At 33.8% G+C, this 72,089-nt stretch overlaps 1 pseudogene; it reads left to right on the top strand.

Annotated features, from left to right (window-relative positions):
• The first annotated feature begins 7,995 nt into the window (after window positions 1–7,995).
• Window positions 7,996–34,043, top strand: LOC109255057 (40S ribosomal protein SA-like; annotated as a pseudogene).
• Window positions 34,044–72,089: the final 38,046 nt, after the last annotated feature.

The raw sequence follows: 72,089 nt of genomic DNA on the forward strand, positions 1-72,089 counted from the left end.
TAAACTAACTTGGATTTAAATAAAATTGTTTAAAAAATGAGGAAATAGACACAAAAAAAAGAATCAGAACTCTAAATACAGAGAACAAACTTATGGTTGGTCGGCTGGGTGGGTACAACGGTGAAGGAGAGAGGAAGGTACTGTTTTCCGGGTATGGAATGAATAAGCTTCAAGATTAAAAGTAAGAGCATAAGGAATACAGTGAACTATATTGTAATAGCAATGTAATTGGACAGATTGTAGCCTCATAAGCATAACCTAATGTATAAAGTTGTCAAATCACTAAGTTGTACACCTGAAATGAATGTAAATTTAGGTGTCAATTCTACTCAAATAAAACAAAAATAAAGCAAACACACATACAAAAGGAGAAATAACCCATAAGCACAGAAAACAAAGTGGTAGTTTCCAGTGAAGAGGAAGTTATGGGAATGGACAAAATGGGTGAAGGTGAATGAGAAGTACAGACTTCCAGTTATAAAATGTATAAGTCATGGAGATGAACGGTATAACACATGTAATATAGTCAATGATGTTGTAACAGCATTGTATGATGTCAGATAGTAACTACATTTGTGAGTATAGCAAAATGTATAGCATTTTCAAATCACTATGGTGTACTCCTGAAAATAATGTAACTTTGTGTGTCAACTATACTTTAATTGAAGAAATAAGATACTTTGAGATAAATGAGAAAAATTACCCATTCCAAAATTTATAGAATGCAAGAAAAATAGAACTGGGGGTGCCTGGGTGGATCAGTTGTTTGGCATCCGACTTTAGCTCAGGTCATTATCTCATGGTTCATGGGTTTGACACCTGTATTGGGCTCTGTGCTGACAGATCAGAGACTGGAGTCTGCTTCAGATTCTGTGTCTCCCTCTCTCTTTTTCCCCCTCCCTCGCTCATTCTCTCCATCTCTCTCTCTCTCTCTCTCTCTCTCTCTCTCTCTCTTTCTCTCTCACTCTCAATAATAAATAAACACTAAAAATGTAAAAAAATAGATAAATAGAACTGATTGTACTCATAGCATTAAAAGGAAATAGTTTAAATGAATCATCTAAACACACATTAAAGAATCAGCAAAAGAAAAGGAAACTAAATCCAAATTTAGCAAATTGGAATTCATTAAAAGTAACAGTGTAAAGTTTTTAAGTGTTTAAATTCTCTAAACACAATATAGGGAGTGACATTAATGAGATAATTCAATAGGAAGTCACAGCACCACTCTTTACACAAAAAAAAAAACAGATAAAATAATATTTGGCTAGCATACCTAAGTGAGAGTTGCAGATTTAGGTTAAGAGTTTGCAACATCTCAGAGGAGAATAAAACCAAGTAAAATCACTTTGAAATATTTAAGAAATATTTTTGGTTTATTCATGTTTGTTCTTTCCTCATGCCTGCACAGCTCAGTGCTAAGAGACATCCACTTGGTCTATGGTTTATCCTTCAGGGAAAAATGAGTGAAGTGTCCCTCTGACATCCCCAGAACTTCAGGGTACTTTTTGTGAGACCTACTTCTCTCTTATCTCACTCAGAGCCCTGAAACAACTAGCATAGATATAACATCTGGAGACAGCTAACAAAAAGAAAAAGAGCAGTGTTTCAGGAGACTTCATGTTCCAGTAAGTTGGAGAGAATATGCACACTCCTGAGATTTCTCTTTCAAGAGGAAGGGGGAGAATTGAGGCTACACCTAGTCTCTTGACATTCCAGTGCACAAAAGGGAGAGAGGTAGAGATGCATCCAGTCTCCTGGAATTCCAGTACACTCCTCTAGGAAAAGGAGCAAGTGGCCTTAAGTAGTCTGCTCATCTCTGTGGGAATGAAAGAAGGTGTAGAATATTAAAACTTATCTTTCAGGAGGAAGGTATAGATCCATTTGCATCCAACATCCTGGCATTCCAGTGTAGTCCCTTGGAGAAAATGTAAATGAAGTTTTCAATATCCTGGAAATCTCTGCAGGACTGAAAGAAGGGGGGAAATACCGAGACCTCTCCTTCAGAATTAAATAAGTGATGCTTGCACCAAACCTCCTTAAGGACTACTGTACTCCAAGGAAGAAAGAAAGAAAGAAAGAAAGAAAGAAAGAAAGAAAGAAAGAAAGAAAGAAAGGAAGGAAAGAAGGAAGACGTATGTCAGCATGGTTTGGTGAAACTGAGAGAATATTCAAAACACTGAAACTTCTTTACCAGGAGGATATGAAAGTGGTGGAACATACACATCTCTATAAAACTTTTGATAGACTCTCAGAATCTCTAACCAGGATGATTGTCAATGGTTTTTCACTTCCAAAAGAAATATATAAACGATAGGAAAGGTGGCTGCTTGTTCAAGTAGGCATATGAAGAGTAATCTACTAGAGAGAAAATAAATCAAGGGAATATGATGCTACCAAAGGTACAAAATAAATCTGTAACTGACTCTAATAAAAAAAGATTGGTGAATTGCCTGGCTAAGAACTCAAAATAATTGACTTAAAGAGGTTAAGTGAGATAGAAGAAAATATAGATAACTAAATGAAATTGGAAAAATGTTACATCAACAAAATAAGGTTATCAAAATAGAAATACAGGAGATTCTTAAACACAGAAGACAAACTGAAGGTTGCTGGAGGGGAGGGGGGTAAGGGAATGAGCTAAATTTTTGATAGACACTGAGTGCACATGTTGCACTCATGTTTTGATAGACAGGAGTGCACATGTTGAGATGAGTACTGGGTGCTATATGCAAGTGAAAAATCACTAAATTCTAATTATGAAACCAATACTACACTTTTTGTTAACTAATTTTACTTTAAATTAAAAAAGCAGAAATCATAAAAGATAACCTAGAAAACTACTTGAATTAAATAATTCAATAATTGAACTGAAATATTCAAAGATAGTTTCAACAGCAGATTTAACAAGCAGTCAAAATAATCAGCTGATTTAAAAATAGATCATTTGAAATTATCTAGTCAGAGGATCAAAAAGAACACAAGAATGTAAAAGAGTGAAGGAAGACTAAAGGTCCTCTGAACTATAATCAAGTAAATCATTGTATGCATCAAGGGAATCCCATGAAGGGAAAGAGCGAATGAAAGTGCAGGGAAGTTTATTACACACTGTATGTTAGCAAATTTGACAATAAATTATATTAAAAATAAATAATAAAACAGCAAATAAATAATTAAATAATGGCTGAAACTTCTCATATCGAAGGGTAGAAATTGACACCCTGATTCATGAAATCCAAAGGCCTCAAATAAGAACACAAATAAGCCTATTTGAGGAACATTAAGATAAAATTGTTAACGACAAAGAGAATTTTAAAAACAGCAAGAAAACATGATTCATCATGTACAAGAGAGCACCCATAAGGCTATTAGTGGATTTCTCAGCAGAAACATTGCTGGCCAGAAGTAAGTGGCATAACATAGTCAACATGCTAAAAGAAAACAAAAACAAACACTGCAAACCAGCCAAAGTTCTCCTTTAGAATTGAAGGAGATATAGAGATTTTCCCAGACCAAAAAAGAAAAAAAAATGCTGAAGGAATTCATAAACACTGAACAGGTTTTTCAATAAAAGCTAGGAGTTCTTCAAGCATAAACAAAAGGTTATTGAATATTAACATAAAAATATAGGAAAGTAGGAAATTTACTGGTAAAGATAATATATAGTTAAATTCAGAGTACTTTAATAACAATGCTAGTGAATAAATAAATCATAATACTATTATAAACTTTAAGTCAAATTACTATAAATAATTATAGCAACAATATTTGCTAATGGATACATAATAAAATATGTGAATGGTGACATCAAAATTAAAAAAATACATATTTTTAACTTTTTGAGGAACCTCCATATTGTTGTGTACATTGGTTACACCAGTTTGAATTCCCACAAACAGCACAAGAAAACTGCTTTTTCTCCATATCCTTCCACATTTGTTGTTTCTTGTGTTGTTGATTTTAACCATTTTGACAGGTGTCAGGTATACCTCATTGTCACTTTGTTGATGATGATGAGGTGATATGTCATCGTCATTTTGCTGATCAGTGATGTTGAACATCTTGTCATGTGTCTGTTGGTCATCTGGATATCTTTCTTGGAGAAATATCTGTTCATATCTTCTGTCCATTTCTAATTGGATTATTTGTTTTTGTTCAGTGTTGAGTTTTATAATTTCTTTATATATTTTGAATACTAACCCTTTATTAGATATGACATTTGCAAATATCTTCTTCCCTTCCATAGTTTGCCTTTTAGTTTGTTGATATTTTCCCTCACTGTGCAGAAGCTTTTTTATTTTGATAGAAAGTCCCAAAAGTTTATTTTTGCTTTTCTCTTGTCTCAGAAAACATAGATAGAAAAATGTTGCTAGAGCCAATGTTAAGGAAATCACTGCCTGTATTCTCTTCTGCGATTTTTATGGTTCCAAATCTCACATTTAGATATTTAATCCATTTTGAATTTATCTTTGTGTATGGTGTAAGATAGTGGTCCACTTTTCATTCTTTAACATGATGTTGTCAGTTTTCCCAACACCATTTGTTGAAGAGATGGTTTTTTTCCCATTTGGCACTCTTTCTTGCTTTGTCAAAGATTAATTCACCATATAGTCATGGATTTATTTCTAGGTTTTCTATTCTGTTCAGTTGATTTATCTGTCTATTTTTTGTGCCAGTACCATACTGTTTTGATTACTACAGTTTTGTAATATAACTCGGCATCTGGAATTGTGATGCCTCCAGCTTTGCTTTTCTTTTTCAAGACTGCTCTGGATATTTGGGGTTTTTTATAGTTTCATACAAATAATAGGTTTCTTTCTTCCAGTTTTCTGAAAAATGCATTTGTATTTTGATTGGGTTGCATCGACTGTGTAGATTGCTTTGGGTACTATAGACATTTTTAAAATATTTATTTTTCCAATCCATAAGCATGGAATAAATTTCCATTTCTTTGTGTCATCTTAATTTTTTTGCCAATGTTTTATAGTTTTTAGAGTACACATCTTTCATCTCTTTGTGTAGGATTATTAAAAGTTAAAAATATAATTACTCTATGATGCAGCAATTGCACTACTGGGTATTTACACAAAGAACACAAAAACACTAATTCAAAATAATACATGCACCCTTATGTTTACATCAGAATTATAAAACCAGTCCAAGTGTCCACTGATAGATGAATAAAGAAAAAGTGGTATATATCCACAGTGGGATATATTCAGTATTAAAAAAGCATATAATCGTGCCATTTGCAAGGGCATGGATGGAACTGGAGAATATAGTGCTAAGTAAAATTTGTCAGTCAGAGAAACACAAATACCATATAATTTCACTCATATGTGGTGTTTAAGAAACAAAACAAGTGAGCATAGGGGAAAAAGAGAAAGAGAGAGACAAACCAAGAAGCAGAGTCTTAATTATAGAGAAGAAACTTATGGTTACCAGAGGAGATGTGGGCGGATGGATGAGTGAAAATAGTTGATGGGGATGAAGGGGTGTACTTATCATGATGAGCACTGGGTCATGTATGGAATTGTTGAATCACTATATTGTATACATGAAACTAATGTAACACTATGCTAAATAACTAGACTAAAAAAAAAAAAACCTTGAAGGGTACCTAGGTGGCTCAGACATTTAATCTTCCAGCTCTTGATTTTGGCTCAGGTCATGATCTCACAGTTTCATAGAGCATCGGGCTCTGCACTAATAATGTGGAGCCTGTTTTGAATTCTCCTCTCTATGCCCCTCCCCTTTTCTGTCACTCCCTAAATAAATAAACTTAAACAAAATTTTGGAAAAATAAATAAATAAATAAATTTTGTTGGGGAAGGAGAAAAATGTAGGTATTCTGAGTGTAATTGAAGGTGTTATCAGCTGAAAGTAGACTACAATAATTATAAGGTTTTGTTGTAAATCTCGTGGTAACTATAAAGTGAAACCCTACAGTGGATAGACAATAGATAAAGAGAGAAGAATCAAAGCAGAAAATCAACAAATGAGAAAGTAAGACAGGAATAGAAGAAAAGGAGGGGGGTGGAAAGCCTTATAAAACACCTAAAACAATTAGCGTAATGGCTACTATAAAAACTTATGCATCAATAATCACTTTATACAAATTAATTAAATTATTCTATCAAATCATATAAAGTGGATAAATAAAAATAATACGTGTTTATAAGCTGCCTATAAGAGTCTTACTTCAGCTATAATGACACAAAGAATGAGGGTAAAAGGATGTAAAAATATAGTCTATGCAAAAGAAACCAGTGATAGCTACACATATACAGGTAAAAAAGACTTTATGTGAAAAACTCTAACAAAAAATAATGTTATAAAATGATAAAGAGCTGAATTAATCAAGAGGACATAACAATTATAAATATGTATGCACCTAGCATTGGAGTACTTGAATATATAAAGCAAATATTTACTGATTAGAAGGAAGAAGTAGACAGCAATACCATACTAGTAGGGGGACTTCAGCATATCAATTTCAATGAAAGATAGATCATCTAGACAGAAATTCTGCAAGGAAACATTGGACTTGAATTACACATTAGAAGAAATCGACCTAAAACACATTTACAGAACATTTTATCTAACAGCATCAAAATGCTTTTTCTTCTTAAGTGCATACAAAACATTCCCATCATAGATTCTTCTTAGGCAACTAAACAAGTATTAACAAATTAAAAAAGTTTGAACTCTTATCAAGGATCTTTTCGTACCACAAAGATATAAAACTAGAGATGAATAAAAGTAACAAAATTTGAAAATTCACAAACATTTGAGGACTAAACAAAATGTGCCTGAATAGCCAATGGGTCCATGAAGAAATCAACAAGAAAATCAAAAGATACTTTGAAACAAAAAAAATTGAATTACAACATACCAAAACATGAGATTCAGAAACTCCAGTTCTAAGAGGGAAGTATTTAATGAGAAGCAACAATATTAAAAAAATAAATAAACAAAACCTCTTAAACAATATAACTTTATATCTCCATGAACTGGAATAAAAAGATCAAACTGAGCCGAAAGTTATGAAATACAGGAAAATAACAAAGGTCAGAATATAAAAAAATAAAATAAAATAGAGACTAGAAAGACAATAGAAAAGATCAATAAAACTATTATTTTGGTTGTTTTTCGTTGTTGTTGTTTTTCTTTTTTACAAAGTAAATGGAATTGGCAAATTTTTAATTAGAGTAAGAAAACAAAATAGAAAACTCAAATATATCAAATTATAAATGAATGAAAGGGCATCATATATGACACCATAGAATCACAAAGGATCACATGATACTATAAACAATTATATGTCAAATAATTGGATAACCTAAAAATGCAGAAACTCTTAGAGACAGAAAACCTACCAATATTTAGTTATAAAGTAATAGAAAATCTGGACAAATTGCTACTAAGGATATTACAACAATAATGAAACACCTCTCAACAAATAAATATCTAGGACCAGATGAGTCACTGTTGAATTCTACCATTTAAATAAGAATTAATGCCAAACTTTTCAAATCTTTCTAAAAGTTTGAAGAGAAAAGGACACTTACAAAGGTATTTTATGAGACAAAATTATCCTGTTATCAAAACCATGTAAGGACATTAAAAGAAAATAAAATTATTGACCACTGTCTCAGATAAAATCCATTGCAAAAATCCTTAACAAAACATTACCAAATCAAATTCCACTGCACATAAAAAAAATTACACACCATGATCAGGTGGGATTTATTCATTGGATTCAAGGATATTTCAACATACGCAAATCAATAAAGCTGAGGCATCACATTAACAAAATAAAAGATAAATATCATACAATTTTCTCAATGATACAGCAAACACATTTGGCAAAATTCAACATCTTTTAATTATAAATACTCTCACAAATTAGGTATAAATGAAATATATCCGCTTTTCCATGATACCCAGGGAGGGGTCCATAGGGTATTGTTTTGCATTCCCGTTGTAATTTAAAGGGAAACTTTCACAATGTCCAGAGCCCTTGATGTCCTGCAAATGAAGGACAATGTCCTCAAATTTCTTGCAGCAGGAACCCACTTAGATGGCACCATCCTTGACTTCCAAAGGGAACAGCACATCTAAAAAAGGAAAAGTGATGGTATTTACATCATAAATCTGAAGAGAACCTTAGGAGAAGATTCTGCTGGCAACTCATGCCATTGTTGCTATTGAAAATCCAGCTGATGTCAGTGTCATATTATCCCGGAATACTGGCCAGCAAGCTGTGCTGAAGTTTGCTGCTGCTACTGGAGCCACTCCTATTGCTGGCCGCTTCACTCCCAGAACCTTCACTAACAACATCCAGGCAGCTTTCTGGGAGCCAAGACTTCTGGTGGTTACTGATCCCAGGGCTGACCACTCACAGAAGCTTCTAATGTTAACCTGCCTGCCACCGGTCTGTGCAGCACAGACTCTCTGCGCTATGTGGACATTGCCATCCCTTGCAAAAACAAGGGAGCTCACTCGGTGGGCTTGACGTGGTGGATGCTGGCCCAGGAAGTTCTGTGCATGTGTGGCACCATTTCCTGTGAACACCTATGGGAGGTCATGCCTGATCTCTCCTTCTATAGGGATCCTGAAGAGATTGAAAAGGAAAAGCAAGCTGCTGCCATAAAGGCTGTGACCAAGGAATAATTTCAGGGTGAATGGACTGTTCCAGTTCCTGAGTTCACTGTTACTCAACTTGAAGTCACAAACTGGTCTGAAGGCATGCAGGTGCCCTCTGTGCCTAGTCAGCAATTCCCTACTGAGGACTGGAGCACTCGGCCTGCCACTGAAGACTGGTCTGCAGCTCCCACTGCTCGGGCTACTGAATAGGTAGGAACAATCACTGACTTGTCTGAAGCTGCTTTTGTACAGAGAAACAAAAAAGAAATAAGGTTAATGGAAAATAAACAGTTTCTAAAAGTTGAAAAAATATTAAAAAATGAATGAAATATATCCCAACATAAAAGCTATCTATGACAAGGCCGTAAATGTTACATTCAATGGTGTAAAATTAAAAACCTTTTTTCTAAGGTCAGAAACAAGAAAAGAATGTTCATTCTAATCAATTCTATTTCTGGTAGTAATATCCAGATAACTATTCAATAAAAGAAAATCAAAGGCACACAAACTGGAAAACATATAGTATAACTGTATTTGCAGAAGACATCATCATACATATAGAAAAAGCTAAAGACTTTACTAAAAGACTATTATAATAAGTGAATTTAGTTAAGTTACAGGATAAAATGATTAATATGCACATTCAGTTGTGTTTCTATATGCTAACAATGACATATTTGTAAAAGCCATTGAGAAAACTATTTCATTTACAGTAGAATGAAAATAAATAATAAACTTATGAATATATACAACCAAGAAGTTGACATACCTATGCAATTAAAACTATACAACATTGATAAAAGAAATTGAAGAAGACACAAGTAAATAGAGACATTCTGAGTTCATGGATTGAAGACAAAATATTGTTAAAGTATTCATGCTCCTCAATGTGATTACAAAATCAATCAATTCCTATCAAAATTTAAGTGGCATTTTTCAAAGACAAAAAATCTTAAAACCTGCATGAAATTCAGAAAAGACCGCACTGGTTGCTTAACTTGCTTACACCAAGACCCATCTCCCTGTGTTCTGGTGAGACTGCCCTTCTTGGTCAAGCTTGTCTCATCCCCAGCATGCTGGTCTCCAGAAGATCAGCATGCTTCTGTCCACACCATGTATCTAAAACCTGGAGTTTTAAAGGTCAGAAGACTGGGAATAGGGTCTGGAGGTTACTGCGCTGCCCCTGGAAATAATGAAAGCAAACATCATGGGAGCAGACAGCATGGAAACAGCAATATGAAAAATGCTCGGGGCACACAGAGAAGATATTTTATATTCTAGGAGCTTCCCTGAGAGGCAGCATTTACAAGGTGCCTCTCAAGGAAAAAAGAAGCTGTCTGGGGACAATTCCCCCCACCATTGGGCATAAACAGAGCCACCTGAAGGAAGCTGCTTAGCTTGGACACTGGCTGCCTAACTTGTTTACATCGAGCTCCACCACCTGTGATCTGGAAGGACTGCCCTTCTCAGTCAGGCTTGACTCAGTCCCAGCATGGCAGGACATTCCCCTCAGAAGATCAGGACAAACCCCTGCCCACACCACATTTCCAGTCTAGAGAGTTCTGAAGGGCCGTGGTTCTGGTAGAATGGGTGTCAGGTCTCATTTCACAAGCATATCAATCAGACCAGAGCACAACTAGTTAAAAGTCACCACATTCAGCCCAGGGACCAAACGTTGCCCACATCAGGCAAGGAGAGCCTCTGCAGATGACTGGCCTGAAAGAGAAGTCAGAATAGAGTAGCAGAGCACACACAGCACAAACCACAGACACTGCATGAAGCTCCTGACCCTGAGCACTATGTGACCTCTTCTTTCTAAACCCATTACCCTGAGAAGCAGGAAACATAATGGAGTTTTCTAACACAGAGAAGGCAGAAACTTAAACAAAATACCAAAACTGAGGAATTTAAAACAAATGAAAGAACAATACAAAACCCCAGACAGAGATCTAGAAAAAAACAGATAGACGTAAAATACCTAAAGAAAAATTTAAAGCAAAAATCATAATGATATTTAATGGTCTTGAGAAAAGAAGACATCAGTGAAACACAACAGATATAAGAGTTTTTAAAAAGAATGAATAAGAGATGAAAAATGCAACAAATGAGATTGGAAACTGGCTTGCTGCAATAAACACCAGACTGGAAAAAGCAGAGTAATGTATTAGTGATCGAGAAGATAAAATAATGGACAATAATGAAGCTGAACAAAAGAAGTAAAGAACTAGAGGTTCCTGGGTGGCTCAGTTGCTTAAGTGTCTGACTTCAGCTCAGGTCATGATCTCAGTTTGTGGGTTTGAGTCCCACATCAGGCTCTGTGCTGACAGCTCAGAGCCTGGAGCCTGCTTCAGATTCTCTGTCTCCCTTTCTCTCTGCCCCTCCTCTCTTCTCTCTCTCCTTATAAAATAAATAAATAAACAAGAGTAGACTTAGAGAAATCAGTGACTCCATAAAATGTAATAACATTTTTAGTATAGGAGTCCCAGAATAAGACACAGGAAAAAAGGGGCAGAAAGTTTAGTTGAAGAAATAATAGCTGAAAACATCCCTCATCTTCAGAAGGAAATACACATCCAGATCCAGGAAGCACATAGAATTCTCATCAAAATCAACAAAATCAGGCAAACATCAAGACTTTTTATTTAATAATTTGTTTTTAAAGTTTCTTTATTTTGAGAGAGAGAAAGAATGAGAGCATGTGCACAGGGAAAGGGCAGAGAGAGAATCTCAGGCAGGCTCCATGCTGTCAGCACAGAGACTGATGCAGGGCTCAATCCCACAAACCAGGAAATCATGACCTGAGCTGAAATCAAGAGTCAGAAACTTAACCAACTGAGCCACTCAGGCACACCTCAAGATATATTGCCATTAAAGTTGCAGAATAAAGTGGTAATGAAAAAAATCTTAAAAGTGGCAAAACAAAAGAAGTCCTTAACTTGCAAGGGAAGACCCATAAGACTAGCTTAAGATTTCTCAACAGGGGCACCTGGATGGTTCAGTCGGTTGAGCATCCGACTTCACCTCAAGTCATGATCTCACGGTCTGTGAGTTTGAGCTCAAGTCGGACTCTGTTCTGACAGGTTGGGGCCTGGAGCCTGCTTCAGATTCTGTGTCTCCCTCTCTCTCTGCCCCTCCCCTGCTCATGCTCTTTCTCTCTCTCTCTCTGTCAAAAATAAAAAAAAAACACATTATAATGTTTAAATAAAAAAATAAAAAGATCTCTCAACAAAAACTTATCAAGCCAGAAGGGAGTAGCATGATATATTCAAAGTGATCAATAGGAAAAATTGCATCCCAATAATGCTCTTTACAGCAAGGCTATGGTTCAAAATAGAAGAAGAGATAGAGTTTCCCAGACAAACAAAAACTAAAGGAGTCCATGACCACTAAACTATCCTGGCAAGAAATATTAAAGAAGACTCTTTGAGTCGGATGGAAAGACCAAAAGTGACAAAGACAAGAAAGGATCAGAGAAAATCTCCATGTACAATGATAAACAAGAAATAAAATGACACTAAATACCCATGTATCAATATTACTTTGAATGTAAATGGAGTAAGCACTCAAGTCAAAACACACGGGGCATCCAAATGGATAAAAGTCAAGACCCATCTATATGCTACCTACAAGAAACTTACTTTAGACCTAAAGACACCTGCAGATTGAAAATGAGGGTATGAAGAATCATTTACATCAAATGGACATGAAAAGACAGAGTAGCAATATATATCAGAAAACTAAACTTAAAAAATAGACTATAACAAGAGATGAAAAATGGGACTATACCATCATAAAGGGGACACTCCAACAAGGAGATCTAACAATTGTAAATATTTATGCATCCAACATGGGAGTGTATATATATATATATGTATATATATATATATATATATATATATATATATATATATATACATATATATATAACATAAAATAATTCATTGATAATAATACAATAATAATAGAGAACTTTAACACCCCACTTACATTAATAGACAGACTATCTAAACAGAAAATCAACAAGGAAACAATGGCTTTGAATGTCAACTGGACCAGATAGACTTAACAGATATATTCAGAAAATTTTATTGTAAAACAGCAGAATACACATTCTTTTCAAGTGCACATAGGATATTCTCCAGAATAGATCACATAGTACAAGTCACATTTCAAGCCTCAAGAAGTACAAAGAGATTGAGATTATACCATACATATTTTTCTGAACACAGAAGTATGAAACTTGAGCTCAAAACAAGAAAGAAAAGGAAAAGAACACAAACACATAGAGGTAAAACAACATGACACTAAATAATGAACAGGCCAACCAGAAAATCAACAAATGAAGAAAAATCTAGAGCTTTTCCTCTATGGTCAGGAACAAGATGGGAATGTCTGCTCACACCACTGTTATTTAAGACAGTTTTGGTAGTACTATCCACAGCAATCAGACAACACAAAGAAATAAAAGGCATTCAAATCAGCAAGGAAACAGTCAAACTTTTAGTATTTCCAGGTTACATGGTACTATATATATAAAACCTGAAAGACTGCAACAAAAAATTGCCAGAATTTATACACGATTCAGTAAAGTCATAGGTTACAAAATCAACATACACAAACATGCTGCATTTCTATACATCAACAATGAATCTGCAGAAAGAGAAATCATGGAATAAATCTCATTTACAATTGCACCAAAACCCATAAGGTACTTAGGAATAAACCTAACCAAGGAGAGTAAAAACCTGTACTCTGAAGAGTATAAATCACTGATGAAAGAAATTGAAGATGACACAAAGAAATGTAAAGCATCCCATGCTCATGTATTGAAAAACTATCTGTAATATCTGTATCTATAAATGTATATATTACCCAAAGCAATCTCCCATTCAGTGCAATCCCAATCAAAATACTAATGCATTTTTCACAGGACTAGAGCAAACAGTTGTAATATTTGAATGGAACCACAAAAGACACTAAAGGGCCAAAGCAATTTTTAAAAAGAAAAGCAAAGCTGGAAGCATCACTATTCCAAACTTCAAGTTTTATTACAAAGCTGTAGTGATCAAGACAGTATTGGACTGGCACAAAAAAATAGACACACATATCAATAGAACAGAACTGAGAATCCTGAAATGGTCCCACAACTATATGGTCAATTAATCTTCAACAAAGCAGGAAATAATAATCTAATCAAAAAAAAAACAGGCTTTTCAACAAATAGTGTTGGGAAAATGGGACAGCAGTATGCAAAATAATGAATCTGGACCACTTTCTTACACCATACACAAAAATTAATTCAAAATGGATTTAAGACTTATATGTGAGACAGGAAACCATGAAATCCTAGAGGAAAACACAGGCAGTAATCCCTTTGATACCAGCCATAGAAAGTTCTTACAAGGTATGTCTTTTTAGGAAAGGGAAAACAAAGACAAAAATAAACTATTGGGACTTCATTAAAAAAAACAAAACTTCAAACTGGAGAAAATATTCAGCATATGTAAAAGGCAACCTATGTAATGGGAGAATATAGTTGCAATTGACATATCCAATAAAGGGTTAGTATACAAAAAATATAAAGAACTCATAAGATTCTTCACTTCAAAACCAAATAATCTAATTAAAAATGGGCAGAAGACATGAACAGACATTCCCCCCCAAAAAAGACATACAAATATCCAACAGTCACATGACAAGATGCTCGACATCAATGATCCTCAAGAAAATACAAGTCGGGGTGCCTGGGTGGCTCAGTCAGTTGAGCCTCCGACTTTGGCTCAGGTCATGATCTCGTGGTCAGTGAGTTTGAGCCCCGTGTCAGGCTCTGTGTTAACAGCTTAGAGCGTGGAGCCTGTTTCGGATTCTGTGTCTCCCTCTCTCTCTGCCCCTCCCCCGCTTATGCTCTGTCTCTCTCTCTGTCAAAAATAAATAAACATTAAATAAAAATTTTAAAAAAGAAAATACAAGTCAAAGCTATAATGAGGTATCACTTCACACCCACAAGAATGGCTACAATCAACAACACAAGAAACAATATGTGTTAGTGAGGATGTGGAGAAAGAAGAACCCTCTTACAATGTTGATGGGAATGTAGACTTGTGCAGTCACTGTAGAAAATAGTATGGAGGTTCCTCTAAAAGTTAAAAATAGAACTGCCTTTTGATCTTCCAATAATACTACTAACATATACCCAAGGAATTAAAAAAAAAGACTAATTTGAAGGGATACATGAACCTCGAATATTTATAGCAGTATTATGTACATTAACCAAATTATGGAAAGAACCAAAATGTCTATCAAGTGACAAATGGATAAAGAATTGGTATATATATATATATATGTGTATATATATATATATATATATATATATACTACTCTGCAATACAAAATAATGAAGTCTTGCCATATCCAATGACATGGATGGAGCTAGAGATTTTTATGTTAATGACATAAGTCAGTCAGAGAAATACAAATACCATATGGTTTTACTCATATGTGGAATTTAAGAAAAAAACACAAGTGATCATGGGGGCGGGGGAAGAGAGAGGCAAGCCAAGAAACAGACTCAACTACAGAAAACAAAATGATGGTTAATAGAGGGGAGGTCAGTGGGGGGATGGGTTTATTTTTGTGATGGGGATTAAGGAGTGCAACAGTTGTGATGGGCATCAAGTGTTGTATGTAAATGAATAATCACTAAATTGTACACCTGAAACTAATATTACATTAATGTTAATTCACAGGAATTTAAAACTTTAAAAAAGTGAAATTAAATAGGTTATACAACTGCAGATCCCAGGTAAGTTAAAAGGATAATGAAAAAAATACTAGTAAAAACCATATCCCCACAAAGTTGATAATCTAGATGGAATAGACTAATTCCTTGAATAACATAATCTTCCAAAACTCACACAAGAAGAAACAGATGAGCTAGATAGGATGATACATTTTAAACAAATTGAATCAATAATTATTCAAATTTCAAAACAGAAAGCACCATGCCCATTTTTGTTCGATGGCAAATTCTACCAAATATTTATGGACGAATTATAGTAATTCTCTACAGTCTCATTTAGAGGATGGAATGGGAAGAAATATTTTCTATCTCACTTATGTGGCCAAAATTACTCTATTACTAAATTCAGAGGAAGGCATTAAAAGAAAACAAATCTACAGACCAGTGTATTTCAGGAACAAAGAAGTAAAAGTTCTTCAAAAAATATTAGTAAATTAAAATAAAAACCATATGAAAATAATTATGTATCATGACCAATATTTGCCCCAGGTATGCAAAACTATTTTAACATTCTAAAATTAATTAACGCTATCCAAAAGGAGAAGACAGTAAAAGGAAAAAACACACATGATCATATCAGCAGATTCAGAAAAATCATTGGACAAAATTCAACACCAATTCATGAGTAAAACCTCTCAGTAAATTAGATATAGAGACGAACGTTTACCAAAATGATACAGTGTCTTAAAAACTTACAGTTAACATCATAGCTAATGGTGAGATACTCAAAGCTCTCCTTTGAAGATCAGGTACAAGATGAGGATAACCTTTCTCACCACTTCATTTCAACAATTTCTGAAAGTCCTTCTTAAAGCAGTAAAGCAAGAAAAAGGAACTAAATAGTATATATATTAGGAAGGAAGACATAAAACTACCTTTGTAGATTAAATAATTATCTATGTCAAAAATATGAAAGAATGAACAACAACAATAAAAATCTTGGAACTAATAAATGATTATAACAAAGTTGTAGGATACAAAGGTGATATACAAAAGTGAATTGCTTTCTTATATATCAACAATAATTAGAGTTTAAAATTTTAAAAATAACATTTACAATAGCTTCAGAAACTGAAATCCATCTGTATAAATCTAACATATTATATATAAGATCTATGTGAAGAAATTACAAAACTCCAGTGCATGAAATCAAAGAATCGGAAAGCTAGTGTATAAGAGACTCAATATTGCCAAAATTTTAGTTATTTTCAAAATGATCTATAGATTCAATGCCATCCCAATCAAAAGTCCAGCAAAGTATTTTATGGGTTTTGACAAACTAATTCTAAAGTTTATATAGAGACCCAAAATACCTCGTATAGCCAACACAATTTTGAAAGAGAAGACAAAGTTGAAAACTGGAAATTGCGAAACTTCAAATCTTACTATAGAGCTTCAGTATTCAAGACAGTGTGGTAATCGTTAAAGGATAGACAAATAGATCACTAGAACAGAATAGAGTCCAGAAATAGACGACCAAAAATATAGTTTACTGATATGTTACAGAGGAGAAAAATAATGCAATGAAGCAAAGATGATGTCTTCAACAAATGGTGCCGGCACATCTGTACAATCACATGCAAAAATTTAATCCAGACACAGAACTTATATGCTGCCCAAATATTAACTCAAGGATCTAAATCTATTTATTTATTTATTACAAAAATATTGTTTTTTTTTATTTTTGAGAGAGAGAGAACGTGAGTGAGGGAGAGGTAGAGAGAGAGGGAGACACAAAATCCGAAATAGGGTCCAGGTTCTGTGCTGTCAGCACAGAGCCCGACACAGGGCTCTAACTCATGAACCATGAGATAATGACCTGAGCCAAAGTTGGATGCTTAACCAACTGAGACACCCAGGTGCCCCACAGATCTAAATTTAAAAACATGAGTATACCTACATGACCTTGGGTTTGAAATGACCTTTCAGATATAACTCCCAAGTCACAATCATGAAACAAATAATTGATAAAGTAACTTCATTAAAATTAGAAACTTCTGCCCTGCAATAGATATTGTCAAGAGAATGAGAAGACAAACCATATATTTGGAGAAAATGTTTGCAAAGAGACATCTGTAAAGGACTGTTATCCAAAATATACATAAAAACCTCTTAAAATTCGATAGTAAGGAAACAAACAAGTCAATGTAAAAATGGGCCAAGACATTAACAGAAACCTCACCAAAAAGATATACATATAACAAATAAACACATGAATATGTAATCTAAGTCATATGTTTTCAGGAGAATGAACACTAAACCAACAATGTGATATGACTATATACCTATTCGAATGGCCATAATTGAGAATTCTCAAAATACCAAGTGCTGCCAAGAAGAAAAAACAGCAATTCTCATACATTGCTGTTAGAAATGCAAAATGGTACAGCCACTTCAGAGGACAGTTTGGTGTTTAATTTTGCTTTATTTTTACTGAACAAAATATTACTTTTACATATTTTCCAGCAGTTGTGCTTCTTAATATTTATCCAAAGAGAACAGCAAGCACTTTCATCCTCTTAGCAAAAAAAAAAAAAAAAAAAAAAAAAAAATCAAAAGAATATTTTAAAAAATCTTACACCATGAACAATACAATTTATCCTAAAAATGTAAGGTAGGTTCAAACTATGTAAATCAATCGATATGATTCATTACATTAACATAATGAAGGATAAAAATGACATGTATATCTCAGTAGATACAGTAAAACTATTAGGCAAAATTCAGCACTCTTTCATGTTAAAAAAAACCACGCTTGTAAAGAAGGAAGAGAAGAAATAAAAATTAAGACCACATTTGACAAGTCCACAACTTACATCATGCTCAGTGGTGAAAATTTGAAAGATTTTCCTATAAGATCAGGAACAAGACCAGGATATCCAATCTAACCAGTTATATTCAACTTAGTACTGGCAATCCTAGTCAGTGCAGTTGGACAAAAAACATAAATAAAATACATCCAGATGAGAAAGAACAAAGTTAAATTATCTTTGCTTATATATGACATATTCCTATATGCAGATTACCTTAAAAATGCACAAAATAGGGGCGCCTGGGTGGCTCAGTCAGTTGGGGGTCTGACTTTGACTAAGGTCATGATCTCACGGTTCGTGGGTTTGAGCCCCGCCGTCGGGCTCTGTGCTGACAGCTCAGAGCCTGGAGCCTGCTTCGGATGCTGTGTCTCCCTCTCTCTCTGCCCCTCCCCCACTCATGCTCTGTCTCTCTGTCAAAAATAAATAAACATCAAAAAAATTTAAAAATGCACAAAATAACTGTCAGAACTACAAGCAAATTCAGTAGTTGCAGGATTTAAAAGAACGATGTAAAAGTTAGTTTTATTTCTATACATTAACAATTAACCATCCATAAAGGAAGTTAATAATGTGATCCCATTTGGTTATCAAAAGGAATAAATTACTTAGGAATACATTTAACCAAGGAGGTAAAAGGCTTGTAAACTAAAAACTATAAAACACTGAGGAAAAAAAAAAAATTAAAGCAGATGCAAATAAATGGAGAAACATCTCATGTGCATACCTTGGGATAATTAATATTGTTAAACATCCTTACTACCTGAAGTGATCTACAGATTCAGTGAAATCTCCATCACAATTCCAGAAGCAACTTTTACAAACATAGAAATCATTCAAAAGAAGAAATAATTCTAAAATTTATATGAAATCCCAAAAGATCATGAATAGCCAAGGCAATGTTAAGCAAATAGAAAACAAAAGCTGACTATATCACATTTCCTAATTTCAAAATATAGTAAAAAGCTACAGTAGTCAAAGCAGTATTGTACTAAAAATAGACATGTGGACCAATGGAACAAAAAGTAGAGGCCAGATATAAACTTATAGTCAATTAATCTTCAAGAAGGGTGCTGAGAATGCACACTGTAGAAGAGATAGTCTCTTCAACGAATGGTATAATGCAAACATGATATCTATACCAAGAAAATAAAATTAGACTTTTATCTTACACCATACATTAAACATTGACTCAACTTCAATTAAAGATTTAAATGTAATTTCTGAAACTGTAAAAATCGCCAAGAAAACAAAGGGGGAAGGAAGCTTCTTGACATTGGTCTTGGCAAATTTCTTGGATATAACATCAAAAGCACAGGCAACAAAAGTAAAAATAGGCAAGTAGGAGTGCATCAAATTTAAAAGCTCTGAACAGCAAAGGAAACAACAGGCAGTCTATGAAATGGAAGAAAATAATTATAATCCATATATTTGATAAAAGGCAATTTAAATATATATATATATATATATATATATATATATATATATATATACAACTCCTGTAGCTCAATAGCAAAAAAATGCAAACAACCTGATTAAATATAGGCAAAGGAATTGAACTACTTTTCTCCAAAGAAAACATACAAAAGGACAACAGGTATATGGAAAGATGCTCAATATTGCTAATGATTAGGGAAATGTAAATCAAGAATTGAAATTAGAATCTTGAATAGATATCCAGTGTACATTTTAGCACTTATTCACATTAGCCTAGATATGGAAATATGTCGTATTGCAGGATTCAGAATCAGATCAGCAGATCTGTCAAGAGATGAATAAAGAAAATGTAGTCTATACATAAAATGGAATATTATGCAGCCTAAACAAAGAAAATACTACTGTTTGCAGTAACATGGATAAACTAAGAGAATATTATGCTAAGTGAATGCCAGACACAAAAAGACAAACAATGTGTGATTGATCTTATGTAATGCCTCTAAATAGTCAAATATATAGAAATAGACAATATAATTGTGATCATCAGGGGATGGGGAAAGGCCATATGAGGCGTAGTTGCTCAGTGAGTAAGTAGTTATAGTTGTGAAAGATGAGCAAGTTCCAGACTTTTAGTATTTCACCACTGATCAAGTTTTTTTGTGGCCTTTTTATATATGGCCTTTTCAGTGTTTGGTAAGTTCATTCTAGACCTACCTTATTGCAAATTTGTTTTTTAATGAAACTTTGTTGAGTTTTGCCAAATGGTTTTCATACATCTATTAAATTAATCAAGATTTTTGTTCTTTATTCCATTAATGTGGCATACCACATTGATTGATTTGCCTATATTGAATACTTCTTGATTCCCAAAGATTAGTCACATTTGTTTATGGCATATAATATTTTTAATATGGCTCTGAATTCTGTTTGCTAATATTTTATTTGGGGATTTTGCATTCAGTTTATCAAGGATATTGGCCTATGATGGGTATTATGAGGGCACTTGTTATGATGTTTATTCCATTGTGTTTGGAAACAATACTTGGAGTGATTGTTGACTTCTCTAATTTTCCAAGACTTGTTTTGTGAGCTAGTATGTAATCAAACTTAGAGAATGACCCATGCTCCTTTGAAAAGAAAGTGTTTTCTGCTGCTGTCTGATGGAATGTTCTGTACATGTCTGTAAGGTGCATTTGGTCTATAGTATTTTTCAAGACTGCATTTCCTGGGACACCAGATGGCTCAGTTGGTGAAACATCTCACTCCTGATTTCAGTTCAGGTGATAATCTCAAAGTTCATGGGATCAGGCCTTGCATCAAGATCTACAATGACATCATGGAGACTGCTTGGGTTCTCTCTCTCTCTCTCTCTCTCTCTCTTTTTCTCCCTGACCATTCCCCATTTTCTCTCTCTCAAAATAAATAAATGAAATCTTTAAAAATTTTTAAAAAGACTGCAATTTCATAATGGATTTTCTAAGTGGATGACCTATCCATTATTAAATGTGGAGTATTGAAGTCTACCACTGTTATTATTTTGCTATTTATCCTTCCCTAAATGTCAGTGTTGCTCTATATATTTAGGAGATTTTCTATTGGATCAAATCAATGTCTAATTATTATATCTTCCTCTATAATTGGTTCCTTTATCATTATGTAATAACCTTCTTTGACTTTTGTGAGAATTTTTGACTTAAAATATGATTTACCTGATAGAATTATAGCCACACCTGCTCTTTTTGTTTGCCTTTTGCATAGAATATCTTTATCCATTCCTTCAAATTCAGGATATGTGTGTCCTTAAATTGATGTGAGTCTCTTGTACACAGCATATATTTAGGTATTCTTTCTTTTTAAGCTTTTATTTAAATAATATTTTGTTAATATATGGTGTAATATCAATTTCAGGTGTACAATATAGCAATTCAACACTTTCATACAACACCCAGTGCTCATCACAAATAAGTTCAATTTTTAGTCCTTATCAACTATTTTATCCACCCCCCCCCCACCTACCCCCTCTGGTAGCCATCAGTTTGTCCTCAATGGTTAATAGTCTGTTTTTCTTGGTTTGCCTCACTCTCTCTTTTTTCCCCTTTGTTCATTTTATTCTTAAATTCCACATTATTTCTTACTTTTTTAATGTTTATTTATTTTTGAAAGAGAGAATGGCAGAGTGCAAGTAGGGAAGGAACAGAGAGAGAGAGGGAGGGAGAGAGAGAGAGAGAGAGAGAGACAGAGAGAGACAGAGAGAGAATTCCAAGAGGGGTCCAGGCTCTGAGCTGTCAGCAGGGCTGACATATGCAGGGCTTGAACCCATGATCTGCAAGATCATGACCTGAGCCAAAGTCGGACGCTCAACAGACTGAGTCATCCAGGGCCCCCCAGATTATTTCTTAAATTCAATATACTCATATGGTATTTGTCTTTCTCTGATTCACTTACTTTGTTTAGCATAACACTCCCCAGCTCCATCCATGTCGTTGTAAGTGGCAAGACTCCATTCTTTTTGAGGGTTGAATGATATTTCATTATACATGTATACATATATATATATATATATATATATATATATATCACTTCTTTTTTATCCATTATCAATCAGTAGACACCTCGGCTGTGCCAATTTGGCTATTGTAGGTAATGCCACTATAAGCATCAGGGTGCATATATCCCTTCAAATCAGTATTCTTGTATCCTTGGGTAAATGCCTAGTAGTACAATTGTTGGATCATGGGATAGTTTATTTTTTATTACTTTTTTAGGAACTTCTATACTGTTTTCCAGAGTGGCTGTATCAGTTTGCATTCCCAACACTAAGAGATGGTTTCCCTTTCTCCACATCTTCACCAACACATGTTGTTTCTTGTGTTGTTGATTTTAGCTAATCTTACAGGTGTGAGGTGATATCTTATTGTAGTTTTGATTTCTATTTTCCTGATGATCAGTGATGTTGAACACATTTTCACATCTATTAGCCATCTGTATTTCTTCTTTGGAAAAAATGTTTATTCATGTCTTCTGTCTGTTTGTAAATTGGATTATTCATTGGGTCTTAAAATCCATTCAATCACTTTGTTTTTCTACTGGTAAATTTCATTCATTTACATTTAATGTCATCATTGATAAATAAGAAGCAATTGTCATTGTATTAATTTTTCTTGTTCTTTTGCAGTCTTTGTGGTTTAATGTGTATTTTTAATTATTTTTTAATGTTTATTTATTTATTTTTAATTTAATTTAATTTTTTTAAATTTACATCCAAATTAGCATATAGTGCAACAATGATTTCAGTAGATTCCTTAGTGCCCCTTACCCATTTAGCCCATCTTCCCTCCCACAGCCCCTTCAGTAACCCTCAGTTTGTTTTTCATATTTATGAGTCTCTTAGGTTTTGTCCCTCTCCCTGTTTTTATATTATTTTTGTTTTCCTTCCTTATTTTCATCTGTTTTGTCACTTAAAGTCCTCATATGAGTGAAGTCATATGATTTTTGTCTTTCTCTGACTGACTAATTTCACTTAGCTTAATACACTCCAGTTCAAACCACATAGTTGCAAATGGCAAGATTTCATTCTTTTTGATTGCCGAGTAATACTTCATTATATATATATATATATATATATATATATATATATATATATACCACATCTTCTTTATCCATTCATCCATCGATGGACATTTGGGCTCTTTCCATACTTTGGCTATTGTTGATAGTGCTGCTATAAACATGGGAGTGCCTGTGTCCCTTCGAAACAGCACACATATATCCCTTGGATAAATGCCTAGTAGTGCAATTGATGGGTCGTAGGGTAGTTCTATTTTCAATTTTTGAGGAACCTCCATACTGTTTTCCAGAGTGGCTGCTTGCATTCCCAGCTTGCATTCCCACCAACAATGCAAAAGAAATCCTCTTTCTCTGCATCCTCACCAACATCTGTTGTTGCAGGAGCTGTATTATAATGTTAGCCATTCTGACAGGTGTAAGGTAGTATCTCATTGTGGTTTTGAATTGTATTTCCCTGATGATGAGTGTTTATTTTTGAGAGAGAGACATAGCATGAACAGAAGGGCAAAGAGGGAGACGGAATCTGAAGCAGGCTCCAGGCTCTGAGTTGTCACTACAGAACCCAATGCAGGGCTTGAACTTCTGAATCACCAGATCATGACCTGAGTGAAAGACACTTAACTACCTGAGCCACCCTGATGTGTTTTTAAGTGATAGACTTAGGTTCTTTTTATCTTTTGTGTATCTACCATAGTTTTTCCCCCTCATCATTACTACTGTGTTTCCACTGAACCTCTTATAGTCTATTTTATGATGATAGATATTTAAATTTTATCAAATATGGAAGCTCTACACTTTTAATATCCCCACCCAGTTTATGGTATTGATATCAACAGTTACTTCATTTTTAAAGTGTATTTATTTTTAGAGAGAGACAGAGAGAGAGAAAGTGCAAGTGGGCGAGTGGAAAAGACAGAGGAGAAAGCAAGAATCCCAAGCAGACTCTTCATGGGCAGCATGAAGCTCAACACAAGGCTCAAACTCCCAAACCCCGAGATCATGACCTGAACGAAAGCTGGATGCTCAATAGATTGAACCACCCAGGTGCCCCTCAATGTTTACCCCTTTTTATATTTTGTTTTCATCATGAAATATTTGTCATTATAGTCTTAAAACTTTTGCTCTTTAACTTTTATATTTGGGTTAAAAATCATTTATCTACTGCCATTCCAAAAATTAGAATGTTCTGTATTTATTTATATATATACCTTTACCAGTGAGACTTGTTCTTTCATACATCTTCGTGTTTCTGTTTACTGCCTATTTGTTTCAACTTGAACAACGCCCTTTATCACTTCTCTTAAGGAGGTCAAGAGGTGATGCATTCCTTCAACTTTTGTTTACCTTTGAATGTTTTTATCTCTCCTTCATTTTTGAAGGGTAGCTTTGATGGTTATGATATTCTTGGTTGGCAAGATATTTTTTAGTAGTTTAAGTATATTATCCCATACCCTTCTTATCTGCATGGTTTCTGCTGAGAAATGTGCTGATTTTCTTATGGAAGTTCTGTTATATGGGACAAATCATTCTTATGTTGTTTTCAAAATTCTCTCTTTGGGTTTCTCATTTTACAATTTAATTACAATTTGCTTTGTAAAGATCTTTTTAGTTGCAACCTATTTACATAATTTCGATATTCATGAATTGGGATGTCCATTTCCCTGCCAAAATTTGGGAAGTTTTTTATGCATTATTTCTTTGAATAAGTTTTCTTCCCTTTTATCACTCTTCTCTCCTTCTGGTACTCTCATCACACATATATTGTTTCTTTTGATGGGACCCCACAAGTCCCATAAGCTTTCTAAATATTTTTACATTATTTTTTCTTAGTTTTTGCTCTTATAACTGGGTAATTTCAAATGACGTCTTCGAGTTCAATAATTCTTTCTGCTAATAAATCAAGTCTGCTGTTGAAACTGTCCTTTGAATTTTTTAATTCAGTCATTCTTCAACTCTAGGGTATTGATTTGGTTTTGTTTTATGGTTTCCATTTCTTTGTTGATCCTCTCCATTTATTCATCTATTGTTTACCTGATTTTGTTTAGTTGTCTGTGTTCTTTTCTATCTTACTGAGTTTCTTTAAGATTATTAGTTTTAATTCTTTGTCAGGCAGTTCACTGATCTTTTTTTTAAAGTCAGTTACTGAAACTTTATTAATTTCCATTCATGGTGTTGTTTTCCTGAATTTTTATACTTCTTAAATCTTTTCACTAGTGAATTTACATTTTACAGTAACAGTCACCTCTTGTTATCTCCACAGGCTGACATCTGCAGGGGAAGGCCTTCAGCAGGTAGCTTGGTCTGGAATTCTAGGAGGGCCTGTTGGTAGCATCTGTGAATGGAAGGGGTTTTCTGCTGTTGTACATGGGTGAATACATTCTTCCAAAATCTTTGGGATCCACAGTCAGATAATGCCTATAATTTTATTGTTGAATATGAACCATTAGTGAGTCTCTGTGGTTGGTTCAGGCTTATAGTCAACTGATTTTTAATAAGGGTGCCAAAACATTCAGTGAGGGAAAAAAGTAGTCTTTTCAATAAGTGGTACTTGTAAACAAACATATACACATAAAAAGAATAAAGGACCTCTACCTCATATCATATACAAAAATTAATTATAAATGGATCAATGACCTAAACACAGCAGGTAAATCTGTACAACTCTGATGAGAAAACATAGGGGAAAATCTTCATGGCCCTGAATTTGGCAGTAAGAGTTACATATGACACTGAAAGCAAGAGCAACAAAAATAAATGGATAAATTTAAGTTCAAATTTAAAATGTCAAAAAACATTATCAAGAAAGTAAAATGAAAACCTACATAATGTGAGAAACTATCTACAAATCATATGTCTATTAAGAATCTAGTATCTATAATATATTTTAAAAAACTTTTCTAAATCTACAATAAGGCAACTTTAATAAATGAATATAAACATGAGTAGATATTTCTTCACAAAAAAATATGCAAATTTCCCAAAAGCACATGAAATGAAACTCAATGTCACTAGTCTTTAGCTACATGCAAATCAAAACCACAATGTGATACCACTTCACACTCCTTCAGACAGTTATATAAAGTGGAAATAAAGCAAGCGTTGGCAAGTATGTGAATAAATTTGAACAACTGTAATTATACTACTTGTGGAAATGTAAAATACTTCACTTGCTTTGATAAAGTGATCCTTAAAATTAAGCAGAGTTATCACATAGCAATTTCACTCAAAGGTTTATGACTTCCAAAATTAAAAACAGGTACTTTAAAAAGTACGTAAATACACATACACACATAAACATTATTTTCAATATCCAAAATGTGCAATTACTACTATACATCATGTGTGAATGAATAAACATGGTGATATATATTACGTTTTATTATCTTATATAAGGGAATATCATTTTACTACAAAATGGAATGCATGATACAATGTGGATCAAACTCTAATACATTGTATTAAATGAAAAATGTCTGGCATACCAGGTCACATATTTTATGATTTCACTTGAATGAAATACCTAGAATAGATAAGTTCACAGATAAGTAATACGGGTAGGTGTTTTTTCTACTTTGTGGTAGAGATATGGGGAAAGGAAATAAAGAGAAACTACTTAGTAAGGAGTTTTAGTTCAAAATGATGAAAATATTTTGAAACTAAATAGAAGTTGTGTTTATACAAGAATGTGGCATAGCTACATGTGAAAGGATGAAACTGGACCACATTCTTATATCAAACACAAAAATGTACTCAAAATGTGAGACCTGAAAACATAAAACCCTTAGAAGACAAATGGTCAGTAATTTCTCTGACATTGGCTGTGGTTGGCTTTCTATATATATATCTCCTAAGGCGAGGAACAAAAGCAAACTTGTAGTGTACATAGCATAGTTTAAACACTTGGCAAATCACTACACCAGACACCTGAAACTAATGTAACACCATATGTCAACTGTACTCAAATAAAGAATAATAAACTATTGAGACTACATCCAAATAAAAAGCTTCTGCACAGCAAAGAATGCCTTCAACAAAACAAAAGGCAACCTACTGAATTGGAGAAGATGTTTGCAAATGATATATCCAATAAGGAGTTAATATCTAAAATATGTAAGGAACTTATACCACTCAAAACACACACGAAAAAAAATAACCCAATTAAAAATTGTCAGAGGACCCGAATAGATACTTTTGGCCATACAGATGGACAAAGACACATAAAAAGATGCTCAGTGTCACTAATCATCAGGGAAGTGCAAATCTAAACCACAGTGAGATATCATCTCATACCTGGCAGAATGGCTACCATAAAAAAGATCAGGAATGAGTGTTGGCAAGGACGTGGTAAAAAAGAAACTTTCATGCACTGTTGCTGGGATTGTAAATTTGTATAGCCACTGTGAAAAATATTATGGACATTCCTAAGAAATGAAAAATAAAAATACCATATGATCCAGTAATTCTACTACTGGGTATTTACACAAAGAAAATGAAAACACTAATTTGGAAAGATATATGTGCCCCTATGCAGCATTATTTATAATAGTTAAGATATGAAAGCAGTTCAAGTGTCCATTAATAAATGAATGAAAAAAAGAAGATAGATGATTGATAGATAGATAGATGATAGATGTAAAATCGAATATTACTGAGCCACAAAATATAATGTAATCTAGCCATTTGTGCCAACATGAATGGACCTAGCAGGCATTGTGCTAAGCCAAATATGTCATACAGAAAAAAAGATAAATACCATGTAATTTCTGTCATATGTAGAATCTAAACTTTCCATCATATGTGGAATCTAAACAACAAAACAATGAATAAACCTATTGAAAAGCAGAATCAGACCTATAAATATAGAGAACAAACTGATGATTTCCACAGGTGAGAGTATAGAAGCATGGGCAAAATGGGTAAAGGAGAGGGGGAGCTACAGGCTTCCATTTATGGAATAAATAAGTCAAGGAATTAAGGGTATAGCAGAAGGAATATAGACAATGGCATTATAATAACATCACATAGTTACAGATGGTACCTACACTTGTGTTGAGCATAATGTAACATACAGAATTGTTGAATCAGTTTGTATAACTGATACCAATATATTATTGTGTGTCATCTATGCTCAAATTTAAAAAAATGCTAATAAACTTTTTTAAACAGATAAGTGTATTTTATGTGAATTTTCTGTTAAATTAATTTTTAAACATCATGATAGATGGGGCTTCTGGGTGGCTCAGTCGGTTAAGTGTCCGACTTCGGCTCAGGTCATGATCTCTTGGTTTGTGGGTTCAAGCCCTGCTGTCAGGCTCTGTGCTGACAACTCAAAGCCTGGAGCCTGCTTTGGATTCTGTGTATCCCTCTCCCTCTGCCATTCCCCCATTTGTGTGCTGTCTCTCTAAAATGAATAAACGTTATTTTTCCATTTTTTGTGTCTTCTTCAATTTCTTTCATAAGCTTTCTATAGTTTTCAATGCATAGATTTTCACCTCTTCGGTTAGATTTATTCCTCGGTATTTTATGTTTTTTGGTGCAATTGTAAATGGATTGATTTCTCTTTCTGTTGCTTCATTATTGGTGTATAGGAATGCAACTAATTCTTGTGCATTGATATTATATCCTGCAACTTTGTCAATACTACCCAAAGCGATCTACATATTCAATGTAATCCCTATCAAAATAACACCAGAATTCATCACAGAGCTAGAACAAATAATCCTAAAATTTGCGTGGAACCAGGAAAGACCTTGAGTAGCAAAAGCAATCTTGAAAAAGAAAACTGAAGCTGGAGGTATCACAATCCCGGACTTCAAGCTGTATTACAAAGCTATAATCATGAAGACAGTATGGTACTGTCACAAAAACAGACCCTCAGATAAATGGAACAGAATAGAGAACTCAAAAATACACCCATAAATATGTGGCCAACCAAACTTTGACAAAGCAGGAAAGAATATCCAATGGAATAAAGACAGTCTCTTCAGCAAGTGGTGCTGGGAATACTGGACAGCGACATGCAGAAGAATGAACCTGGACCATTTTCCTACACCATACACAAAAATAAACTCAAAATGGACGAAAGACCTAAACATAAGACAGGAAGCCATCAAAATCCTCGAGAAGAAAGCAGGCAAAAACCTCTTTGACCTGACCTGCAGCAACTTCTTACTCAACATGTCTCTGGAGGCAAGGGAAATAAAAGCAAAAATGAACTACTGGGACCTCATCAGCATAAAAAGCTTCTGTGCAGCAAAGGAAACAATCAGCAAAACTAAAATAGTTTCTCCCATTCCGGGAGAATGGGAGAATATATTTGCAAATGACATATCAGATAAAGGGCTAGTATCCAAAATCTATAAAGACCTTATCAAACTCAACACCCAAAAAACAAACAATCCAGTGAAGAAATGGGCAGAAGACATGAATAGACACTTCTCCAAAGAAGATAGCCAGATGGCCAAGTGACCCATGAAAAAATGCTCAACATCACTCATTATCAGGGAAATACAAATGAAAACCACAATGAGGTACCACCTCACACTTGTTAGAATGGCTAACATTAACAACACAGGCAACAACAGATATTGGTGAGGATGCGGAGAAAGAGGATCTCTTTTGCATTGTTGGTGGGAATGAAAACTGGTGCAGCCGCTCTGGAAAACAATATGGAGGTTCCTCAAAAAACTGAAAATAGAACTACCCTACCACCAAGCAATTGCACTACTAGGTATTTATCTAAGGGATACAGGTATGTTGTTTCGAAGGGGCACATGCACCCCAATATTTATAGCAGCACTATCAACAGTAGCCAATGTATGGAAAGAGTCCACGTGTCCATTGATGGATGAATGGATAAAGAAAATGTGGTATATATATACAATGAAGTATTACTCAGCAATCAAAAAGAATGAAAGCTTGCCATTTGCAACTACATGGATGGAGCTACATGGTATTATGCTGAGCGAAATTAGTCAGAGAAAGACAAATATTGTATGACTTCACCCATGCGAGGAATTTAAGATACAAAACAGATGAACATAAAGGAAGGGAAAAAACAATATAAAAACAGAGAGAGGGTCAAAAGATAAGAGACTCTTAAATATGGAGAACAAATAGAGGGTTGCTGGAGGGGTTTTGAGACGGGGGATGGGCTAAATGGGTAAGAGTCATTAAGGAATCTACTCTTGAAATCATTGTTGCAGTATATACTAACTAACTTGGATGTAAATTAACAAATAAAATAATAAATAATAAATAGAAAAAATAAAAAACAATAAAATGAATAAACCTTAAAATATTGATAAAATAACACATCATGATACATGAGAGCAACATAAAGAGATATATCAACTAAATGATAACTTGGATGGGACTTAAAACTGAAAATGGACATTAGGTGAGAATTAAGGAAATCTAAATAAACTATGTATTTTATTTAATAATAAGAACTGGAGGGTAGTTGATATTATATGAAAAATATATTAGTTCTTGAGGAAGTATAAGATTACAAGAATTATATATTTAAAGTGAATTCCCAAGTTACAAAAGTAAATTTCATTGTTTAGGATGGACATGTAAGCTGACAAACTTTTAGAGGTAACAATAAAAATAATGGTGATAATAATTATTTGTGTAGTATATTATAAAAGTGATTGTCATGTTTTTCTTCACATCTAAGTGCCCGACACATGGTATATACTTAATAAATATTTGATTAATGAATGAATGCTTTGATTGTGGTCTTTTCTATGTATTAAAAAAAGATCAAAAAAGAGTCAAAATAATATTTTTGACAGTCTTTTTAAGTAATGTAGATTGATTGCACAGCTGGTTCATTTGACTGCCTAGGGATCAAACAGTAAGTTGAGAAAAAGGAAAACAGTAATTTCCACTGAAAAACAACTGATTTGGTGACCCTGTCTATTCACAGTCTAGCTTTCTAAATATTCAGTCTATGAAACGTAATGCAGAACTAACAAATGTCAAATGAGGTTTCAACTTTAACTAGAAGGATAAAAGAAAGGCTCTTTTGAAAAATATGTATAATATGATTCCGTTTGTGCAGATATAAGTATATACGTATGTGTGTTTGTAGCAGCCTAGTAAAATTTATAAAGGTTATTGTAATTTCCTCAAGGGTGTGGGACTATAATGAAGGTAAAGTTTATTTTAATTTTCTATCCGTCTAAAACGTGGGATTTTTAAAAATTATTGGCATAATTTACATTATAGTTTTCAATATTACTAAAATATATGTGCCATATGAGAGACTCTTTCAGTTCTTGTGAAATGGGTATGCTGTGCTTCACTCTCCATAGACTCTATAAAATCTACATCTTTGAATGAAGCTTTTGAACATTATTTTTCTTCTTTGCATCTCTGCTAAGCTTTTGAACTACTTAGAGATTAAAGTTTCAGCACATCTCATAATTATAGCCAAATATGCCTTAATTTTTTTCTGACTTTAAATTTAATTGAATTTATTTTTATAATAATTTACACATAATTCTGATTTGGGTTAAAAACTGACTACTCCATCTGAAAGTAAAAAATCAAACAAGGCATAATCTTTTCCATGTGAAAACTTTGCACGTAAGAGCACTCTATCTATAAAGTACCTTCCTATGTTAATTAAATATGCTTCACATGAAGATTGCCCAGATATACATGGTACAGTTTACTCAACTCTTAGACATGCAATGGTCAGCCTTCTATTAATATGCTTTTCAGGAAGGCTGAAATGAAAGAAATAAAGTATTGACTTCTCATCAACAATGTTACACATGATTCTAACACTAGAATTACTTATTTTAAAATTGTATTATTGAGTTGTTTGTAAGGCCCCAGTACTTTGATCTGTGTGGCAGAGAACCATTAAAAATTACTAATAATGAGGAAGAAATCTTATATTGAAATTGTAATTTTCTCCCAACTGAATTTCCTGCCTCCACCCCTTTTTTCATTCTTCCACACTGTGGCTTAACTTAAGGCTATAGTGAGTTATCTTTCTAAATACAATTCAGGAAACATACTAGTGGGCAATGACCTGCCCAGCTTGTCTGTGACTAGGGGCTTCCCAGGATATGGGATTGTCTGTGCTAAAATCAGAATAGTCGCTGGCCAAATAGGACCATCTGTTTTGTTTGTTTGTTTTTACCCTAGTTTATGTCTTCTCACAATTCTTGGGCGGCTTTATCCCAGGATACAAGACCTTTCACTATATGATCCATGCTTAGCTTCTCTGTTTATAATAGTGTTGTTGTTGTTGTTGTTGTTTCTGACATTTACACTCTAGCTATACCATATTTCTATATTGCTTCTTTCTATATTACTTCTAAAATCCTGCAGCAAACTTTTTTCATAATATTTTCATATACCAATATTATTTCTCCCATCAGCGATCACTTCACCTTTTTCTTCACCTGGAGAATTTACAATATTCAACTTTATCTTTCTAATCTATGATGATTTCTCTAAATCTCATTACACTTTTCTCTCCTGATAGGGCTCTCTCAGTAGCCTCTGTGTGTATCCATTAAAACCTATGACATTGTTTATTTATCTGTTTGCAATACTGTCTTGCCTACTAGATTGTGATGTCAAGAGATGCAAGGATCCTGTTATCTACGTAAGCAACTGCAATATATGACACAGAGTTAGCATTCAATGTCAAATTAATTATTTAATGTTAATGAATACTCTATTGTACTATATACACCAATAACTACTAAACAAGCAACGACTAGTATGGCTATAGTTACTACGGTTAATTAAAAAAAAAGTCTAAGGCTAAATGCCAGCCATCAAAGAATATACAATCTTAAATTAAACAGGGATTCTCCAATAGAAGTTTATGCTAAAAGAGAATGAACAAATATATTTTATATTGCTGGCATAATTTTTTAAAATCTTTTAATTTATGATCATTGCAGATTAACATGCCTCTGTAATCAATAATACAGAGAGATCCTCTCTTTTGCTCATTTACATTCATGTGCAGATTTTTGTGTGAATCTGTTCATTTCTATGGGATAAATGTGAAAGAGTACAGTTGCTGCCTCATTTGAGATTTTTATGCTTAGTTTTAATATAAACTTCTCAACTGGTTTCCAAAGTGGTGGATTCAAAATAAAATGTATCATTTTACCTTCTCACCAGCATTCTATGAATGGTACTATTTCTCAACAACCATGAAAATATTTGATATTGCCACATTTTTTTATTTATCCAATTTGAAAGGTGTATAGTAATATGGCATTGTGATTTTAATTGGCATCCTTTTATGGTTACTGATGCAGAACATTTTTAAAGAAATTTTTAAGGTTTAAGTAGACTTATTTTTACAAGGAGGACCCTACTGAGCAGAACCTTATAGACCAATATATGTGGTCCCAGGATGTCACCACGGATAAACTGAGAGGTCATGATTGCAGAGGAGGTCACTGTAATTGAAGGACATGATCCAGGGAAAGCTGGTCAAGAATGCAGCAGACATGATCAAGACAGGCTGGGGGTGGTCAAGTCACAGGGTAAGGGACAGGACAAACCCCTTCACTTCCACTTCTTGTAGTTCTCTAGATGTGACAGTACCCAGCCCAATGGTAAGAGGAAACACAGAAAGCAGGGAGGTGAGCCCAATGGCTATAAATCATGGTCCCAAGCTCTTCCTATGGCAGCATGGAATGGATCTGGGCACCCAGCATTGGGAGCTGCTGGATAAATCCTGTCAGGACACTCAGCAGCAGTGGTGTCAGCATGGACATGACCTCATGGAATAACTGCAGATAGTCGATGTAAAACATTTTAAAATGTGCTTATTTTGCATCTGCATAAAAACAAATGAAGGCAGTGTATGACTCCATGGTAATGACAAAAATATAGTCAAATTTTGTTTCTATAATATGGTAATAGTGGTACATAATGCATTTACAACTTCGTAATTTCAAAGTTAAAAAACAAATGTGGTAAAAATAGCCATAAATACAATAATCTGTTATTAGTTATACAATATAAAATTACATGAATTATAACACCAATAATCTTAAATGTGAGGAGGAACAAAAATAAAAGTATAAAACTTAAGAATTCTATTGAAGTTAAGTTATTAAGTTAAAAAACGATGTTGTGATATTAAAATGCTTTATATAAGCTTCATGGTAAGACAAATTGTACTACAAGACAATTTGTAGTAATTACACAAAATAGCATGATAGAGAAGTCAAAGTGTATTGGTACCATAAGACATCAAAACACACACACACAAAAGACAGCAGGATGAGAAACAAAGAACAATGGATATATGAAAAAAACAGAAAGCAAATCACAAATGGCAATAAGCATTAACAGATAATAATTACTTCAAATGAAAATAAATTAAATTCTCCAACCAAAAGACAGAATGTTTGAATGGGTAGAAAAACAAAATTCAGTGGTATGCTGCCTACAAGCTAATCACTTTAGCCTTAAAAACATACATAGACTGACAGTGAAGAGATGAAAAAAATTCAAGCAAATGGTAACACAAAAGTAGCTATATATAGTAATTATATGTATATAGCACATACATATATAGTAATTATAAATATGTATGTGCCCAACATAGGAGCATTTAAAGACATAAAGCAAAAAATAACAGAGTTAAAAGGAGACATAAATAATTAAATAATAGTTGGGGACTTTAATACCCCACTCTCAACAATGGATAGGTAATTCAGACAGATAATCAATAAGGAAACAGTAGATTTGAACAATGCTATATGCCATATGAACCTAACAGACATATACAGAACATTTTGTTCATCAAGAGCAGAAGGCACATTCTTCCCACATGCACAGGGAACGTTTTCTAGGATAAACCGTATGTTAGTCCAAGTCTAAACAATTTCAAGAAGATTGAAATTTTATCAAGTATCTTCTCTGACTATAAAATAAAAAAAGTATCTTTAGACAAATGAAAATGAAAACACAATATACCAAAACATGTGGCATACACCAAAAGAATTACAAAGAGGGATGTTAATAGTAATAAAAACCTACTTTAAGAAGCAAGAAAAATCACAAATAATTTAATTCTACACCTTGAGGGACTAGAAAGAAAAAAATAAATGGAGCTCAAAGCCAACAGAAAGAAGAATATATAAAGGTTTGAGCAGACATAAATGAAATAGAGAACAGGAAATAGAAAATACTAAACTAAGAGTTGGTTCTTTGAAAAAACAAACAAAATTCAGAAAGCTTTATTTAGATAAACCAAGAAAAAAAGAAGAGTACCAAATTAATAAAATTAGAAATGAAAAAGAGACATTACAACTGATACCACAGAAATACAAAGAATCATAAGAGGCTACTATGAATAACTGTACACCAAGAAACTGAACAATTTAGAAGAAATTTCTAAGAATTTTTGTTTCTAAGAAAATTTGTTTCTAAGAAAATTTCTTAGAAACATACAAACTACCAAGACTGAATCAGGAAGATACAGAAAATATAAATACACCAATTACTATCAATGACATTTTTACAGAAAAATATTGACTAGTTTTATTATAAAATATCTTAACATCAGCAAAATAGTAGAATAATGTTTAAAAGTTAAAAATCCAGCAAAACTAGTAATGACATTGAATTAGTAACCAAAATTTTCCCCCTAAAGAAAAGTCCAGTACAAGTGGGTTTCATTGGTGAGTTTTAACAAACATTTAAAGCATCGAGGCCAATCTTTCTCAAGCTCTTTCCCCAAATTAAAGAGAAGGAAATACTCCAAACTTCATTTTATGAAGCCAGCATCACCCTGATACCAAAGCCAGAAAACAAAACTACGAGTGAAGAAAACTACACACTAAAATCTCTGAAAAATATAGATGCAAATGTTTTTAAAGCTTATTTATTTGTTGGGGGGGCAGAAGGAGAAGGAGAAAGAGAGATTCCCAAGCAGGCTCTGCACCATAAGCATGAAGCATGATGCAGAGCTCAAACTCACAAACAATGAGATCACGACCTGAGCTGAAATCAAGAGTTGGATGATTAACCGTTTGTGTTACACAGGCACCCCTAGATGCAAAAATTATAATAAAATACTAAAAAAACAAATTCAACAGTACGTTAAAAGGATCATTCACCATTATCAAGTGAGAGTTACATCTGAGATGCAAGGATGGTTCAATATATGGAAATAAATCAATGTGGCATGTCACATTAATAAGATGAGAGTAAATAGCATATTATCATCTTCATGCAGAAAAAACAATTGGCAAAGTTTGACTTACATTAATGTTAAAATTCTTGATAAATAAAAAAAATAAAATAAAATAAAATTCTTGATACGTTAGGTATAAAATATGTCAATACAATAACTGTCACATATAGTGAGACCTTAGATTATATCATATTTACTTGTGAAACTTTAAAAGGTTTCCCTTTTAGATTAAGAATAAGACCAGCGTTTCCACTCTCACCTTTCTTATTCAACATAGTATTGAAAATCCTTGCTACAACACTCAGCTGAGAAAAGGTAATGAAAGAAATCAGAATTGGAAAAGAAAAAGAAAAATTGTCTTTCTTTCCTGATGACATGATTGTGTGTGTGTGTGTGTATGTATATGTATATGTATGTATGTATATATATATATGTATATATATATACATATGTATGTATGTATATATATATGTATATATACATATATATACATATATATATACATAATTCTAAAAAATAAACAAAGAAACTGAGATCCTGTCAACAAATTCAGTAAATTTGCAGTATACAAAATTAGCATACAAATATCAGTAGCATTTCTATACACTAACAACAAATTATATAAAAAAAGAAATAAAGAAAACAATTCCATTTATAGTAGCATCAAAAATAATAAAACAATTAAGAATGAACTTAACCTAGGAGGTGAAAGATCTCTACTCTGAAAATCAAAAGGCATTGATGAAAGAAATTAATGATGATACAAACACATGGAAAGTTATCCTCTGTTCATGGATTGAAGGAGCTAATATTCTTAAAATGCCTATAGTAATAAAATATAATTATAGATTTGATGCAATCCCTATCAAGATTCCAATAGCATCTTTTACAGAAATACAAATTTTTTTTTAAATTTATATGGAACTATAGAAAACACTGAATATACAAAGGAAGTCTGAGAAAGAAGATGAAGTGGGGGGCATCATACTTCCTGGTTTTAATCTCTACTATAAATTATGGCCATCAAAACAGTATGCTACTAGAATAAAAAACAGACACATAGACCAATGGAACAGAATTGAAAGCTCAGAAATAAACCCAAGAATATATTGTCAACTAATATTTACAATAGAGCTAAGAGTACTCAATGAAAAAATTCAGTCCCTTCCATAAATGGTGGTGGGAAAATTGGATATTTGATTTTAAATGAGAAAAAAATGAAACTACCCCAAATGAAATGACCCCTGTCTTATGTCACTCACAAATTTAAGTCAAAATGGCTTAAAACTTAAATGTAAGACACAAAATCATGAAACTCCTGGGGGGAAAAATCAAAGGAATAAAGCTCCATGACATGGGTCTTGACAACGATTTTTAAATATAGCTTAAAACACAAGCCATAAAATAAAAAATAAACAACTGAGAATATATCAACTTGAAAAGCTTCTTCACAGCAAAAAATAATAATAATAATAATAATCAACAAGGTGAAAAGATAATGTATGTAATGGGAAAAACATTTGAAAACCATATATCTGATAATGTGTTAATGTCCAAATTACATAAAAAAACCTCACACATCTCAATAACAAATAAAAACAAAAAGACAAGTAATTTAATTAAAAAACAACAGATGTCCTATATAGACATTTCTGTAGAGAATGTATATGAAAGGCCAACAGGTACATGAAAATATGCTCAAATCAGTAGTCATTAGGGAAATCCAAATCCAATCACGATAAGATATCACATCACACCTGTTAAATAGCCATTATTAAAAAGACAAGAGATAACCAATGCTGGTGAGGATGTGACAAAAAAGTAGAACCCTTCTGCACTGTTGGTAGGTTCATAAACTGGAACAGCTACTATGAAAAATGTTATGAATGATCCTCAGAATATAGAGTATAAAATTAGCAGGTGACCCAGCAATTCCTCTTCTGGGACTATATCCAAAGGAAATGAAAACACAAATTCAAAAATTTTTCTGTACTTGCATGTTATTAGCAGCATTATTTACTAGCCAAGATATGCAAACAACCTTTCCACTTACAGCTTAATAGATTAAAAAGCTGTGATACACACACACACACACACACACACACACACACACACACACAGAGACCATTAAAGCCAAACATTATTCAGCCATAAAACAAAAACAAAAACAAAAACAAAATCCTTCCATTTGTGAAAACATGACTTGAGGGCACCATGATGACTGAAGAAAAAGACAAATACTCTATGATCTCATTTCTACGTGGAGTCTGAAGAAAAAAACATACTCATAGAAAAAGGGAACAGATGTGTGGTTGCCGGTTAGGAATGGCATAGAAGGAATCTAGAGAAAAGGTTCAATCATCCAGTTACAAGATAAAGAAGTACTAGGCATGTAAATACAGTATGACTATAATTGACATTGCTGTATGATATATATGAAAGTTGTTATGACAATAAGTTTCAAGAGTTGTCATCACAAGAAAAAAGATTATTTTCTCTTTTCTCTTTCTCTTTTAATTGTATCTGTGTCAATGATTCATGTCAACTAAACTGTCATCAATAATTATTTTGCAATATATGGAAGTCAAACAATAAGGCTATATACCTTAAACTTATACCATTACATATGTCAAATATATATCAATAAAACTGGAAAAATTAGCTAGATATATTTATGTGGATCTACATTTGGGATTTCTATTATAGTCCCTTGATCTATGTGTCTATTCTCTACCAACTCCACACTCTTTTGATCACTGTAGGTATGTAAGTGTTAATATTGGCTCTAATGTTTACTATTTATTATGATATAATAGTTTCTCCCAACATTATTTTTAAATTGTTTTAGATGTTGTAATCTTTGTGTTTTTCCACATAAATTGTATAAGGTTTTTTATGTCGAAAAAATTGCTGGGAATTTGACAAGAATTTCATTAAACCTACAGATTAATTTGGAGTGAGTTAACATCTTTACTATTTTCAGTTTTCTAATCCACATGTATTGTTTGCCTTTTCATTAATGAAAGTCCATATTTTAAATTTGTTTCAACAGAGGCATCTGGGTGGCTCAGTTGGTTAAGCATCCAACACTTGATTTTGACTCAGGTCATGATTTCATGCTTCATGGGATTGAGCCCCTCATCAGCCTCCATGCTAGTGACATAGAGCCTGCTCAGAATTCTCTCTCTCCTCTCTCTATGCCCCTCCCCTCGCTCTTGCTCTCTCTCTCTCTTTCAAAATGAATAAGTAAATATTTTTTACATAAATAAATAAATTTAAACAGAATTTAAAATTTCTTTAAATGTTTATTTAATTTTTAGAGAGAGACATACAGATCATGAGTAGGGGAGGGGCAGAGAGAGTGGAGACACAGAGTCTGAAGGAGGCTCCAGGCTCTGAGATAGCACAAAACTCGACATGGGGCTTGAACTCATAAGCTGTGAGATCATGACCTGAGCTGAAGTTGGACACTCAACCAACTGAGCCACCCAGGCCCCCTCAACAGAATTTTTAATTGTCAGAATACAGATACTGCAAATGTTTTGTTAATTATATAACAGAACATTTCTTTATTGTGCAGTAATTGTGTATGATATCATAATTTTAGTTTCAATTTAAGCAAAGCTGTCATTGGCATATAGAAATATAATTATTTTTTATTTGTTTCAAGTTTTTATTTAAATTCTAGTTAGTTAACATACAGCGTAATATTGGTTTCAGGAGTAGAATTTACACTCAGTGCTCATCACAACAAGTAACCTCCTTAATATCCATCACACTTTTTTGTGTTGATCTTGTATGCTGTGATGTTACTAAAATTACTTATAAATCATAGAGGTTTTATTTGTAGATTTCCTAGATATTTTATATGTAAGCAATTTTGCCATTTGGAAATAGGGTACTTTTCTTGCTTTCTTACCAATTTGTGTGATATATATTTATTTATATTTGCTTTATTATTTTTGTTATAACTTCCCCTAACATACTGGATAATATTGTCAAGACAAGACATATGCAATCTGTTTACAATCTTAGAACAATCATTCAGACCTTCACCATTAATTATGATGACACAGTTTTTATAGATGCTTTTTTGTCAATCTGAGAGCACTTCCATACATTTCTAAAATCCTGAGGGATCAACCATGATAAAACAAGTCTGGAAAGAGCAAAAATGCATGGAGGTTGAATAGCATGTTAAGAAACAATAAGTGAAACAAAATATCAATTAGGGAGTCAAAAAATTCATGGAGAAAAATGAAAATGAAAACACAAGAGTACAAAATCTTTGGTAAACATCAAAACTGCTATGAGGGGAAAATTATAGATATGCAGGCCTACCTCAAGAAGCAAGAAACCTGAAATAAACCACATAAACTTACATGTAAAAGAGTAAGACTAAGAAAAACAAAGCTCAAAACTAGTAGAATGAAGGAAGCAATAAATATTAGAGCAGAAATAAATGAAATATAGACTAAAAAAAACAATGGAACAGATCAATGAAACCACAATCATTTGTGAAGATAGCAAGTGTAATGCCTGAAGTTCCAAAACCTCCCACAAAAGACCACCAGAGTCGTAAGTCAAAGCCAAGCGGCAAGGGTCGTTTATTGCAGGTTCGAACCTGGTCCTCTGCGCACTCGTCGCCGGTGACACAAGAGGCCACGATTAGGGTTGGTATAGCGTTTTTATAGACAGAGACAAATAGCACAGGGGAGGTTTTTTTTACTTGTGGCGGGAGGAAGAAAGGGGGAAGGGGGTAGGTGAGGAATGTGCTAAGCAAGCAGGTTTACAGAAGCGAGAAATGCCGGTTAGTTTGTATACAATCACTCATTCCATTACATATCAGACTACATTTAGGAAGTTTTACAGCCCATTCTACAGTGGGTTACAATCAGGAAAGGTCTCACAATGCTCGTAGCAAACAGCAAGCAAAACAAACTTCTCAGCAATTGTATTTCTTATCAAAGATCCATAATAAGTAGAAAAGAGAACCTAGCTTTAAACTAAGGCGGGGCTGTCATTTGGATTCAAAGCTGTTCCTTTCACAAGAAAATTCATAAACTTTTAGTCAAATAAAGAAAAAAGAGGGAAAGAGGACACAAAAAATAAAATCAGAGAGGGCATAGCAGGAAAAACAGGCATCACCACAGAAATGCAAAGAATTATAAGACAATATTATGAAATATTATATGCCAACCAATTGGACAACCTAGTAGAAATGTATAAATTGTGAGAAACATATAACCTCCCCAAACTGAATAAGAAAAGAATAAAAATTTAATTAGACAGGTTACCAGCAATGAAATTTAATCAGTAATCAAAAATCATCCAACAAACTAAAGTCTGGGATCAGATAGTTTCACCGGTGAAATCTACCCAACATTTAAACAAGACTTAATACCTATTCTTCTCAAAATATTCCAAAAAATATAAAGGAAAGGAACGTTCCAATTTCATTCTATGAAGAGGGAGAAATACCCTGATACCAAAACCAAATACAGACACTACAAAAAGTAAAATTACAGGCCAATATCTCTCATGACCATAGATGCAAAAATCCTTACCAAAATATTAGCGAACCAATTCCAACCATACATTAAAAAATCATTAATGAAGATCAAGTGAGATTTTATTCCAGGGATGCAAGGATCATTTCATATTTGCAAATTATTCCATGTGATAAATAATATCAATAAAAGAAAGGATAAAAATCACATGATCATTTTAGTAGATGCAGAAAAAAACATTTGACAACATAACACATCAATACATGAAAAAACTCTCAACAAAGTAGGGTTGGAGAGAACATTGAACATGATGAAGGCCATATATGAAAAAGCTAGTCAGAGAGGTTTTTTTTTTCTCTAAGCTTACCTCCTCCTCTGAAAAGCTAGAAAATAACAAATCATTTTGAACACCCAAGAACTCGATTGGAAGTCTTAGAGAACAAAGCCCCAGTCTACAAACATACAAAAAAAATGTGTGGAAGGTAGAAACCACAGAGTTGATTTGTGGGAGAAAAGAGCCACAGTCACTGCAGTGGAAGGGGAGGCCCTGATTGCAGACAGATGAGCTAGCAGAAAGATTGTGAGAAAGAGTGAAAAAAAAGGTGAAAACACACACATGGGTCTACACAAGAAATCTTTCCCCCAAACCATTGATGGGGAAAAGGAGAGGGTTTCAATACTGCCAGTATTTATAAACAGTAGAAGGCAGAGGCTAAAGTTTAATAGGTCAGTGCCTGGTGGTGCTCTGGTGAGGAAGCAGGGCAGAACCCCAGGAGAAGGCAGCATGGTCTGAGGATCCCCTCAGTTGCTCAGGGGGAAGCAGTTCCTCTGCTTGGAGTGCATTTGATAGTGGTGATCTGGCCTCTTCGCAGGCAAAAAGAAATCTGCTGATGCCATTGAGTTGCCCTACTCACCAGTATAGGATCAAAGATACCAGCTGAGGGCAGCAAACCATGGCACCAGTTGTGTGTTGTAATTTACTATAAATTTCAAGGTGCTGCCATGGCACCAACACGTCACTGTTCCCTGGGATCAGCTGGTACCTGCCAGAACACAAGGAGACCCTTCCCCAGGGATCAGCATGGGTCCAAGCCAAAGAGGTCTCTGAAGGTTGGGGTTTTGAAATACTGTTTCTCCTGAGATAAAACAAGAGTGCTACACCTCCTAAGCAGGTGGACACCTTGGTCATGGGCAGGGTGAAAGTGGGAATCTAATTAAAGCCAAGGACACAGGAGGGGTAGTCATTTGTACATCTGTGAAGGCACAAAGTTCCTACTCCGCAGACTAGAGAACAGGGAGAAGCCATTTTCACCCCTAACCCACCAACACTGATTGACCTAAGTGAGCTAAAGAGTGCCAACTAGTGGAGAATGGACCCATTAGAACAAGCCTTGCCCCCATCATGTGTCCTCCAGGAACATCTCCACTAGGGCAAAACCACCTGAGAGTCAGATCAGAAGGCTCCTCTCCCAGAAGAGCAGCACAAACTCATCCAACACAGTAAATCTCTTGATCATAGAGTGCTGAAAAGCTTCAGCTCTAGGGGGAAAAAGGATCTAGCTTCCTTTGGGTTTTTTTTGGCATTTTTTAAAATGTTTTTGTTTTGGATACAGAAAGAGTAATTTTTTTAACTTTTATTTTTTTTATCTTTTCTTTTTTTCTGTCAAGCTTCTCTTAACAAAGCTTGTTAACAAAACAGACCAAAACACATCTAAGATATAGCTTCCTTTATTCAATTTTTAATTTTTAAATTTAATTTTATTATTTTTCCTCCAAAATGACAAGACAGAGAAATTATCCCAAAAGAAATAACAGGAAGAAATGATGGACAGGGATTTAATTAATAGAGATATAAGGAAGATGTCTGAACTAGAATTTAAATTAACAATTATAAGGATTCTATAAGACACTAGAAAATCCTTCACTGCAGAGATAAAATTTAGTAAGGCTTAAATTAAAAATGCTATAACCAAGCTGCAAACCTGAATGAATGCCAAAATAGTGAGGGTAGATGAAGCATAGGAATGAATTAGTGATATTTAAAATAAAATTATGGAAAATAACAAAGCTGAAAAGAAGAGGGAAACCAAGGTAATAGATAATAAGGAAGACTTAGGAAACTCACTGACTTATTAAAATGGAATAACATCTGTATCATAGAAGTCCCAGAAGCTTAAGAGAGAGAAAAGGCGGGAAAGGTTTATTTGAACAACTTATAGCTGAAAATGTCCCTAACATGAGGGAGGACACAGACATCAAAATCCAAGAAGCACAGAGAACTCCCACTAAATTCAACAAAAGTCAGGCATTGCTAAGGCATATCATGGTCCAATTCACAAAATACATAGACAAGGAAAGGATCTTGAAAGCATCAAGGGGAAAACATTCCTTAACCTACAAGGGGAGACAGATTGAATTCACAGCAGGTATGTCCACAGAAACTTGGCAGGGCAAAGGGAATGGCAGGATATATTCAATGTGTTGAATGGGATACATATGCAGCCAAGAATACTTTATCCAGCAAATCAGTCATTCAGAATAGAAGGTGAGATAAACAGTTTCCAAGACAAACATAAACTGATGGAGTAGGTGACCACTGAACAAGCCCTGCAAGAAATATTAAGGGGTCTCTCTGAGTGGGGACAAAAAGACCAAAAGCAACAAAGACTAGAAAGGAACAGACAACATCACCGGAAACACCAACTTTACAGATAACACAATGGAACTAAACTCATATTTTCAATAATCACCCTGAATGTAAATGGATTAAATGTTCCAATCATAAGATATAGGATATCAGAATGGAAGGAAAAAAAAACAACAAACAAACAAGACCCATCTATATGCTGCCTACAGTTAATTCATTCTAGACCCAAAGACTTCAACAGATTGAATGAGTGGGGATGAAGAACCATCTATCATGATAATGAATGCCAAAATAAAGCTGGAGTAGTCATACTTATATCACACAAACTACACTTTAAAACAAATAATGCAACAAGAAATGAAGGAGGACATTATATCATAATTAATGGGCCTATCCATCAAGAAGATCTAGCAATTATAAATATTTATGGCCCAAATTTTGGAAGAACCCAAATATATGAATCAATTAATAACAAATATAAAAAAAACATTGAAAACAATACAATAATAGTAGAGGAACTTAACACCCCACTTATAGCAATGGAAAGATTATGTAAGGAGAGATGCATCAAGGAAACAATGGCTTTGAATGACACATTGGAACGGATGGACTTAAGAGATATATTCAGAATATTCCATCCAAAAGAGGGACTATGCACATTCCTTTTGAGTGTGCACAGAACATTGTCCAGAATATATCATACACTGGGATACAACTCAGGCCTTAGCAATTACAAAAATATTGAGATCATACCTTGCATATTTTCTGACCACAATACAATGAAATTTGAAGTCAATCACAAGAAAAAATTTGGAAAGACTACACATAAAAGGAAGGTAAAGTGCATCCCACTAACCAGTTAATGGGTTAACCAGAAAATTAAAATAAGCAGCAAAAAATACATAGAGGGAAATGAAAATGAAAACACGACACTCCAAAACTTTTGGAATGCAGCAGAGGTAGTCCTAAGAGGGAAGTATATTGCAATACAGGCCTACCTCAAGCAGCAATAAAGGTCTCGAATACACAACCTAACCTTACACCTAAAGGAGATAGAAAACTAGCAGCAAATAAAGCCTAAAACCAGCAGAAGAGAGGAAAAAAAAAAAGACTACTCCAGAAATTAATGATCTAGAAACAAACAAACAAAAACCAGTATTAACATAACAGCAAAACTAAGAGCTGGTTCTTTCAAAGAATTAATGAAATTGATAATCCCATAGCCAGACTTATCATGAAGAAAAGATAAAGGGCTTAAAAAATAAAATCACAAATGAAAGGGAAGAGATCACAACCAACACCACAGAAATACAATTATAAGAGAATATTGTGAAAAATTATATGCCAAAAAACTGGGCAATCTGGAAGTAATGAATAAATTCTGAGAAACATGTAAATTATGAAAGCTGAAACAGGAAGAAATAGAAAATTTGAACAAACCAATAACCACAAAGAAATTGCAACAGTAACAAATATCTCACAACAAGCAAAAGTACAGGGCCAGATATTTTCCCAGGGGAATTCTACCAGATATTTAAAGAAGAGTTAATATATATTTTTCTCAAACTGTTCCAAAACTTCCAAATTCATTCTATGAGTCCAGCATTATCTTGACTTCAAAACCAAAATTTCATTGAAAGGCAGAATTACAGGCCAACATCCCTGTTAAACATGGACGCAAAAATTCCCAACAAGATACTAGCAAATTGAATCCAAATGTAAAGAATTATTCACCACAATCAAGTGGGATTTGTTCCTGGGCTGCAGGGTTGGTTCAAATCCATCAATGTGATATACTGCATTAATAAATTAATGAAAGAAAGGATAAGAACTATATGATCCTCTCAGTAGATGCAGAAAAAGCATTTGACAAAATACAGCATCCATTCTTGATTAAAATAAAAATCTCAACAAATTTGAGATATATGGAACATAACATCATAAATGCCATATATCAAAGACTGGCTCTATTATCATCCTCATTGGGGAAAAAATTAGAACCTTTCCCCTGTGGTCAGGAACAAGACAAAGGTGTCTACTCTCAATGTTACTTAACATAGTACTGGAGTTTTAGCCTCAGCAATCAGAAAATGGAAAGGAGGGGCACCTGGGTGCGTCAGTTGGTTAAGCAACCGACTTCGGTTCAGGTCATGATCTCATGGTTTATGAGTTCCAGCCCCACATAGGGCTCTGTGCTGACAGCTCAGAGCCTGAAGCCTGCTTCAGATTCTGTGTCTCCATCTCTCTCTGTCCCTCTCCCACTTGTGCTCTGTCTTTCTCTGTCTCTCAAAAATAAATAAATGTAAAAAAAAAGAGAGAAAATTAAAAGGAATAAAAAGCATCCAAATTGGCAAGGAAGAAGTCAAACTTTCACTATATGCAGATGACATGATGCTCTCTGTAGAAATCCTGAAAGACTCCACCAAAAAATAGCTAGAACTAACACGTGAGATCAGCAAATTTGCAGGATAAAAATCAATGTAGATAAATTAGTTGCATTTCAATATACCAATAATGAAGCAGCACAAAAAGAAATCAAGAAATTGATCCCATTTGCAATTGCACCCAAAATAATTAGATACCTATAGATAAACTTAACCAAAGAGGTAAAATATTTGTACTTTGAAAACTATAGAACACTTATGAAAGAAATTAAAGAGGACACAAAGAAATAGAAAATCATTCCCTGCTCATTGATTGGAAGAAAATAACATTGTTAAAATGTCTATACTACTCAAACTAACCTACACATTTAATGCTATCCCCATCATAATACCACCAGAATTTTAAACAGAGCTAGAACACATGGATCCCAAAATTTGTATGGAGCAACAAAAGACACAGAATACCTAAAGCAATCCTGAAAAATAAAAACAAAACTTGAGGCATCACTATTAAAGATTTCAAGCTATATTTATAAAGCTGTAGTCGTCAAGACTACTATGGTACTGGCACACAAACAGACACAGAGATCAATACAACAAAATAGAAAACCATAAGGTGACCCACAACTATGTGGTCTACTTATCTTTGACAAAGCAGGGAAGAATATCCAAATGGAAAAAAAAGGCTATTTAATAAATGGTGTTGGGAAAACTGGAAAGCAACATGCAGAAGAATGAAACTGCACGACTTTCTTACACCATACACAAAAACAAATTCAAAATGGATGACAAACTTAAATTTGAAAGTGGAAACTATGAAAATCCTAGAAGAGAATACAGGCAGAAACCTTGTCTACATTGGTCTCAGTAACTTACTAGACACGTCTATGGAAGCAAGAGAAACAAAAGCAAAAATGAACTATTGGAACTTCATCAAGATAAAAAGCTTTTGCATGGTGAAGAAAACTTCTGCATGGTGAAACCATCAACGAAACTAAAAGGCATCCTATGTAATGGAAGAAGACATTTGCAAAGGACATATTGGATAAAGGGTTAGTATCCAAAATTCATAAAGAACTTTTCAAACTCAACACCTAAAAAACAAATAATCTAGTTAAGAAATAGACAGAAGACACTTTTCCAAAAGAGACATCCAGATGCCCAGCAGCCACGTAAAAAGATGTTCAACATCACTCAGCATCAGGGAAATACAAATCAAAACCACAATGAGATACCACCTCACACCTGTCAGAATGGTTAAAATTAACAATACAAGAAACAACAGATGTTGGCAAGGATGTGGAGGAAGTGGAACCCTCTTTCACTGTTGGTGGGAATGCAAACTGGTGCAGCCACTGTGTAAAACAGTATGGAGGTTTCTCAAAAAGTTAAAAGTAGAAATAACCTATGATCCAGCAATTGTACACTAGGCATTTATCCAAAGGGTACAAAAATACAGATTCAAAGGAATACATGCACCCCGATGTTTATAGAAGCATTATCAACAATACCCAAACTACATAGAGAGCCTAAATGTCCATCATCTGATGAATGTATAAAGAAGATTTGCTATACACAAATAAATATAAATATAAATATATATTACAAGATACTACTAAGTTATCAAAAATGATTAAATCTTGCCATTTGCAATGATGTGACTGTAACTAGAGTGTATTATGCAAATGAAATGAGTTAGTCAAAGAAAGATTTCACTCATCTTATTACACATAAGATTTCACGTATTATTTCACTCATATATGGGATTCAAGAAATAAAAAAGATGACATATGAGAGGGATAACTAAAACCCAGAGTCTTAAATATGGAGAACATACTGTTTATAGCCAGAGGAGAGGTGGGGGTTATGATGTATGAATTGGTGAAGGGGATTGAAAGTACACTTATGGTGATGAGCACTGAGTAATGTATTGAGTCTCTATATTGTGCACCTGAAACTAGTGTAACAAAATATGTTAGTTATACTGAAAATTTTAAAATAAGTAACTACTGGTGATAAAATTATCATTGGTATGAACTAGATGAACAAATTAAATAACACAATAAGGTTACATTTACTTTTATTGAACATTCTATACAACAACTGCATGGTATACATTTTTGTGTGTATAACCATGAATATCTACCAAGGTCAACTATATCTCCAACCATGATAAAATCTCAAAGTGTGTTTTATTTATTTTTTTTTAACTTTTTCTTTTTAATGTTTATTTATTTTTGACAGAGAGAGAGACAGAGCATGAGCGGGCAGGGGCAGAGAGAGAGGGAGACACAGAATCCAAAGCAGGCTCCAGGCTCTGAGCTGTCTGCACAGAGCCCGACGCAGGGCTTGAACCCACACACCGCGAGATCATGACCTGAGCCGAAGTCGGCCGCTCAACCGACTGAGCCACCCAGACGCCCCTCAAAGTGTGTTTTAAAACATTGAAGTTATGCATTGTGTTTTCTGTGACCTTGATGAAATTAAATGACAAAGAGTAACAAAGCAAGAACAAGAAATTCTCCAACCATTGGAAACTAAACAACACGTTTTGATTTAATCTGTGGGTCATGTGTGCAAAAAGAAATTTTAAAATACATACAACTAAAAGAATATGGAAATAAACCATGTCAAAAGCTATGTTGTAAGGAAATTCATAGCACCTAATGCTTAAAAAAATATAGGAAAAATCTCAAATTAATTATCTATGTCATGTATCAGCTTTAGAAGTTTTTCCTTTGAAAACTTTAGAAAAAAAATAAACCAAAGCAGGAATAAGGAAAGAAATAATACAAATAAGAGCAGAAATTAATAACATTTAAAAGAGGAAAGCAATAATAACAAAAGAAAGATTAATTAAACAAAAAGCTGTTGTTTGAAATAATAAAATTATAAATCTTTAGGAAGACTGCCAAGAGAGAAGAAAAACCCACAAGTATATGGAATTTAACAGGAACTTTCACTGAATATTCTACAACCATTAAATTGATAATAAGATTATATAAAGAGTATATAAAATAATAATATTCATAGATTTGACAACATAGAAAAAATGGGTCAATTCCTTAAAAAGCACAGACTACTAATACCTTGATATTAAAACAAACAAAAAATACAGTGCTAACAAAAAAAGGAAAATAAAATATAGATAAATATCTCTCACAAATGTGGATGCAAAAATTATTAACGAGTATTAGAAAATTGTGTGCAATGATGTATGAAAATGTATGAACCATGTCCAAGTAGAATTTATTTCAAATTATTCAAGGCTGGTTCAACATTAGAAACCAATCAACAATAGAGCACATCCAGAGGCTAAAGAAGAAAAAATCATTTGACAATAACAACTAAGTGAAAGTATCTTTGACCAAACCCAACATTTATTCATTGTAAAATCCAGCAGAGGGGTGCCTGGGTGGCTCAGTCAGTTAAGTGTCCGACTTCAGCTCAGGTCATGATCTCGCACTCCGTGAGTTCAAGCCCCGCATCAGGCTCTGTGCTGACAGCTCAGAGCCTGGAGCCTGTTTCGGATTCTGTGTCTCCCTCTCTCTCTGACCCTCCGCTGTTCATGCTCTGACTCTCTCTGTCTCAAAAATAAATAAATGTTAAAAAAAAAATTAAAAAAAAATCCAGCAGAGATTTTAACAATAAAATTTGAAAAAAAAAATTGTAGTGTGGTTTCTTCTTCAGAGTTTGGAAAAATCCCCACCACTTTCTACTATATGATAACTGTTTATTCCCCCCCATTTTTTTTAATATACTGTATGCTCTGCTCTCTTATTTTACCAGTTTACTCATGAAAACATTTGGGCTTAAGATCCTTGATGGAATCTAGTCTATTTGGAGCTCCCAATTCAGATGCCTTTTATTTATTTTTCTTGTCTGGTTACTGTGGCTACTACTTCCAGTACTATATTGAATAAAGGAGTGAGAACGTACATCCTTGTCTTATTCCTTGGAAGAAAGCTCTTAATTTTTAATCATGGAGTATGATATTCACTGTGGGTTTTTCATATACGACCTTCATTATTTTCATATGCATTCTTTCTTTCTTTTTAATGTTTATTTATTTTGGGGAGAAACAGCAAGATCAGGGGAGGGGCAGGAGATAGGGACAGAGGATCTGAAGCAGGCTCTGTGCTGACAGCAGAAAGCCCAATGTGGGGCTCGAGTCCATGAACCTTGAAATCATGACCTGAGCCAAAGTCAGTTGCTTAACAGACTGAGCCACCCAGGCATCCCAAGACACGTTCGTTCTAATCTTACTTTGTTGAGAGTTTTGTCATGAATGGATGTTGTATGTTTTCAAATGCTTTTTCTGCATGTGTAAGATGATTATGTGGCTTTTATTCTTTCTCTAATCAGCTAATATTTTTAAAAACTAAACTTTCTACTCCTTTCTCCCTCTATTCTCCATCTGGAACTACAATAATACATAAGTTGTTTTGTCTGATAGTATGCCATAATTTTCTTGGACTATCTTTCCTGTTTTTAATTTTTCTTTGTTTTTTTTCTTGCTGAATAATTTCAGGAGTTCTGTCACCTAAAATTCGTATTTTTTCAACTCGATCCAGCTGATTATTAGTGCTATGTATTGCATTTTAAAAATTTTTATTCAGTGTATTCTTCAGTTCTAGAATTTCTACTTTTTAAGTAATCTTTTTTTCTGCTAACTTTCTCATTTTATTTTGTGTTTTTTTTTTAATTTTATTGAATTTGTGCATTCCTACAGCTCAATGAACTTCCTTAAAAATCTCTTCAGCAAATTACAGATATCCATTTCTTTGGGTTGGTTACTGGAAAATTACTGCGTTTCTTTTGTGGCATCATGGTTTTTTCTTTATTTTTCATGTTTCTTGAAGTCTCGTACTGTTGTCTTTGCATTTGAAGAGGAGACACATCCTTCATTCTTCATTAAATGGCTTCAGGGAAAAAATATGTCTTTAAATGGCTTCAGGGGAAAAATTGTGTCTTTTCTTACAGGGATTCTGAGGCTTTCATAATACTTTTCTATAGATACACCTATAGATACACAGGCTTCACACTTCTTGTTTCCTCTTGAAGGATAACTCAAAAAATCATATGCCTTCTCATAATTCTGCAAAGCTGGACTTTGTGTTGACAGTCTCCCATTTGTTTTCTCTAAGTCTTTATTGCTCGTTTGTGTGATTTTTCCCCCCAGTCTCACAGAGTTGGGATGGCATTCTGTATGTGCTCACTATCCATCTGCAAAGGGACATACTTGCTGCCCTCAGAGTCATGCACACTGAGCTTGCCATAGGGTGGAGGTGTGGATGAGTAAAAGATGTGAATCATTGGGGGTGTCCATGGAGCAGAATTGGGAATAACCAGATGGGGAATCCCCAGTAGTTCATTGGTGGGTTTCCTAATGGAATCCTCAAAATGTTTCTGTAGGATCCACATCACTCTGATATATTTAGTTTTGAATTCTGTCTCCTATTCCTCTAGTCCCTTCCTTCTCCCAAATCAGGTTACTTGTCTCAGGATTCTAAGTGGGACAAGAAAGAAGTGAACCTTTTTGGCATTGTCCTGTATGGCTGCAAAAGCCAGGAACTCACTTACACCCTCCCAGTGTCTCCTGAATAGGCTGAGAGACTCTCTCTTGAATAAATACATTCACAATGTTGTATAGCCACTCACATTATCTAATTTTGGAAATTTTATCACCCCAAAATTAAACCTTATACCCACTACTCAGGCACTTTTTTCCTCCCTTTTCCTAGTTCTTGGAAAACACTGATCTATTTTCTGTCTCCATGGATTTTCTTTATTCTGCATATTTCATATCAACAAAATCATAAAATATGTGTCTGGATTTTCTTATTTATATTTTCAGGGCTGATTTATTTGGTAGCATATATCAGTACTTCTTTTCTTGTTATGGTTGTGTAATATTCCGTTGTATAAATATACCACATTTCATTTACCATTTACCAGTTGATAGGCATTTGGGTTGTTTCCACTTTTGAGTTATTGTGATTAGTGTTACTTTTAACATCTATATATAGGGTTTTTAAAGATTTTATTTTTAAGTTATCTCTACACCCACTGTAGGTCTCACACTTACAATCCTGAGGTCAAGAGTCACATGCTCACCATACATAGGTTTTAATTTGATTACATCTTTTTAATTATCATGGGCATATACTTAAGTGTATAATTGATGGATTATATGGTAATTTTATGTTTAACTTCTTGAGGGACTGCCAAACTGTTTATCAAAATAGGTGTCTCATTTTACATTTCCACCAACAATGTATGAAGGTATCAGCATTTATTGAGCAGCAAATGTAACTAATATTTTTGTGCAATATATAAGTCATGCTCAATGTCTTCAAATACCTTCTATGTTACTTATCTGTCTACTTAGATTATGAAAAATATGAAGTAAAAGAATCAAGGATTATAATGTATATAGTGTTTAAGGTTTCCCAGTACCTAGAATGAGGGCTTACATATGGAAGTCTTTCAATATTTTTAATAGTGGTCAAGATATAATTAATATTAAATTTTGATTCTGAATCATAAAAATATCATAATTAGAAAAGATTTTAGAAATCATCCATAAAAGCACACAGCCATCTTTTAACTTCTTTCTATAGACTTCAAATATATATCTTTCATTTTTAAATAAAAAGAAACATGGTGCTCAATTAAGAACAGCATAGTTGAGGAATGGGATGACTACTTGAAGGAATGAGTATTGTAGGAAATTGTGTAGCAGATGTGGAATGATGCACTAGGGACATGTATTTTTTAGCACCAACTTTGTGATCCATCAGTTGCAACTTATGGTAACATGGCACAATTTAATTATCTCAAGAAGCACTTAGTGGCAAAAAAATATTTGACTATTTCATTCTGTTAGTGTTCAACTGAGAAGACTGTATGGTTAGAAATGTTTAAAAGTTAAAAATGTTAATTAAATAAAGAAAAAGGTTAATTCCAGCTAATAAAAAAAAAGCTACTACTAAGATTTTGCTGTTGACAAAGTACTTTCATATGGATTAGCTCATCTGCTGCTTTATTTAAATGCTAATAGAAACAATATATAATTATATACTGATTGACCAGGATGAACATATTTTGTGCCACTACTGACAAAAATTTCATACTAATTACAATTTCATGTTTTGTATACAAGTAAAGCAATTACATTTTCTTGAAAATGTCATTTTAACCTCTATTATGCCAGGCCAGTACAGAAAAAAGAGAAATTCATTTCTCATTTGGTCAGTGAAGAGATGGAGTTTTTAAAAGCCAGTTATATGGAATTCGTAAAAATCACTCAGAAGTTTAGCTGACCAGCCCAAACAAAACACGGGATATATTTATTTAATTATATACTTAGTGTGTTTATATATATATATATATATATATATATATATATATATATATATACACATATATATATATATATAAATATAATGTGAGTTACAATTTGTTAAATTTAATTTATCCTGGAGTATGAATCTAGAGATGTTAGCTTCATGCTTCATTTTATTTTGATATTGGAATGAAAGAGACTCGTAAATATATATCTTATTCAAAGAATCAAAGGAGAAAACTTAAAAAAGAAATTTGTTTTCCAAGACTCTCAAAAGGTAGTAGAGAACAGTGGTTAGCAGTGTAGTGGTTAAAGATGATTATGAAGCCTAATTGCCTGGTTTTAAATCTTCATTCTTCCACATACCAGCTGTGTATAATTTAACTTTGTGACTTGGTTATTTCACCTTTAAATGGAACTAATAATAACTGTGTCATAGGATTATTTTGTGGTTTAAATAAGACTTAGAATAGGGAGTTATAGGAGGTCTATGATATTATACTGAATGCTCACAGTTTACAGACATGTTCTTAAACAGTTGGACTCTTCCATCTATTAACCAAAGTCAGTAATTCAGGATCTTGTTTTTCTTCTTTCAAAAAATTCAAAATATAAAATTCCCTCTTCTTCTAACACCACAGAAAATACTCTTGCACCCCATAATCTCAGAAGATAAACCTTAAGTATTTATACATTTTGTAAAATGTAACTGATTCAGTGAGTTTTTCTGTAAGAGAACAAATGCCATCCTTCACTTTGTAGCAAGTAAAATAAGAAAAACAGTGAAACTTCTCTATAACTCTGGTACTGGGAGGCAAGAAGAACACTCACCTTATAGCTTCACCATGCTCATCAGGTTTTGGCTGCTAAGATTCTGTTTGATTTAGGGAATGATGTCATCCATAGTATGTTTAAATCTCTAGAAAAAGTTGGGTTAAAACAGGACTCTACTATACTTCTGAATTTAAGGAAACATGAAAACTATATAAACTACATAGACATTAACATTTTTCAAGAGCTATCACACCTTTGTATTATTTTCCAAGCATAAAAATCTTCTATTGAGCCAAGTTATTGGATCTTGGCTAACAGCAGTCAAAAACATTCCTCCCAACTCAATATTAAACCACACACTGGGAGGTAGTCTAGCAAAGAAAGGGCACTGTAACTGTGAATTTAAATTTAAAGAGAAGACAAAATTTTTCTCCTGAATGATCCAGATAGCTTCTTGAGATATTACCAATTCAATGATAAAATAGTATACAGCTTTCTGCTTACTTCTTCTGAAAAACAAATAACAATAACAACAAAAAAAAACAGCTTAAAGATTGCTCTTCCCTCAGTTCTTCTGGAATAGATCTGACCCAAGCAATACCATAAATATCTCTTTGCTTCTCTCATATGACTACCTGTTCCACCCTTAACATAGCATGAGTCATTATCATTTCATTTCATTTGGGAGAATCATCTCTGTTGTTTAATATCCTCTGCATAGCAACTTGTTTTTTAAAAACAGTTTTTTTTTGTTTAAATTCCAGTTAGTTAACATACAACGTGATATTAGTTTCAGGTGTGCAATATAGTGATTCAACACATCCATTCAACACCCGGTGCTCATCACATCACAAGTGCACTTCTTATCCCCATCGACTATTTACCCATTCTCCCACTCATCTCCATTCTGGTAACCATCAGTTTGTTCTCTATAGTTAAAAGTCTGTTTCTTGATTTGCCTCTCTCTCTCTCTCTCTCTCTCTCTCTCTCTCTCTCTCTCTCTCTCTCTCTGTCTCTCTCTGCCTCTCTCTCTCTTTCTCTCTCTCTCTGTCTCTCTCTCTTCTCTTTCCCTCATAGTAACTGATTTTTAAAGTTTAATTTGAACATTAAATCAACCATGAAACTGCTTTTGAGGGATGGAAGATGACTATGGGAAGTGGGTGTTTTGGAGCTTCTTTTGGATTAAAGCAACAAATATTGTGAAAGATATTAAGTTAATGAATAATTCATTAGTATTTGGCAAGAAGATGGCAAACCATGTGCTCATTAATGTCCATTTATAACTATTTCATCTTGCTAACCACATTTAAATTTTTTAAATGTTTATTTATTTTTGAGAGACAGAGAGATAGAGAGGAAATGGGGGAGCAGCAGAGAGAGAGGGAGACCCAGAATTGAAGAAGGCTCCAGGCTCTGACCTGTCAGCACAGAGCTCCATGCGCGGCTTGAACTCACAAACCGCGAGATCATGACCTGAGCCAAACTTGGATGCTTAACTGACGGAGCCACCCAGGTGTCCCATCTAACCACATTTTTAAATAAGCTGTTTTTGCTTATGAGTCTAAACAAAAGGAGTTTACCCTGGCTCTACTTTAATTTCCAAGTAAACCAAGAAGCTGTGGGCCTTCAATGAATTACCAAAGAACAAAGTAGGTGTTTTTTATTTTACTTTGTTCAGTCACCTTTTTATACAAGGCAACCACTTTACAGTGCTATTTTTTTATTTGTTTGATTTTTAAGATACTGTTAAACCAACCTTACAAGTTTTTAGAAATTGCATTGAATTCAGGAAGTTTATCTTTCTTGGCAAAAGATGGAAACATTTAAAGTTGTATACAAATAATTGAAATGTTCCTATAGAGAATTTAGAAACAGTTTTATACACATTCTAACTATAGAACTCACCACATTGGCGATCAAGATATAAAAATGAGAAGGAATGAATTTATTTTCACATATGCTGGAGTGACATTTTATAAAATATGAAAATGACTTGAAAGTGATTTGGCAACTGGGCTACTTCAGAAACAGACAGGAAACTAAAACAAATGGGAAAATAAATCAAACAGGGAAGTTAGACTAACCTAACCATGAAACGTAGCAAAGGCCAGTATAATTAAAATGTGAAAACCTGTAAATAAGATAAAACTTGCAAAAGGCTTGAGGAAAAGTGCTTCCTGGAATTTACTAGGACTAAGAAAAATAGCAGGGGAAGAGTTGCCCATTAAGTACTAAGGGAAATCTGATTTTTGATATCTCAAAGTAAATTGTTTTCAATGCTTATTTTAAAAATTTCTCTCTAAACAACAACAACAAAAAAATAACTGTGACCTAGAAAGAGCAACTCAAAGAACAGGAAGAATGCAGGACTAAGAAAAGAATGACATGGGAAATATTTACTTAAATAAACTGAACATAAGCACTATACAGCATCTATTTATTTTTTTGGAAATAAAAATCAAGTACCTATAGGAATAATTTGTATACCAATGAAAATATTCAGAAATAAATCCTTGAAATTAGTAGGCAAAATCTAGAAAAAATAGAAACCTTATTGGACAAATAGGCAAAATACAATTAAATAAAATTTATTAGGAACAAAAATATTATATTTAGGAATGAAAAACATCACTATTAATTAAAATTTTGGAATCAAAATGTCATACACATTTTGGACAGAAAGGAATTTTAGGCTTCTTCTTCCTTTTGAATGATTAATTTTCCTCTTTGATGATTGATTTTGTAGATATTTGAAATTCATTCATTTTTGGATTATGTATACCAATAATATAATCACCAATCTAAGTGAATCCTTAAATTATCATAAGTCGCTGCTGAACCAATAGTTTCACATGTATTGTCTATATTCATTCAATCAATGAAAGCTTTTGGCTCCCCTATGATGTGCAAGCTGTGTTAAGTCCTGAGGGTAGGAAGGGTGCATCAACTTTCTCATCTGCAAATTTCTTAGAATGTAGTTAATAAAATTATACATGGACCATCAAATAGAAATATTCAAATTAAACACAACAAAGTGGGGACATAGAAGAACATCCATAAAACAATTTATCATTATTCTAAAATCCTAAAATTGTTTTATTTCATGCATGGGGTGCCATGCATGATTAAAACTAACTAGCTTAGGTATTCTATCAGTTGTATTAGTGTTTCCCCTTTGTGTGTGTGGGGGGGGCGGGGTGTTTTATGTGAACCTAATAAGATTAGCCACTTTGAAAATATATCATTTTTCTGGCATTTTATTTAGTTTTTTCATATTGAATTCCTCTTTATAGACAATATTTTTGGTTACAAATTATGAATGGAATGCAACTATTTAAATAGAGATTTTAGATAAAATATTTGTGAACTTCTCTTTATGTAAGACGTTCAATTGCAACTTTTGAGGTAGTTAAGAAAATAATTTAATATTCTAGCATTTGTGAAAAACAACTCATTACATCATAAATATCCACATGTTTTCATCTTTATAATCCTCAAATGAGGAGACTCCATGTGGACAGCAATAATGTAAATGTTGTAATCATTAGGAGTTCTTATCAGACTTTGTAGTGCATTCTCAGAAGAGATGAGTTTTGGAAGCAGACTGAATCCACTTTTAAACAAATTAGAGAATCAGAGAACAAAATTCAAAACAAAATACAACACCAAGAATTTATGATCATAATGCCACTTGTCTCATTTTCTGATGTACCACAAAAACTGGCTCTGAACTAAAGTTTACAGGATTCCCCTCCAAAATGGCCTGTGCAATAACAGTCTCAGTAGAATAAGCAGGTATCCTTCTAAAGCTTGTATTCAGAATGTTTCAGTGTTCATTTGCATGTCAGAAATCAGCCATACGCCCGCACACACACACACACACACACACACACACACACACATCCATAAATACATATAGCCATGCACAGTTATTTACATACTTAAGGTTAGCAGTATGGATTTGAATGCGCTCAGCAATATCCTGTTCTCTTCCTTGTTTTTAGCTTGGGCTTATATATGAAGACACTACCACCCCAGTATCGTGCTGTTGCATAAATATTCTCTCTTATCTCTTGAAGTTTTCATCTACAGAAGCAGTGCTAGGGGTCAAACTCACAAAGGTGCTGTCCCTCAGTTGCGACAAACACCGCCATGTGTTGTATGTTTGATGAATTAAAAGGATGCTGCCAACGTAATTACACTGTAACCCTTCAATAAAGGAAGGGCAGAGCTGATTAACTAGTGAATAATTGGGGGCCTGATTGATGGTTCTCTCCTTCACTGCTGAAGGCTGTATGTATAATTATTTTGCCTTTGGGCCTAATTTTGCCACTGTTAGCTTCCACTTTTGTTATCAGTTGTAATTTATACATGGGACTTGCAGCCTTAAAAGAAAGGGGATAGAAAATGAAATATCTTTGAATCCCAAGATATGTCACCTGCAAAAGGCAAGAAGGCAGCTTTGAATATCAATATTTGCAGTCATTTAACAGCATTAACACTTCTTCCTTAACAAGAAAATAATAATATTATTCATCAATAACCATATCAGCCTTTGTGAGCTTAAAACATATTGCATCACCTAGTGGTTTTGACTGTACTTTCAGTACAAGATCAATTTATTTTAAGTGAAAAGAATTTTCATGAACTCTTACCCCAGTTAAATATTCCCTTTTTGAAATATACTAACAAATTCTGAATGTCTTTCTTTAAAAGGATGTAGGGTATAATTTCTTCAAAGCAAATTTTAAAAAATTCAAACATTTTCAACAATTTTAAATATTAGTATAAAATGAACACTACTGCTAAAAATCAAAGTAGCACTGCAGAATATTTGTTTCAAAAATACAATATTTATTAACCATTTACCATAAACAATGTACCATGCACAATTTTAAAAATATATACAAAGTATTAACAATCGTGTGCAAAAACCTCAGGATTTTACACCTTAGACTTCATATGCACTCTATGAAGGACTTTACTCTTAATGCTATTATAAAACATACCAATTTAAAGAAAGCAAACCAATAATAAGAGAGGGTTTGTTTCTGGATAATCCTTTGAGTTTTATGAAGAAACTAGAACCTTACAATAAAGGGGAGAAATAAGACTAAAGAAACATTTTAAAGATTTCTGTTCTAGCCATGCTAAAATAGCGCAGATGGCTTTATATTCCAAATTTTTTCCCACTATGATAATAACATCTTAGAGACATATTTCAGGTTACTCATCTTTTAAAACACTTCAATAATAAAACTTCTAATTTGTAAACCAAGGTATACAAATTCTCCCTTTCAGATTCCTTTGTTGTTTTGTCTTCACTGAGAACTACCTAGCCTATGAATCACAGGATGATTTGAAGACCTTTTCATTCAAAGCTTAGGAGTATGCCAGTGGGCATAGACCAGGAAGAAATAAAAATAAAGATTGATATTTGCCCTTTCTTCTCATCTGCACTTGATTTATAAGTCAATGTGAGTGTGCAAGAGAAATAAAGACAAAGACCTTGATGCATCCCTGTGGAGAATATGCACCATTTGGATTGAAGGCATGAAAGAGGGGAAATTAATGGTAAACTGTTCTTCTGTCACTACTGCCAGCCTGATGGTTTTGCAGAGAAGGCAAGGACTACATGACATGCCCTCCAGTGAAGGGCACGTCTGTCTGCTGTTCTCCTATTATAAACACAGTGCTCAGGGTTTCAGAGGGATTTAAATTTAAATAAGACTGCACTTTGGATAAATAAATATTTACAGTAGTTTACTTTGTTCTTTTAAAGTATTAACTTGTAGAATTCTGCTTGTTTTAGGGAGAAGACATATTTTTTTTTGTTTTCCATTCTCTCTCTCTCTTCTTCCTTTCATTACTTTTTTGAAAAAAAATTAAGTCATTCTGTTTGACAATGTGGCTTGGCCCTTTTATGGCTGGCTGCATTTTTCCTGCTGTCACATTGCAATGTAAATAGGCCCTGAGGATTAGGCACATGCAAAGTAAGGTGGACTTAGTTGGATATCACTGTATAAAATGTACTGTTGAAAATGATTGCAAAGTTGAAATTCGAAGGTGGAATTGTCCCCTCCATTTGAAAGAGAAGCAGACCTATAAAAACATTACAAAGTAAACAATAAACAAGGAAAAATATAATAAATAAAAGTTTTGTCTCATGCAGAAGTTTCAATAAACCATGGTCCCTTATTATTGAAATGACTTACGATGTAAGGACATTATGTGTTGAAATAATACTTAATGCATTGAATGGGAAATTGAATACTATGTAAATTAGTAGCTGAAATTAAAGTTTCACATCTTCACTCAACTTTCCAAATTACAAAAAATCTCTATACACTTTTTTTAAGAAAAAGGAATTCTGTATTTGTATTCATTTTTTATATTCAAATTGTCTTTCTATTGGAAAATGTTTCACAGGAAATCAACCAAGAATGAGGAGAAAAAGACATTGGTATTGTTTTAAAGGGAGGGAGTAAAATAAGGGACAGAATAAGCAAACTTTAAATAATTTGGTGTCTGAGCCATTATTATGTTTCAAACAAAAAAAAACTTTTTACAAGTTTTTATTTAAATTCCAGTTAATTAACATGCAGTGTAATATTAGTTTAAGATGTACAATATAGTGATTTAACACTTCCATACAACACCTCATACTCATCCCAAGTGCACTCCTTAATTTTCATCACCTATTTAGCCCCTCTTCCACTCATATCCCTTCTGTTAACCATCTAGTTTGTTTTCTATAGTTAAAAGTCTATTTCTTGGTTTGTCTCTCTCTCTTTTTCCTCATTTGCTTATTTGTTTCATTTCTTAAATTCCACATATGAGTGAAATCATATACTATCTGTCTTTCTCTGACTGAATTATTTTGCTTAGCATAATAATCTCTAGCACTATCCACATCACTGCAAATGGCAAGATTTCATTTTCTATGGCTGAATAATATTCTGTGCTGCACCCATGATTTGGCTATTGCAGATAATGCTGGTACAAATATAGGGTGCATGTATCCCTTTGAATTAGTATTTTTGTAATCTTTGGGTGAATATCTAATAATGTGATTGCTGGATCATAGGGTAGTTCTATTTTTAACTTTTTGAGGAACCTCCACACTTTCTTCTAGAGTGGCTACACCAGTTTGCGTTCCCACCAATAGTGCAAGAGTGTTCCCCTTTCTCCACATCCTCATCAACACCTGTTGTTTCTTGTGTTGTTGATTTTTGTTCTTCTGACAGGTGTGAAGTGATGTCTCTTTGTAGTTTTGATTTGCATTTCCCTGATAACCAGTGATGCTGAGCATCTTTTCACATATCTTTGGCCATCTCTATGCCTTCCTTAGACAAATGTCTATTTGTGTGTTTTTGCCCATTTTTAAATGTATTATTTGTTTTGGGAGTGTTGAGTTGTATAACACAGGAATTTTTATTTCACATAAATTAAAATATTATTTTCTTAAAAAAGAAAAAGTACTTATGTTTCTGCTGTGAAATATACACACATATGTAAGATTCAGTATCCTTCTTTCACGGAAATTACATTCTAATAGAATAAAATAAGACAATTATGCAAATAACTAATGCAGTGGCAAAAATAATATATTCCACAAGAAAGGTAAAAACACAACTATAAAAATATCCTGGTAATTCAGGGGCAAGAAAAATGACTTCAGGCTACAAAAGAATAACATGAACAAAGTGGCATTTGGTCTAAACTTCAAACAGTTGACAGGATTTAGGCAAAGGAAATGGAGAAGGGGGCATTTAAATGGAAGAAAATAATGGTGTCATGGGAGATATTCAGGGAATAGCGAGTAGTTCAATTTTAGCTAGAGTGGAAGAAATCTGAAGGAGAGTAGTGGGAGATATATTGGGAAAAGTGGTGTTGATTTATACTATACAGAGGTATGATAAGGATGTAGTGCCTTACTTGGTAAGCAGGAAAAAATCACAAAAGAATTTTAGTGAAAAAGAAGCATCATAAAGGCAATTATTTAATAGAATAGATTTTGTAGCAGATTATAGCATAGATTAAAGTTTAAAAAAAAGAGCCTCAAAGCCAGTAGAAAACAATTGTAATTATGCATATGAGAGGTAATGAGGGTCTGTATAACAGAAGAAGCAGTGGAAATGGAGAGGAGGGAATGGATTTCAGCACTTAAGTGAAATGGAATCCATAGAGCTATTTATATCTGAGTAGTGGCTGCTATTGATCTTGGATGACAGGGAAAAAAAATGAGTGTGTTCATAAAAAAATAGAAAAAAAAGGAATAAGGTGGAAATGGGTTAGAAGTGAATTAAAAATGCAAGACGTGAACTCACAGGACATATCAAGATTGGAGATTTAGCTTTGGGTGGTGTCAGCACCAAACCAAAATGCATTCCAACATCATTCCTTTTGACTTTTTTTGACCTCCAGAAACAGTAGATGACACACAACACCCTGAGTTTAGAAGCAACTGTGCAATCAAATGTATCCAAAGTCGTTTGGTTATCTCTTAATGGACTACTGACAAATCAGCTCCTCTGTGGTGAAGTTATGTTTAAAAGAATGTATACATCGTTAATTTACTTCGGCTATTTTGGGGGGTTGAAATATTTATTTATCTGGAAAAAGAAAAACTGAAGTCTTGAAAGTAAAGAATCAGTTACTTGCTTGGCATTATTTATGTTTTGTTTTTTGTTTTTTGTTTTTTTTTTTTTTTTTTTTTTTTAACTATCAGAACATAATGTCCCATGGTAGGGGTAAAGAGAAAGAAATGGAGAGACATAGGTGCAATTATGAAGTAGCATAAAGGCAAAATAGTCTTTTTTTTTCTTTTTTGTCAATGCAATATCAAAGGCAAAACACTTATTCGAAGATTTATATTTTCAACTATAGTTTTTCAAGGTGAGCACTTTATTTTCTTGACAGGTTAGGTGCTTGTAAATATCACAAAGTGAAATGCTATTCCTCAATTCTTTTCTTTGTGCTATCTTAAGACCTCATTTGGTGATAACTTGCACTAATGCTAGATAGCACACAATTAGCACTTTCCAAATCCTGGAGTAAAGGATTTCAGTGATGAGGATGGTTGACAGTTCTAGTAACAAAAATTCACAAACTCTCAAAACCTACCTTGGGGTTTCAATTTTTACAATGGAAAAAATGGAAAATTGTAGAATTACTTTTACAGAGTATTATAATGCTCAGAACTGTTTAATGATGTGGCTATCTGAAATTACACTTGAGATTCAGAAAGATACTTCCTTCCTTCGAAATTAAGCGGTGTAACCATTTTTCTGGGGCAGTTATCTCAGCTCATTATAGTGCTAATGAGGCCAAAGTCAAAAGTCTGAACCCCAGATGTATCAATTAATACCGCATTCATAAATTCTATACTTGCACAGCCTTAGTCCAGATCTTAGCCACAATGAGAAAACAGCCATCATGTTGTCTCCAAAAGAGTTGAAATAGGTCAGAGAACAGAGAGACAAAAAAGATCAATGCATGGGGCAAAATGTAAGCATGTTTTCTTCACATAGGGGTGGATACACACATGTTCTTTGGGAAGGGAAATACTCCAGACTATTTATAAACAATAATTCAATGATTATGAATATTCAAGAAGTTCAAAATGTGGTATCTATTACATGCAGGGAACTGGTGGTTAGTGTCTATAATTCAAGCCATCTTGCAATTCCTCATTACATGTCTTTTGCACATGTAAAAACCATTTTGACTTGTTTCAATCATTTTGGAAAATAATAAACCAGCATATTTTAATACATACTACATTTCCCTACTTTGTAAATCTTCATATTCATATAAGCATAGTAAGTTGTTAACTAATTGATTTTGTGCTGGTTTAAGACTATTGATTGAATAACCTAGGAAATCATGGAGTAGCTTGTAGCTAATCACTAGGCATCAGCTATTCAAGACAGAATGTAAGTTTCTCTCTCTTTTGCATTCCCTAGAGTGGTCACAATAAAGCCTGATAAAGAAAGAATAAATGATGAATGGTAGAAGAAACTTCTGGGGCACCTGGGTGGCTCAGTTGGTTAAGCGTCCGATACTGGCTCAGGTAATGATCTTGTGGTTTGTGAGTTCAAGCCCCACGTCAGGCTCCATGCTGAGAGCTCCGAACCTGGAGCCTGCCTTCCATTCTGTCTCCCTTTCTCTTTGTCCCTTTCCTGCTTGCACTCTTTCTCTCTCTCTCTCTCAAAAATAAATAAGCATTAAGACGAAACTTCTATTAGACCTTGTACTCATGTCTTTTCTCCTTTACTAATGATTTTTAAATGTTGGCAAATTTTATGTAGGTAACTCAATTTTCCTTCATATATATTGCTTTATTTAATATATTTTTAAAATTCTTTAACTAGCAAAGCAGGCATTATTATTACTTTAAAAGCAATCAGCTAAAGTATAAAGAACCTTAGTGATTAACCTAAACCAATCAGGAGTAGGGAAACAGTGTATTTATTCACAGCATGGACTCTGAAAGCACAACGTATCTGTTTGAATACCAGGTCCATCACATATTGGCTATGTGATATTAGAAAAGTTAAATAACTTCTTTATACCAAATTCTTTAATATATAAATTAGTCATAATAATGGCATTTCTCTCACAGGGAACGGGGAGGATTAAATAAAACAGTATATATAAAGTCTTGAATAGCATTTCTATTATGTATAAAGTAGTATATAAATGGCTATTATTAAGAGTGTATTTTAAGTTTAAAATGTTAAATATATTTATTTTCTCTAAGTAAATAACTTTTATGGCCTGGAGAATAGACTTTCAAAGTTAGTGAAAAATATATCTTCCAAACTAGGGTGGGATAAAGAAAGAAAGGTGAGATTAAGAGGAAAAAGAAAAGGAAGGGTGAAGCAGTAAATTCTGATACTAGAAATTATTTTTATAATTGAAATATATAAAACAAAATTATACAAAATGTGTTAGCTATTTTTAAAGAATTTATTTTTATTTAGCTTCTTTTTTTATTGATTAAACTGAAGTTAGTTAACATATACTGTAGTATTGTTTTCTGGAGTAGAATTTAGTGATTCATGACTTACATAAAATATCCATTGCACATCCGAAGAAGTGCCCTCCTCTTTTTTTTTAAGTTTATCTATTTATTTTGAGAGGATGGAGGGAAGAGCAGAGAGAGAGGGAGAGAGAGAAAATCCCAAAGAGGCTCTGTGTTGTTAGCATGGAACTCACAAACTTCATGATCATGACCTGAGTCAAAATCAAGTCAGACAATTAACTGACTGAGCCACCACCAAAGCTCCCCATAACAAGCGCCTTCCTTAATGTTCATACCCGTGTAGCCCATCCCTCCACCAACCTCCCCTCCAGCAACCCTCAGTTTGTTCTATGTATTAAAGAGTCTCTTATGGTTTGCGTCCCTCTCTGTTTTCATCTTATTTTTCCTTCATTTCCCCTGTATTCATGTTTTGTTTCTTAAATTCCAGATAAGAGTGAAATCATATGGTATTTGTCTTTCTCTGACCTATCTCACTTAGCATGATTTTTAAAAAAATTTGACGTTTATTTATTATTAAAAGACAGAGAGACACAGAGTATGAGCAGGAGAGGGGTAGAAAGAGGGGGAGACATAGAATCTGAAGTAGGCTCCAGGCTTTGAGCTGTCAGCACAGAACCTGACGTGGGGCTTGAACTCACAAACTGCAAGATCATGACCTGAGCAGAAGTCATGACCTGAGCCACCCAGGCGCCCCTCACTTAGCATGATAAACTCTAGTTCCATCCACAACTTTGCAAATGGCAAGATTTAATTCTTTTTTGATACCAAGTAATATTCCATTGTGTATATACATATACCACATCTTTTTATCCATTCATCAGTTTATGGATATTTGGGTTCTTTCCATAATTTGGCTATTGTTGATAATGCTGCTATAAACATCAGTGTGCATATGCTCCTTCAAATCAGTATTTTGTACCCTTTGGGTAAAAACCTACTGGTACAATTGCTGGATCATAAGGTACTTCAATTTCTTTCTTCACTGTGCAGAAGAATTTTATCTTGACAAAGTCCCAGTAGTTCATTTTTTTTGCTTTTGCTACCCTTACATCAAGAGACATATCTAGTAAGATTGGTACAGCCGATGTCAAAGAGGTTACTGCCTGTGTTGTCCTCTAGGATTTTGATTTTTTCTTGTCTCTCATTTATGTCTTTCATCCATTTCGAATTTATGTTTGCATATTGTGTAAGAAACTATTCCATTTTCATTCATTCCATTTCAACTGGGTTGCCCAGTTTTCCCAACCCTATTTGTTGAAAAGACTGTTTTTTTTTTCCATTGGATATTCTTTCCTACTTTGTCAAAGATCAGTTGACCATATAGTTATGGGTTTATTTCTGGGTTTTCTATTCTGTTCTATTGATCTAATGTGTCACTTTCTGTGCCAGTACCATATTGTCTTAATGACTATAGCTTTGCAATATAACTAGAAGTTTGGAGTTAGGATGCCTCCATATTTGCTTTTCTTTTTCAAGATTGCTTTGGCTCTTTGGGGTCTTTTGTGACTCTATACAAATTGTAGGATTGTTTGTGTTAGCTCTTTGAAAAATGCTCCTTGTATTTTGTAAGGATTTCATAAATGTGTACATTTGTTTGAGTAGTATAGACATTTTAACAATTTTTTTCCTTTCAGTGCATGAGCAAGGAATGTCTTTCCACTTCTTTATATCCTCTTCAATTTATTTCACAAGTCTTCTATAGTTTTCATAGTACAGATATTTTACCTCTTTGATTACATTTATTCCTTGTTATATTTTTGATGCAATTTTAAGTAGGATTGACTCTGACATTTCTTTTTTTTTATGGGGATGATTTTCTTTTATTTTTTTTTGATTTTATGTTTTTTTTTTTTAATTTACATCCAAACTAGTTAGCATACAGTGCAACAATGATTTCAGGAGTAGATTCCTTAGTGCCTCTTACTCATTTAGCCCATTCCCCCCTCCCACAACCCCTCAAGTAACGCTCAATTTGTTCTCCATATTTATGAGTCTCTTCTGTTTTGTCTTCTCCCTGTTTTTATATTATTTTTGTTTCCCTTCCCTTATGTTCATCTCATGTTTGGTCTCTTATAGCCCTCGTATGAGTGAAGTCATATGATATTTGTCTTTCTCTTACTGACTAATTTCACTTAGCATAATACCCTCCAGGTCCATCCATGTAGCTGCAAATGGCAAGATTTCATTTTTTGATTGCTTAGTAATACCCCATTGTGTGTGTGTGTGTGTGTGTGTGATATCTTCTTTATCCATTCATCCATCAATGAGTAATACTCCATTATATATGTACACCACATCTTCTTTATCCATTCATCCATTGATAGACATTGGGCTCTTTCCATACTTTGGCTATTGTTGATACTCCTGCTATAAACATGGGGGGTGCATGTTCCTTCGAAACAGCACACCTGTATCCCTTGGATGAATGCCTAGTAGTGCACTTCTGGGTCATAGGGTAGTTCTATTTTTAGTTTTTTGAGGAAGCTCCATACTGTTTTCCAGAGTGGCTGCACCAGCTGGCATTCCCACCAAAATGCAAAAGAGATCCTCCTTCTCTGCATCCTCGCCAACATCTGTTGTTGCCTGAGTTGTTAATGTTAGCCTTTCTGAGAGGTGTATGGTAGTATCTCAGTGTGGTTTTGATTTGTATTTCCCTGACGATGAGTGAGGTTGAGCATTTTTTCATGTTTTGGTTGGCCATCTGGATGTCTTCTTTTGAGAAGTGTCTAGTCATGTCTTTCACCCATTTCTTCACTGGATTATTTGTTTTTTGGGTGTTAAGTTTGATAAGTTCTTCATAGATTTTGGATTCTAACGCTTTATCTGATATGTCGTTTGCAAGTATCTTCTCCCATTCTGTTGGTTACCTTTTAGTTTTGCTGATTGTTTCCTTCACTGTGCAGAAGCTTTTTATTTTGATGAGGTCCCAGGAGTTCATCTTTGCTTTTTTTTCCCTTGCCTCCAGAGAGGTGTTGAGTAAGAAGTTGCTGTGGGCAAGATCAAAGAGGTTTTTGCCTGCTTTCTCTTCAAGGATTTTGATGGCTTCCTGTCTTACATTTAGGTCTTTCAACCATTTAGAGTTTATTTTAGTGTATGGTGTAAGAAAGTGGTCCAGGTTCATTCTCCTGCATGTCGCTGTCCAGTTTTCCCAGCAACACTTGCTGAAGAGACTGTCTTTATTCCACTGGATATTCTTTCCTGCTTTGTCAAAGATTAGTTGGCCATACGTTTCTTGGCCCATTTCTGGATTCTCTATTCTGTTCCATTGATTTGAGTGTTTGTTCTTATGCCAGTACTTGATGATTACAGCTTGGTAGTACAGCTTGAAGTTCAGGATTGTGATGAGTCCTGCTTTGGTTTTCTTTTTCAAGATTGCTTTGGTTATTCAGCGTTTTTTCTGGTACCATACAAATTTTAGGATTATTTTTTCTAGATCTGTGAAGAATGCTGGTGTTACTTTGATAGGAATTGCGTTGAATATGTAGATTTCTTTGGGTAGTATAGACATTTTAACAATATTTGTTCTTCTTATCCAGGAGCATGGAATCTTTTTCCACTTTTTTGTGTCTTCTTCAATTTCTTTCATAAGCTTTCTTTAGTTTTCAGTGTATAGATTTTTCACCTCTTGTGTTAGATTTATTCCTAGGTATTTTATGGTTTTTGGCGCTACTGAAAATGAGATTGTTTCCTGCATTTCTCTTTCTGTCTCTTCTTTGTTGGTGTATAGGAATGCAACTGATTTCTGTGCTTTGATTTTATATCCTGAAAATTTTCTAAAATCATAAATCAATTCTAGCAGGTTTTTTTTGTGGAATCTTTTGGGTTTTCCATGCAGAGTATCATGTCATCTGCAAAGAGTGGAAGTTTGACCTCCTTCTGGCCGATGTGTATGCATTTATTTCTTTGTGTAGTCTGATTGCATAGGCTAAGACTTCCAATACTATGTTGAATAACTGTGGCAAGAGTGGACATCCCTGTCTTGTTCCTGATCTGAGGGGGAAAGCTCAGTTTTTCCCCATTGGGGATGATATTAGCATTGGGTCATTCATATATGGCTTTTGTGATCTCGAGGTATGATCCTTCTATCCCTACTTTCTTGAGGGTTTTTATCAAGAAAAGATGCTGTATTATGTAAAATGGTTTCTCTGCATCTATTTAGAGGATCATATGGTTCTTGTCCTTTCTTTTATTGATGTGATGAATCACGTTAATTGTTTTGCAGATATTGAACCAGCCCTGCATCCAAGGTATAAATCCCACTTGGTCGTGGTGAATAATTTTTTTAATGTATTGTTAGATCCGGTTGGCTAAGATCTTGTTGAGGATTTTTGCATCCATGTTCATCAGGGAAACTGGTCTATATTTCTCTTTTTAAGTGGGGTCTGTCTGCTTTTAAAATCAAGGTAATGCTGGCTTCATTGAAAGAGTTCAGAAGTTTTCCTTCGATTTCTATTTTTTAGAACATCTTCAAGAGAATAGGTGTTAACACTTCCTTAAATGTTTGATAGAATTCCCCTGGAAAGCCATCTGGCCCTGGACTCTTGTTTTTTGGCAGATTTTTAATTACTAATTCGATTTCTTACCGGTTATGTGTCTGTTCAAATTTTCTATTTCTTCCTGTTTCAGTTTTGGTAGTGTATATGTTTCTAGGAATTTGTCCGTTTCTTGTAGATGGCACATTTTATTGGCATATAATTGCTCATAATATTCTCTTATTATTGTTTTTATTTTGTTGCATTGGTTGTGATCTTTACTTCCATTCTTGATTTTATTTATTTGGGTCCTTTCCTTTTTCTTTTTGATCAAACTGGCTAGTGGTTGAACAATTTTGTTAATTCTTTCAAAGAACCAGCTTCTGGTTCCATTGATCTGTTCTACTCTTTTGTTTGTTTGGTTGGTTGGTTTCGATAGCATTAATTTCTGCTCTAATCTTTATTATTTACTGTCTTCTGTTGGTTTTGGGTTTTATTTGCTGTTCTTTTTCCAGCTCCTTAAGGTGTAAGGTTAGGTTGTGTATCTGAGATCTTTCTTACTTCTTTAGGAAGGCCTGGATTGCTACATACTTTCCTCTTATGACTGCCTTTGCTGCATCCCAGTCGTTTTGGGTTGTGGTGTTATCATTTTCATTGACTTCCATATACTTTTAATGTCTTCTTTACCTTCTTGGTTAGCCCATTCATACTTTAGTAGGCTGCTCTTCAGTCTCCAAGTATTTGTTATCTTTCCAATTTTTCTTGTGGTTGATTTCGAGTTTCATAACATTCTGGCCTGAAAATATGTATGGTATGATCTCGATCTTTTTGTATTTGCTTAGGGCTGATTTGTGTCCCAGTATATGGTCTATTCAGGAGAACATTCCATGTGCACTGGAGAAGAATGTACATTCTGCTGCTTTAGGATGAAATGTTCTGAATATATCTGTTAAGTCCATCTGGTCCTCTATGTTATTCAAAGCCATTGTTTCCTTGTTGATTTTTTGATTAGATGAACTGTCCATTGTTGTGAGTGGGGTGGTGAACTCTCCTAATATTATGGTATTAGTATTGATGAGTTTCTTTATGTTTGTAATTAATTGATTTATATATTTGGGTGCTTTCACATTTGGTGCATAAATGTTTACAATTGTTAGGTCTTCTTGGTGAATAGACCCCTTGATTATGATATAATGCCCTTATGCATCTCTTGATACAGTCTTTAAAGTCTAGATTGTCTGATATAAGTATGGCTACTCTGGCTTTCTTTTCTTGACCATTAGCATGGTAGATAATTCTCCATTCTCTTACTTTCAATCTGAATGTGTCTTTAGGTCTAATATGGGTCTCTTGTAAAGAGCATATAGATGGATCTTGTTTTCTTATCCATTCTGTTACCCTACATCTTTTGATTGGAGCTTTGAGTACATTGACATTTAGAGTG

Source organism: Panthera pardus, unplaced genomic scaffold, assembly GCF_024362965.1.
Source record: "Panthera pardus isolate Hobbes unplaced genomic scaffold, ASM2436296v1 HiC_scaffold_27, whole genome shotgun sequence".
NCBI lineage: Eukaryota > Metazoa > Chordata > Mammalia > Carnivora > Felidae > Panthera > Panthera pardus.